At 33.4% G+C, this 72,089-nt stretch overlaps 1 protein-coding gene across 1 annotated transcript; it reads left to right on the top strand.

Annotated features, from left to right (window-relative positions):
* The first annotated feature begins 16,105 nt into the window (after positions 1 to 16,105).
* On the top strand, positions 16,106 to 52,737 carry LOC143250239 (nuclear receptor subfamily 2 group E member 1-like). The gene is made up of 7 exons (XM_076500718.1): positions 16,106 to 16,363; positions 17,061 to 17,179; positions 31,237 to 31,317; positions 37,001 to 37,162; positions 42,618 to 43,213; positions 45,364 to 45,622; positions 52,281 to 52,737. The coding sequence occupies exons 2-7, from the start codon at positions 17,170 to 17,172 to the stop codon at positions 52,529 to 52,531; spliced, it is 1,359 nt and encodes a 452-aa protein (XP_076356833.1). The 5' UTR covers positions 16,106 to 16,363; positions 17,061 to 17,169; the 3' UTR covers positions 52,532 to 52,737.
* The last annotated feature ends 19,352 nt before the right edge of the window (positions 52,738 to 72,089 follow it).

Here is a 72,089-nt window from a genome sequence, read left to right as displayed (position 1 = left end):
TTTGGTTAACACATGTGAGATACTCTTAGTACAACACAAAAATTATACACAGGTGATACTAAATGACATTATTAGATTTTACTGACGGGATCGGAGAGGCTGTTGGATGAATGACTCGGCTGGTGTGTAGATTGAGTGTGACTAATAAACGTGACGTGGATGCCTCAAGAGTCCGGAAAAACTGTGAAATCGCGAGTTGGAAACAAGAAGACCTGGAGAAGACGAAGAAATCTTAAATATTCGGTGGTACATCCTGGAAAATAACTATAAATGAGAAACAAACTACTAAAGAAGACCGAGGACCCGACGAAAACAACCAACTCTAATGCTATTCGAGACATTAATATAGTAGTACTAATCGTGAACAAAGATTTGAATTAACTTGGAATATAAAGATGAAATCATATAATTAAACAGGAGTTGGTTGATTATTACCAGATGGCTGCTGACAAATATTATCAAGCTATTGTACTTCTAACAAACTTTAAGATGTAAAAGCAACATTTAAATGATTAAATACTATCTTAATAATAACATTTGTTATTCATTAAAGGATGTTTGTTTGTTTGTTGGGTTTCGCCCAGAGCTACTCTAAGGTTATATGAGCCAGCCGTCCCTTGGTTGAAATAATAAATTAGATAGAAAGTTGACAGCCAAATTCACCCGCCACTAAATCTTGAAGTGCTTTTGAGAAACGAATAGTGAGATTGTTCGTTACATAATAACGTTTCTACTGCTGAAAGATAGTATATGTTTGATGAATGGTATGGGTCCCGTGAACTACAAATTACGAGTAAAGTGCCCTAACCACCATGTTATGTTAAAGTACAAATTAATGCTATAAAACAAAAACTAGGTTTTGATCCAATCACTGAACATCGAGAAAAGGAAGTTCAAATATTATGAATCAGATCACGTATTGAGTTCTCTTTAGTATCAGTTTAAGTTTCATAAGTATAGCTTATTCTTTGTTATTTAGCACTGGTAAATATTCCCAATATGCGTAGGTCACTTTCATTACTGGCTTGTAAAATAGTTTTTTAAAGCTGTTTGATTGGCTGATTATCACTACACTTGAAGGTACTTTTATCGATACTAGTAGGATACAGAATTTTTAACCCTCGCTATTCTTTGTATTTTTGTTGAAGCATACTCGTGATGAAACCAATACACTCAAATTTGTTTGTTTGTTTTCGAATTTCGCGTAAAGCTACACGAGGACTATCTGCGCTAACCATCTGTAATTTTGCAGTGTAAGACTAAAGAGAAGGTAGCTAGTCATCACCACCCACTATCACCTCTTGGGATGCTCTTTAACCAACAAATAGTTGGATTGACCGTTACATTATAATGCCTTCACGGCTGAAAGGGAAAACATGTTTGGTGGGAGCGAGTTTCGAGCCTGCGACCATCAGATTATGAGTCGATTGCCTTAACCACCTGGCCATGCCGGGTCGTGCTTTATTGCTCTTAAATGTTTACTGTATCATATAAAGTTCATTAGATTTTGTTTGTCTTAGAGCACATACGCACTGGGTTCTGTTGCATCAACCGCGGGGAATGTAACTCTGGTTTCAGGTTGTAAGTCCTTAAAATTTTTAAAATTACCACTGTTCCACCGGGGAAAAACTAACTGGAAAGTTCTGATCGTACTGGTAGTTCGTAATGTTATTCAAAATAAAACTAAATTGAAACATTATCAGAAATTGGGAGAATTATGAAAAATGGAAAAAATTAAATATATGAAAAGAAGGTAAAGTGAATTAAAGATTGGAAAATTAGGAAAGCATAGAGTGAATAGATCTCAAAATATATTCACATTATTTTTGAGAGAACCTTATTTTCTTCTCATGAGGAGAATCAGTTTAATTGTGCGAACATCAAGTGGACAGAGACAGAATACATTAGCAGCACCCTATCATTGCGTTATCGAAACGTACTAGACTTCTGAAAGCATGCTTATATATATATATATATATATCTAGTTGATGTAAAAAAGGAAGATACCCCAGAGTGGCCTCGATTAACAGTATTTCATACTGAGATCATCTACTTTGTATTGAAAACATCAATTATTAGAGATATGCCCTATAATTTCTTGGATATTTATTTCGTTGAATGTGCACGAGAAACATCGAGACAATTTAAATGTACGTTGCCGGAGCTACTAGATGGTACGTTCGTGCTTCGGTACGAAACGCTTCAATTTTGTCGAAGTTCCCAGCAATCCAGGAACGGGTCTTCATTATCATTTGTTTGTAACAAATAACTGCGTGATACATAAGGCTGTCTGTGGCTGGAAAATATAATGGAAAACCAGCGTGAAAAACGAACAGGGTTGAAAATAAAACATCTATATTTTATATAGGAGAGAATTTCCCCTCCAATCGTTTTAAGAATATGTTTGTTTTCTGTAAAATATCAGAAGTTAGTAAATGAATCTACATAACTTGTGTAACGGTTTTATTTCACAAATATAAATGTTATTTATAAGTTCAATTTCCATTATTTTCCAGAATATTTCTGTAAACTATGTTCAACGCATAATAACTATATATAGATAAAAGTGTTGATATCTCAAGTTTGAAAATAAATGAATATTTTTCATTAGTATGTTTTGTAAACGAACGTGTCTGCACATGTATAGGAAGAACAATAACAAGTTAGTTTAAAAACTGTGACATTTTAAGTACCTTAATGTGAGTTTCATGCTTTATACTGTGTACCAGAAGTTTCCAGTTATATACTTTGAAACTTGAAACTTATGATATACGCTAAGAAAAGACATTTTTTCAATCATTCATTGCTGGTAGAAACAACCTAGGAGTTATCTCTATTGTATGACATTGTTTTTATATCAATCCTATGATTAGTGTAATACGTACTGCATTAAGTGTTCTTCTATCTGTATATACATTATCATCAGTACGCTCTGTGGTTTTAGCCCTCGTGTAGCTTTTCGTGAAATTCAACAAACAAACAAACAAACCGTCTTTAAACTACGAATACGATGTGTATGCCATACAACATTGTTAGAACATAATAATTTTTTTAAATTACGAGCTGATAAAAATTCAAGTTTCAACAATCTCATCAACACACGGGTTAGCCAGTTGATCAATTTCATATAAGATTAAGACATATGGCACAGCAGTTTACTTTTGTTCAGAATAATACTTAATTAACTACACAACTTTACAAAAATACACACTTTCAACAAAAGACATGAACCTACTCTGGCAATTTATGTCCCACAAAATGTGATCTCTTCAAACTACAGGAACAACGAGTCATCCCTATAGAAAATATAATAACAACGCTAACACTCCTGTGCTATAGGGTGAATAAAAAGGAGTCGAATTACTGGAAAATCTTTGGAAATTAGTAAAACTCGTGAACCAATGCTCTTCGAGTTATGATGAATGTTTCTTGTTTCCGAAATACAAGACAAAACAGTTTTCACTGTGTTAAGTATTCGCAGTAAACTGTTATTGGACACATTTTACAAAAACTAGCAATAAAAGTGTATGAATTTTGTTTGAGAGACAAATCCAGACAATCTTAAAACACAAAAACGTACTCACTGAAGTCACATTTCGTGTTTCTAAAGGCAAAAATTTATCACTCTTAAGATTCACAAACGTAACTGCTTTTCGCTTTAGAATATCATTCTTCTTGGCAAGAACTAGTTTTAAAACAGGACATTTTCTCCAAAAAAAAGGAACAAAAACATGACATTCCAACTGAAACCATGAATAAAAACAACTTATATATAAATGTATGTAGCTGATATAAATAGTGTTCCGACCATTGTTGTGGTAGTTATACCGCAGGTGGCGTGAGGTGCTTTGGTTTGGTCGAGGCGCGTCGATGACTATGGATGTGGTAAGTATAGTGTGGTTGAAATACTTTATTAAACATTCTTCTAGTTATTGTAAATGCATAATGGTCAAAGTATAGAACGTCGTGTTTAAACAATATAAAAGGCCTAATACTAATGTCTCACGGCAAGTATAATTTGTTCGGACATAACTGTGTTACTTTTTAACTTTGTTTTACTATAAAACACAATAAACATAACAATATTGTGAAACTGATCCCACAGATTATGCTTCACCGTTAAACCTTTGTTATAAAAGTAATATTTTATTATTGAAATAACAGCTTCAAATTGTATAAACAGAAAGATATTTTAATAATTTTATATTGGGTACATTTTATCCAGTAAATGATATTTAATACCGTAGGTAATTCATTATTTTATATTCTATAAAAGCTTAGTAACATGTGTTTGTAGTTTTCTTGTATCAATAGAATAAAAACTTATATATTGTGAGGATCCTTAACATTTTATGTTCTTTAATTTGAAAGAAAAACACCTCGTGACAAGTAATTACTTAATCTTTCACGTTATTAATTCAAATCCATTAAGTTGTTCAACTAATCATCTATAATAAAGTTAGATCTTTGAATTTATTCTAAAATTAATCCGCAAACCATGAATCAAGAAATGTAAAAATGTCAAAGTATAATTCTAATCATAATGATACATCTTGTAATGTTTTGGTTCACGAGATGTTTATAAATTACATCGAACATAAAAAATTAAAGAGTCTATATGTTAATCAAGGAGTTACTTTTACTATTTAAACGTTTATAAAAACATATTAAGCGTTTTGAAGATAATCAGTCCCTGAATGTTAATGAACAAATAATTACTATATCAATAATGTTTTATCGTGCAACGGAGAGCCTGTGTATAGCCATAAAAGTTTTACCTATATATATGTTATTTATACATGCTTACATGCTCGGAAGTTTTGTTAACAGACTTATTTCTTAATGTGTTGAAACTCGCATTAGGTCTTTCGTGTGTTGCTGAATAATTTGTATTAATGAAAATTTGGCAGCGACTGCTACCAAGAATTAATGCACTTCACTCTAAAACCCCAATGAATAATTCTACTAACATAAGAAACTCACTCATCTGAGTTACAAATCAATGTTTTAAAGGCTTAATTAAACAATACTGTTTTTGAGTATATATAAAGAAAACTAGAACGTTGTTGGGTCAATTTCTTTGGAAGTTTCTGATTCACCATAAGATCTGTAATGAAACAAGATACGAAAAATTAAAAGATTTAATCTTCTAACACTTCTCGTTTTGTTTGTTTGGTGTTAATTACAAATCTAGAAAATAAATAAACGTTTGCTTTGCTCAACATGAGTGTCCAAAACCTATTCTTAAGGTAAAAAAGCCTGCAGACTTACCGTTGAGCCACCAGATGACGATCCTTGGTTGTTGTGAATTTCGCGCAAAGTAAATCGGGGGCTATCTGCACTAATTTTGCAGTGTAAGACTAGATGGAAGGGAGCTATTTATTACCACCCTCCGCCAACTCTTGGGATACTCATTTACCAAATAATAGTGTGATTGTCCATCACATTATAACGTCTACACGGGTGAAAGGGCGAGAATATTTGGTGCGACGGGAATTCGAACCCGCGACCTTCGGATTACGAATCGAGTGCTTTAACTATCTGGCCATGCGGGGTCTGTGGCAACATTTTTCTCTAAAATACATTTAGACATTCAACTTCTAACACGTCTCTGTCAAAAAAGCTTACCAAACTCTAAAACAAAAGTGCAAAATATAACAACAGTTCTGAATGAAGGAAGAAGTCTAGTCAGTATTTGATCCTTTCAGGTCAACGAGATCTTCCGATCCGATCTGTCGAAAAATTAAAACTTTCAACGTTCTAACACGCTGAACGCTATATGTTCTTAAAGACAACGTTTATATTCACGTTCGTCTAATTATATTATTCTCTTAAAAACTTTAATAATAGAGTTTTCCAATTTTTCGAAGAATAAATAATGAACTCTGTCAGGTCAAATAAACGTGTTTTAACAGCGTAAAACACTCTTTGTTATGATATATTTAAGTCTTAAACGTTTCGATGTTGTTCGCTCCTCTACGTAAAAATTTTTCTCAACCCAAACCAGCCGTTTTTACAAATATATTTTTCTCTACAAGTGGGTTTTCTCGACATCACTGATTAAGTCTTAAATAATAATGAACTTTAATCTGTATGGTGGATTTAGCTGAAGGAAAGTATAATAATGTGTGTTGATTAAATACCCTTTGGTAGATTTTCAAGCATGTTGGAAAACTTCGAGATTCTCCAAAGCTTTATGGTCAACGTAATTTTTTTACTTCAACTACATGACGATGTTTAAGTTAATACTACTTGTTGTTAACTATACACTACGTTTTGTCAGGGTTTGCATGGTATAAATTTATCAAGTATAGATAGGTTTCACAGTTTCTAAGAGGCACGTGGTCCGAAAACGAAACAGTAAACCATGGCAATTATTTTGATGTAAAATTACTTCGCCACAGACAAATGTGGTCAAATATAATCGGGAGTGGTCAGTAAACTGCTTTCTCTTCGTCCCACTCATGGGTTAAAGAAATATGGAAGGCTTAATTGTAGAGATAGACATGGTGAATGGTAGGAACTAATAACAATAACGATAAACAAATAATGAATATTTAATTAGCTACAAGCAAGGGCGAGAAACCGAGGACATGGTAGCGCAAAATCAACGCCCAATATGGAGCGTATGGTCCTTCAGGGTTGCGAGGGACCTTTGGATCCAATGCCTAGAGTTGAATGTGGGAGGAAACGGAAGAACTCCGAAAAACCCACTTTCGCTAGCTGGCACCCGTAATAACCAAACTGGGACCGCCAGAGTCTCTTGTTTGAATTATTTGATTACGTCACAATGTAAATTGACATTGAAAAGTAACTCAATTGCAGATAAATATTGTCACAAAGTAGGCCTACAATGAAGTATACCTGCATGAACAATATGAACTGGTAAGATTGTGATAACTTTTACTTGAATTTACGTGCGTCTTGGGACGTTTTACATCAGAAACATAAACATTTCTAACAACACTAAAAACGTTTCCGGTCGCTCGCCCTCAACTAAAGCACTGCCTTTTGGGTGTTAATTTTCTGCTGTCTAAAGGTATGTAGTCCAAGGTGTTATAGGATTCTGACGTAAGATGTAAGGAACAGAAGGAGAGGGAAATTTGTTATTGTGACTTACGAACTTGTATTTATGTTTTTCTGTAATAGTAATCATTGTTAAAAGTAAACATAACACAGGTAACCAGTGTTAATAGTAAACATTATAGCGGAAACCAGGTTCTGCTTCTTTCTATGTGCACTACTTATCATATCCATTATTGTACCACAGTCGTCTTTAATCAAGTACACCTCTGAGACTTCTTCAGTTCGTGTGAAAGATTTTAAAGTCGATGTTAGATAATGCATATTTGTTTATAAAAATATGTAAATTACGAACTAATTAATCTTAATGAGTTTAGTTTATATGTCCAATTATTGCAGTGGTCTGAATTCTTTAAGTTTATATTTTCCCTATATCTCTCTATTCTGAATCATTTTTTGCTATATTTTTATTTATCGCGCTAGTCTCAATGAGTGAAATTTATATTATCCATCTATACCAAGAGTCTGAATCAATTGATTTTATATCATTCATGTAGCACACTAATTTAGAACAGCTTAGTTTATATTTGATATCTGTCACACTAGGGAAAAAAATCACCATCTTTGCTTCAGTTTGGTTTCAACTGAAAAGGCGTTCAATCTACTGATTGGTAACAAGTCTCTTGAAACTGTGCAACATTAGCAGGATCGAGGTGACATCATTACTATGACTGTCAACTTTTTTAGCTAACATTAGCTGAGAAGTTATAGGACTCCTGGCATCTGCCTGACGTATAAATTTTAAAAGGAAGGAAGGAGTGGCAACACATATTTTAAAAAGATTTTTACTGAGAGACTGAATTCGTTCTTTAAAATCGTAAGACATTTCAGCAATTACAAGTTCAGCAGTTTTTTAGTCGGGCTCCAAAATGGAATGTGATCAAGGATAAGATTGTTGTTGTTGTTTTTGTAATTTCGCACAAAGCTACTCGAGGGCTATCTGTGCTAGCCGTCCCTAATTTAGCAGTGTAAGACTAGAGGGAAGGCAGCTAGTCATCACCACCCACCGCCAACTTTTGGGCTACTCTTTTACCAACGAATAGTGCGATTGACCGTCACATTATAACGCCCCCACGGCTGGGAGGTCGAGCATGTTTAGCGCGACGCGGGCGCGAACCCGCAACCCTCGGATTACGAGTCGCACGCCTTACGCGCTCGGCCATGAAGGATAAGAAGCATGCACTGTATACATTGTGTTTGTCTAATTAAACAAAGATATTTGGATTGCAGATTGAAGTTCGTTTAGATTTCGTATCGTATCGTTAAAATGAACCATTAGACTCTGCCCACCTTTCCGGAAATGACATTTCCAAAATTCATGTAACCACAGTGATGACAGTTCATAACTAATTCTACTTTATTGTTGTCAGTTACTGTGTTTCGTGTTAAGTTACAACCTGGACCCAGTCATAACATGGGTAAGACCTGAAAGTAGAAAATCTGGTGCTTTACGTGACCAGGAACTACATATTATATTCTCCAGCAATTCTGTAGTTAAACTCATAAGCATGAGTTTTATAACAAGGGCCGCGCAACATGATATATTGTAAGACAGAAATCAATACAATGTCTTGTTCACATAACTACATTAGGATTCACTGTACGTATTACTGAGACAACATCTAATGGAAAACGTGCAAATTGCTACGGGACTTGTCTTCCAAAGATTTAAATCACATTTGTGTTTGCAACACTTTTCTAAACGTACGTCTCCATCATCTTGTTGAGTTACAGACTTAATGGCTTGTTTATGTAGTTATGGAATTAATCAGATTCAACCTATAAAACTGCAAAATATATTTACCAATACCAGTGATAATATTTTCCATTCGTGCAATTCTGTGGTATTAAAGCATGGTGAATAATCCTCGAATGTTTCAAAAATGTTTCCTCAGAAAAAAAAGTATAGGAATTGATAGTTGGTGTTGATGACAAGAGAGTGGAAACGTTTTGTTTTATTGGGCAATTTCCACCATAATTAGATGAGACAGAATCGACTTATAAGAAAATTCCTGGTGATAACTAATTAGTGTTTTTCGTTTTTAATTACCACTGTTGACTTCCATATTGCTGTTTCTAATCTTGGAGATAAACATCAGTTTGTTTTTCTCTGGTTTTATTTCGCATTTCTGTAAGTGATTGAAATTATTTAGGTGTACCTACTATCAGATCGATGTTATCTTTCAATCATCCACCATCCAATTGGTATAATTCTGTATGGCGTCTGACATGAGTAGTAAGCCCTGCATTTCATCGCCCAAAGGATGCCGTCTCATGCTGATTGGATGTTCCTAGGGGGGGGGGTAGAGGGGGCGATATAATTATAGATGACGTACTACTTATTTATATATTTTCCGTTAAAAGCTTACAAAACATCGAAACTAACTCATAAATGTGACATCGACCTGTGTCCAAAGATGATCAGGTGTTCACACTTTTACACTATGTTAGGAATGGAAAATAGTGACTTCATTGTCGTAATATGTCATCAGTAGTTAGAAAGAAGAAGCTTGAATTGGTTTGTTTGCAATTAAGCTCAAAGCTACACAATGGAATATATCTGTGCACTTTCCACCACGGGTGTCGAAACCTGGTTTCTAGCAATGTGAAACCGCAGACATACCGCTGTGCCACTAAGGGCAAAGAAGAGGCTGTCACTATGTTAGGGGGATTTTCACATATTATTCTGTGGCTAATAAGTTTACTAATATAGAAAATACTTAAAACAGCAAAACTTGCCAATTTCTATATGTTATTTACTTTTATTATACCACACAAATTAAACTAACTTTATAGTCGTATTTCTATGCCACTACAATCAATAGTAAATTAGAATTAAATTCAAAAGTTTTCTTTAATCAAATTTTGACAGTAATGCGTAACAGTTTAAAGTAAGAATATTTGTAAAAGAACTTTTAGCTGCAAATTAGTTGATTATTATTTGTGTACTTTACATATTCAACAAGCATACTGAAACATTTGTGAACAAAACTTAGATCTACCAATATGTTAGTTATGATAACTTCTAAGTTTATAAATACTATCATATACCTCAGTGCACTAATATCTGCTATATATACATCTTCAAGCAGATTACCATAAATCAAACAAAGGGATAAATAATGAAAGCTTTTAATTTCGCAGAAATCTACACGAAGATTATTTGCAACAGCTGTTCCTAATTGTGCAGCGTAAGACAAGATAGATAGCAGTTTGTGATCACCACTCACCGCCAACTCTTTTACCAACGAATATTTAGATTGACTATCACATAGTAAAGCCTTTTTGCTTGAAAGGGTGATTATGTTTGGGACGGCGAAGATTCGAACCTGCGATTCTGAGATTATAAGTCAAATGCCTTAACCACCTGACCATGCCGTGCTGTTATTTTGGAAGCTATAGAAAATAAAACGTACGGTAAATACATAATTGCTTTGTACGTTACTGGATTTTGTAGAAAATTTAAGAAATAAAAAAACTATAAATTAATTAAACAGCATTACGAAATTCCTAAAGGAGTTAAATTTAAATTAGTTATCGACATTATCTGATTTCAACTACTGACTCAGAAACTTCATAAAGCCATGCTCTAAGATAGGATCAATTACAACTATATATAATTGAAAATATATTGATTAACTACAATAATTTATACCAAAAGGTAGATAATACAAAATACAACGTATACGCTATCAAGATACGTTCAGCTGCCAAACTTTATTTCAATGCAAGTGCTAAAGAAGTTGCATAACTAAACTGAAACTAAGTCATTGTTTTAACGTTGTAGAAACTTCGAGGGTAAACGATCATTAGGAAAATATAAAGAAACTGTATTAAGTAAGAAATTAAATTAAGGCCTAACACATAAAAAATACCCACATTATTTTTAGCTAAAAACTCAGAAGAAATAACTTACTTTCACTACAAAAAGGAAAAGAAGTAAGAATAAAAATAACTTCAAGAGTCCGATAAACCGTTCAATGAAATAAACATATAAATAACTGTTCCAGAAAACTTAAAATACAACACTATAACAACAAGTAGCAGATTAAGATAATGTGATGGACAAAGAAGGATAATCCATCAAACTACAAACTATAGTTGAAAATGACCACTACTTGAAGACCAAGTCGAATTAAACGTCTACTACAGAGAAGATAATTATCTGGCTCTTCAAGAGATATCAGAAAGTAGTGGGATCAAAAACAGTTAAACAACTATCACTATCCAATAGTTCCATCCCTACACCAATGGTTTGCCTAAAATTCACAAACAGGGATTCTTCTTTCTGGCTTATGGTTAACTATGAAGGTTCACCTTTCGACCTCTTAGCTATAAATGTATGGTACTTATAATGTTACTATTAACATGTAGAACATCCTTACATATTAAAAACTCAACGCATTTTGCAGAAACTATAAAGAGCATTTACGATGACATCAGAAGACATGATGATCAGGTTTGACGTATCTAATATATTTACTAAAGTACCAATCCACCGTACACTAAAAATACTCCGCCAACAGCTTAAAATGGTAGAACTGTTAAATAATGTATCCAACTGACAGTCTACACAGTAATAGGAGTCATAACCTTTCTGTATCAAAACAACCCACTTAAAACATCAATATAAATACTAATACAAGGCCTAGATGTGGGCTCATCAATATAAATACTATCAACTGCAACAAGGCCAAGGTTCATAATTATAATTCATTCATTCAACTGGTTCATAAATATAAATACCATCAACCACAAGAAGGCCAAGGTACAGGTTCATTAATATAAATACTACCAACTACAAGAAGACCAAGGTATTGCCTCATCAATACAAATACTACTAACTACAAGAAGTCCAAGGTACTGGCTCATCAGTATAAATACTACCAAATACAAGAAGGTCGAGGCACTGATTCATCAATACAAATAGTACCAACTAGAAGAGAGCCAAGGTACTGGCTCATCAATATAAATACTACCAAATACAAGAAGACCAAGGTATGGCTCATCAATACAAATACTACCAACTAAAAGAAAGCCTATGTACGGGCCATCAGATAATCAAAACTCAGTATATTTCAGTATTAATATTCTTAAGAAACTGCTTAATACTTCAAGATTTAGATAAAATATGTTGACGATACATTCATAATGAGGCCAAACACTAAAGGTAACATTGAAGAATTCATAAACAAGTTGAAATTACGGCATCCAATGATACAATTACAAGATAACAAACACCAATTTTCTGTCGTTATGGTTACCAAAACACATAATTTATACTCCTCAGGGGTTTACAGGAAATAATTTATCAGGTAAACATCTCGACTGTATTCCAAATCATCTGAACAGTGTAAATATAGGCGCCGTGGACTGCTTAGTTTAAAAAAATGGTCTTGATTTGTAAGATCACTTAAGGTTTGAAAAGTATGATAAAATAAAATATTCTATTAGTTATACAGTTTGATAAAGAAACAACCAAAATGAAGCAGAAATAGAGTTATTACAGTAACTAAAACAACACACCTTTTAATTAGGAACCAAAAGGTGCTGGACCAACATTTTAGGCCACAAAACTGATATAATTGCATTATTCTTAACATTTGGATAACCTTTTTTGAACGGAAAATGAAGAGTTGTTAATATTTAGATATCAAGGATAGGGCTGTTAGGAATAACAACTGGAATTTGAGTTGTCTTTTTTCTAAATCAAATATCCTCAGGGTGAAATGGTATCACAATCTGTTTTGTTTTTGTTTTAAGTAGCAGATGGTACTGGAGTGGGTGGGTCTGATAACTCAACTTACTGATCATAAAGGTAAGTTAGGTAAAAGTGAAACAATGGAAGATTTTATTTGTTTTTCATAACCATATTAGATGTTTATCGAGAGTTGTTCTGGTGTAAGTTTGTTTGAATTTCGCGCAAAACTACACGAGCGCTATCTGCGATAATCGTTCTTAATTTAGCAGTGTACGACTAGAGGGAAGGCAGCTAGTCATCACCATGATTTTTTGGGGCATATGTTCCAAGAGACGAATGCTTCTCTTTCACAAACTCACCATTCGTATACGTTAAATCTAACTGTATCGTTTCCAATCTTGTAGGCCCCGCATGGCCAAGCGCGTTAAGGCGTGCGACTCGTAATCCGAGGGTCGCGGGTTCGCATCTCCGTCGCGCCAAACATTCTCGCCTTTTCAGCCGTGGGGGCGTTATATTGTGACGGTCAATCCCACTATTCGTTGATAAAAGAGTAGCCCAAGAGTTGGCGGTGGGTGGTGATGACTAGCTGCTTTCCCTCTAGTTTTACACTGCTAAATTAGGGACGGCTAGCACAGATAGCCCTCGAGTAGCTTTGTGCGAAATTTAAAAAACAAACAAACAAACAAACATCCAATCTTGCAAAAATGAGATAAAAGTTGCTTAGAGTATTATCATTTCACTCTATTTAAGAAGGCGGTTATTGTAACCGCTATAAGTGGTTTGTAAAGCATTACAATAGATTATAAATTAGTTAATATTTGCTTACATATATTTCTCCGTTGAAAAATTTGTCTTTTGGTGAGTTTTAACTCCCTTCAATTTCATTTGAGGAGATCAGTTCGTCTCTTCAGGGAGCTTTATCTCACCAGAAGATTCATGTTTTCTGTCTTTTTAACGTATTAGTGAGTGATTTACTTCAAGCTATAGACCTATAGTTGCATTTAATTCGAACAAAATCTAGCTTTCAGTTTTCTGTGATACTTTGTTCAAATTTAACAAGAACAACCAATGTCACTCCAGACAGCTGGAACTTACAAATCTACTCACGCAAGGAATTTTACTACATGTTGGTGCTGTTCAGATGTTCTTCAGTTATAAAGTTTATTTTTTAATGATATGTTATTAGTGTTGAATCAGAACGCCAATAATGTGAATTTGGTCTGAACATGCAAAATCATTATATTTTTTATTACTTCATAAGTAATTAAATCACGTATAAGAGACTAGACATGCATTATCTATGTGGAGCTATCGTTTTTCACGACTCACGCTATGAAGACTCGTGCATATTTCTAAGATGAAATATTAAGTTGTTTTATAATTGCTATAGAAACTCCTAAAGTGGTAAATTAGATTAGACTATCTTAAATTGGTTAGATTAGTTATTAAATAGATGCATTAAGTCACGCAACAATAAACATCGCGATCTCCACAGATACGTAAATATTTTAGTTTTTGTAAATAAAGTATTAAATATATATATACCAGAAAGGGCAAGGCACTTTTATTCCCTCACACACAAAGGTTGTTCAATGGTAGTGTTGACAGCTTGTAAGGAATAGAGTAAATTGATCTAACTCCTCAAATTCTGTAAATAAAACATTTTTATTGATGTAAACACCATGGCAGAAAATACATTTCCTCTTCGCTTATTGTAACAAAGAGGTGAAATAAAAGTTATTCAGGAATTGAGTCAAAATTCAAGTCTATTGTCCGAAAAACAAAAATTAAGGATGAAACCCTGTTTATTAGGAGTAGGTATTATTTGTGTTGATTAGGAGTAGATATTGTTTGTGTTTATTAGGAGAGTAGGTATTATTTGCGTTTATTAGAAGTAGGTATTATTTGTGCTTATCGAAGTAGATATTATTTGTGTTTATTAGGAGTATATATTATTTGTGTTTATTAGGAGTAGGTATTATTTGTGTTTATTAGGAGTAGGTATTATTTGTGTTTATTGAAGTAGGTATTATTTGTGTTTATTAGGAGTAGGTATTATTTGTGTTCATTAGGAGTAGGTATTATTTGTGCTTATTAGGATTAAGTATTATTTGTGTTTATTAGGAGTAAGTATTGTTTGTGCTTATCGAAGTAGGTATTATTTGTGCTTATCAAACTGAAAGATGTTCTTTTATTTTCTTAAGAGAAGTAGATTAATCGGCTAACACTTAATTGCCATTAAAAATAGGTACAATAGTAATATCCTTTATTTCACAGGTTATTTCTATTTGTGATGTAAAACAAGTGTCCAGGTAATACAAAAGGAAACTTTGCCTTCAAGGTAGGTAAGTTAAATATCTTTGTAACTTTATTATACAACCATATGAAGAGTGGTGCAGCTGAACATAGCCTTACTAGTACAATACAAACTAAAGACTAAACATGTATATGAATTGAGTTACGGAACATGGCAGATAATCTGTTAGTATATGATGTAATGTTACACAGGCGCATTTATTTTGTTTAAAAACACAACAAACAAACAAATGATATAACGAAAAAACTTAAATTTCATTAATGATTTATACTGAGATGTTTAGGATCAGCTTTACTAATTATTTATAATTGAACTTATTATGGGTTGCTGCTAAAACTCGTAATTTTTTTGCATGCCATACGTTTAACTCCTGTAAGACAAACTAAAGTTTGGGTTTGATTCATTATAATCTAGAAGAATCAATTTTGACAAATCTTCAAACCGAGGCTCTGTTATAACATAACTTAATAATTATGACATATATAATAATCTCGTCTTAAATTGATCTATATCACTGGAAGAGAACACCTATAATAACCTCGTTTTACATTAATCTATATCACTGGAAGAGAACACCTATACGAACCTCGTTTTACATTGATCTATATCACTGGAAGAGAATACCTACACGAACCTCGTTTTACATTGATCTATATCACTGGAAGAGAACACCTATAATAACCTCGTTTTACATTAATCTGTATCTCTACCCACGAGCCCATTTCTCGCAAAATGGTCATTTAAGCTTCTTAAACCTCCTGTTCTTGTTACTTTATAAATAATACATTGTACATAAGTAACTTGCAAACATGAGCGTGGAGTGTCTATTATGCTAATCTGTTTCTCTCTCGTTTGCTGTGAGTTCCACGCACGGGTCGCTCTTACTGGCTCATTCTCTCGTGTCAACCGCTTAGCTTCCGCACGAGTAGAAAAATTGAGCGACTGATCTTTGAGTTGTGCTGCGCATCCCCAAAGCAACACCTGGAAACTTTCTCAACGTGTTTTGTTCAAACGATGACACACTGGCGTACATGAAAGCAGACACTGGTTAGCCATCACTTCCTTTTGTACAAATTTAATTTTTCAGTCAGATCTAAAACCACTCGGTTTGTGTTCTTTCTTACCTCTTTATAAAGTTTCATTTCTTTCTGCGAACGTTTCGCACGAGCTGTTTTTTCATTCTACACCAAAGATGTAATCATTTTTATCTAAGCTACTAAAAGCTGTATTCTTTAAAGCATTTCGCTTCATCTTTACAATGGGTAAGTTTCTCGTTATGACTTCCATAGCTAAGATTCTAAAGACATTAAAGTATCTCTAATAATATTTATCTTAACTACTGAAAACCGTATTCTTTACAAGCGTTTAACTTCCTCTTTACAGTGGGTAGGTTTATCATTATGATTTATCTGGCTAAAATTCCAGAGACATTAAAATTAAAGTGTCTTTAGTCATTTAGAAAGCTGTGTTTGCAGTTTGTTCACCTTGTTCACTACAAAGCACTAATACTTTGAACGCGTCCATAACTATTTATCTTTGCGTATTACAATTTGTTTTTAGGATTTATTTTACCCGTAAGTCAACAATTAAAAAACAATAACTTTTATTTCAATTATTTATAATAATAATGCCCCCAAAATAAAAGCTTTATTTCATTTTGTTTGCATATCAGAACTAAGAATGGAAAACATACTATATCACAGAGCGGTTACAACAAAATATTAAACATATCATTATGTGTATAGTAATAATAGTCAATTTGTGTATAGATTTTACTGATTCGAACATACACATTCATCCTGTTTACAAGACCCTGAGAAAGAGATAAAGAATTATTTTAAAAACTTAAACTTTGATGATCGAAGAGAACTTTAATCCCATAGTAAGAAATAACTTAACACTTATGAGCTGTTATGTGTCTGTCCACTTTCAGTATATATTTCTTACATCGTTTTACAGCACCAGTCAAAATGAGATTTACGATGCAAAGCTGTGTATCTACTAAACTAGAGTCCGTCAGAAACGATTCATCTGTTTTCTAAATTAAGTCAGAGTTAACCACGACAGTATGGAGAAACGTAAGTTTATTTATGTGTACTTGCAAAACAAAGGCACATAAAACGAAAGCTTATTTATATATCTTTATAATACAAATACGAGGATAAACATAAATTTATTTTTTTGTATTCAAGGTATAAAAAAGGTGAATAAACATACATTTACTTTTCATGTGTTTAAAATACAAAGACGGTGATAAACATAAGTTATGTAAATTTGAAATAATAAAACTTAAAAAAGTAAATTTGTTTGCGTTCATTTACGATATAAGAACATCGAAAAACAAAAGTTTATTTATGTGTATTTATGGATTAAAATAAATGATTAATTACTTAAGAATGAGCACAACATCTATTAAGTAGTCAAAGTACTAACAGTTGTAATAGGAACATTGTATTATTTTTTAGCACTTAAAAACCTCAAAAACATGCACTGTGTTGATTACTTGCTATTAATCTTATGACCAACTAGTTTATGGTCGAAGAGATTTCCTTTAATAAACCTGGAATCATTTCCTTTTAAACGTATTTGATATATTTTTGAATTGTTTTTGCATGTTTTATAAACATGACTTGCTTTTACTCGTAAAAATATTACTTGAGGTGTTTGTAGTGTTCTAAACACCTCACATCAATGACACAATATTACCATGTATGTATTAAACTTATTATCCAATGAAACGTTTCTGTATGAGGTTAAAACATTTAGCTATCTTCCACTTTTTTACAGAACAATTTAGATAATTAGATCTCTACTATTCTCCTGTATGAAATTTCAACACTTAATCTTTTATAATCTATTTATAGAACAATTTCAACGTTTTATCTCCAACTATCTCTCTATGGAACAGTTTAAGTATTTAGTCTTTTTACCTTAATATGAAAAAACAACAAAACATTTAGACTTCTATTATCTTACTATAGAGCAGTTTAAACATTTAGCACTTTATTACCATAGTGTAGAACAATTTAAACATTTAGCAGTCCATTATCTTACTATAGAACAATTTAAACATTTAGCAGTCTATTATCTTACTATAGAACAATTGAAACATTTAGCAGTCTATTATCTTACTATAGAACAATTGAAACATTTAGCAGTCTATTATCTTACTAGAGAACAATTTAAACATTTAGCTGTCTATTATCTTACTATAGAACAGTTGAAACATTTAGCAGTCTATTATCTTACTAGAGAACAATTTAAACATTTAGCAGTCTATTATCTTACTATAGAACAATTTAAACATTTAGCAGTCTATTATTTTACTATAGAACAATTGAAACATTTAGCAGTCTATTATCTTATTAGAGAACAATTGAAACATTTAGCAGTCTATTATCTTACTATAGAACAATTGAAACATTTAGCAGTCTATTATCTTACTAGAGAACAATTTAAACATTTAGCTGTCTATTATCTTACTAAAAAACATTTTAAACATTTAGCAATCTATCATCTTCCTGTACAAGCTTGAAACATCCAATCTTCAGGCTCGTCATGGTCAGGTAGTTAGGATGCTAGACTCGTAATCTGAAGCTCAGGGGCTCAAATCACCGTCATACCAAATATGCGCTATCTTTCAGGTATTGAGGCGTTATAATGTGACGGTCAATCCCACTATTCCTTTGTAAAAGAGTAGCCCAAGAGTTGGCGGTGGGTGATGATGATTAGTTGCCTTCCCTATTATACTATACTATAGTATAATAGTCTTATACTATTAAGTTAGAGATAGCTAGCGCAGGTAGTCCTCGTGTACTTTTTCGCGAAATTCAAAACAAACAAACACACACATATATATTTATATCTGTGTGTGTATGTTTGTGTATAATACATGATAGCAGAATATAGACTTTCAAGTGTGTTGAGAAAATTTTAGACTACTCCAAAGATGTCTAATTACTGTGTCTTGGCCATTCACTACATAACAGGGTTAACATTAACTAAAAACGTATTTATTTATGTTAATCGATTGTTTAGTACGTGATCTTAAAAACTGATTTAAGCTTTTGTAAATTTTAGCACTAGATCTAGCTGTTAATCATCTGCTGTCTACGGGTGTGTAGTCAAAAGATGTTTCATATTGAAGAATTCTAACTCAGTTGCTAAATACCAAGAACTAAATGGATTCAGCCATCGCCCCTAAATAAAGAGACTCTAATGTTGTATTTAGGTTTTCCAATAGGTTCTTCTAGGTGCAACTCTGTTTGCTGGAAGACGTTTCTTAGAAGGCGTTTTTAAGTATAATTTTTTTTCCTTTTCAAATGTTTTAACTTATTCTTCTGTTGTCCTACATCTGAGTTTGGTTATTTACTTCTCTAAATTGTGATGCGACTGCTGAATTGCTGAAGTTATATTCTAAATAAATAACTGACCAGCAAATTCATTACAGAAAATGTTAACCAACATGCATAGAATTTTTATACGTTTCATTGTGAAAAGGAATTAAAAGTCCGGTCAACTTTTTAACTAAAGTGCTCGTATTTTTCCGTTATCAAACTAGACACAAAATATTTACCAAAACTGGTAGATGGCCGTCAGCTTAAAACTCTAATGCTTTAGTGTGTTGGTATAATTTGTTACATTTTATTATCTTACGAAAAATATTTTTCCTGTGATACTGATGTTTTTCTCACATTGTTTACCATACTGAATGATAATAATATACACTACCATATCATATGTATTACTGATACAGTAATGTATAGTGTGTAAGTGAATGGGAATGTTTGTAATAGTGTGCATCTTATGATCATGCTCATTAACTAACACTACAATTCCACGAACATTCTTCCATCACACGTCCTGTTCTGTCGCGTTATGCTACGGTATCCGTACACATACCATATATTGTATATTCCGATTTATCAATATCCCACTGCATCGTGTATATACATTACTATATCCATACACAAAAATATGTCACACACTACCTTATCCATACACTATTGTATCATATGTACTAAAGCAGTAAATAAACATATGGTTTATATACATTACTGTATTACGAATCCCACTGTAATATGAAAGTTATATTTATTGTTAAATCTATATTTTATCTTATATGTTTTTCTTGAATACATAAGTGGAAGCTTAAATACAATAATATGTATAAAAATAGCGTTTAATTAATGAGATACATATTATTTATGGCATATTCCCGCCTTTCGTATGACAGCCTTATTTTTGTGTAAGATTATGTAATGCTTTAGTAGGAGAACAATAATCAATGAACTTGAACATAAAACTGTGTAGATCCACCCTGTTTTCTTTGGTCATGCATTCATTCCACCAAGTCAACCTATTGTCACCCTCACTAATTAATGCCTTCGTCTTTAACCCTAGGCCAGAAGACTTTCACCCAAGGGCTTTCCAGCTTGCTAACTTAAAAAAGATAACGCAATTAAGTGAACTGAAGCTAAACAGTTTTTCGAATGCAACTGTTACGCAGACAATCCATATTTACATATTTCAGTTTTAAGCAAACAAAACAGCAGAACAGTTTACATATCTAGTTATCACTATTGTTTACTGAAAGTTAAACATTAAAGACATGGTTTAAACTGCCTTACAGGTAGCCATTGTAATGTTATAATACTACTGAGTATTATAAAATATTTCAGTGAGTAACTATTGGTCTGTTATAATCACTAGATTTGTTTTTAAATAGCCATAGTTCTGTTATTATTGAGATTATACAATATTTTATTGAGTAATTATTGCTTTGTTACAAACATTATTGTTTCACACATACCTTAAAATTCCATATGCAATACTGTATTATATAAGTAACCATATTACATATTCAACGATATTATCACATTACCAATGAGATTCGGCTTAACGAATGTAACTATGAATGCGACACCTTCAGGACAACACAATGCAAGACCATTAAAAATAACAAGATTAGTTACCTTAGCCTGAGTTGGACGCAAGGACTGGAAACACTTCAACAGCTGAATGTTTAAAGTAGCTGTATTAACAATATGGAAACAAATCAGAAAAATATTTGTTTAACTCAGCTTTTACTCTAAAGAGTCCATTAAGGCTGTTTGATGGAAACTAGATGAACACATACATTTAAACCGTATTAGAATTCAAACATATACTGCACTCGGAAACTAATAGAAAGCTTAAAATAAACGTTAGAATTATCTGAGAAACGATGGTAAATTTAATTGTTTGGAGCTAAGAGCCAAGATGAGAAAGTAGTAAAAATGTTGCAAAAGTGAAGAAACCCAAAAACAGGTGGGACTGTAGTGGAAAACACTACCAAAAACAATAAATTATCGTGTCTTCGAGATGAAACATAATTTAAGGGAAAATATATTACAGAATATTATTTATGAAACTGCTTTCTAAACTTAAGTTTTGTGTACAGTTGGGAAATACCAACAACAAAATGGTCAATTTGGTTAATCATTTGTCGTTTACTGTGTACAGTGTGTGATCTTTATGCTCTACAGAACTCTACAAAACAATACACTGGAATAATTATATTGCGAAAATGGAAGTTGGTTGAAGGCTAAGTAAAATTATTGATATATTTACATTTTAGCGATTATTCACATGTTTTAGAAATACATATAACTGTGTTTTACTTATAGCTGCCCTTTAATTACAGTTACTGATAATGAGTAACTTTTTCCTAAATCCAAGAAAAATTCAGTTACAAACCCAAAACTAAAAAGACTCTCCTATTTCACCAAAACTGTAAATTTTACAAAAAAACAAATGAAGTTATTTCCTTCACAATTTTTGAAAATTCTGTAATCTAACTAAGTAAGCTAAGATTAGAGATATATTATCTAACTCACTGAGTCACGGCCTGGTATGGCCAGGTGGTTAAGGCACTTGATTTGTAATCTCAGAGTTCGAATCCCCGTCGCACCAAACATACCCGATCTTTCAGTCATGGGGGCGTTATAATGTGACGGTCAATCCCACAATTTGTTTGTAAAAGAGTAGTCCAAGAGTTGGCAGTAGGATGTGATGACTAGATGCCTTCCCTTTAGTCTTGCACTGCTAAATTAGGGACGGCTAATGCTGATAGCCCTCATGTAGCTTTGCGTGATATTCAAAACAGACCAAATCACTAAGCCACGTTTCTCCCAGGCCCTGCAGGACCAGGTGGTTAAGGCGCTCGAAATTCAAAAACAAACAAAGAAACGTTTCTTCCAAATCAAATATAAAAAGGCCACAAAAGGAATGATGAATGGGGGATGATGGTCGACTTAAGCAATACGCTGAGAGCATATCCAAATCTAATGTCATCTGTAAAAAGTGACTTTTGACGAAGTTGCACTAAGCCTTATCTAATTTCGAGTTTACCAATCGCCAGTCATTAGTCTTAGTCGAAAATAATGAGACAAAGAATACATATTAAAATAGATTATGACAAATGAGCTGTAAGTGGTCTCATTCAAATTTACCATTAGGGAACCTATCTCATGCTTTAGGACTGTTAAAAAATAATGTGACACCTTCTCTCATTCTAAATAATATGTGTCCCTGTTCTCTCGATAGTTTATAGTAGGCTACCTAAAATCTTTACCAGAAGCGGGCATAACTATTGTATAAAGTGATGTCGAGAAACCTACTTGTTGAGAAATATAATCAAATGATGACTGAACCTGACTAGCACATGTTCGCTCTTCTATGTAAAATATTTTCTCAACCCAAACGAGCCGTTTTTGCATATAAAAGTCCATTGTATAGTTTTGTGCTTAATTTGTGTAAGCAGCAACTTTTGTTCCTTCAACTCTTTGTATTTCGTTTGTACAACATTATGATTTGATATTTATTGCATAAAATGTTTATAAATAACTTACAAGCAGTTATAATCAAAATCCAGATAAAGGTTTGTTTGTTTTTGAATTTCGCACAAAGCTACTCGAGGGCTATCTGTGCCAGCCGTCCCTAATTTAGTAATGTAATGTAAGACTAGAGGAAAGGCAGCTAGTCATCACCACCCACCGCCAACTCTTGGGCTACTCTTTTACCAACGAATAGTGAAATTGACCGTCACTTTATAACACCCCCACGGCTGAAAGGGCGAGCATGTTTGGCACGATGGGGATGCGAACCCGCGACCCTCAGAGCACGAGTCGCACGCCTTAACATGCTTGGCCATGCCGGGCCCCAGATAAAGGAAAATAATAAAAACTGACTATATCAAAATTTGTTTGTTTATTTGTTTTTAAACAGTTTCGTTTTTAAGTTTTTAAATTACGGCTGGTTGAGGTAACTTAGGTCATACACACTTCTTGCTTGCTAAAAACCCGCACGAACCAATTAATAAGTTTTATTAATACACTGAATGAATCAATGGTTTGTTGTTCAAAATTACTGTTATAGTTTTTACAATGTTTCAATTATTCATAAATAAGTATCAATATTAGATTTATTTACCCATGTTAATTGAAGCGTATATTATATGTAGAAACAAATGAAATACAAACTTGGTTTTATAAACCGTTAAAGTTACTTCATATTTGAACTTTTCAAGTGATAGTGATTCTGTTTGCTGTTTTCTTTATGAGAAGCAACGCAAACCGTTTAATTCCAGTTGTTTTAGCTCCATTAAACCTTCCATCAGAATTAATAAAATTTACGTTATGGTTATATATATTTAAAAAACTACTAATACATAAATTTAATTAACACATCAGAAGATTTTGGATTTTTTTTTCTCTTTTTTCTTTTCTTATATATTTCTCAGATTCTAATTTTAGTATATACAACTTTCCATTTCAACGGGAGACTTTGGAATTTCAATCTGGTTAAATAAGGCATGCAATACAACACTTAGTGATAAAAAAAAGTTAATGGTGATCACATTTTCATAAACCAACATCAAAAAGTAGTGCGCAAAGGAAAAAAAAACAAGGATATTGGATTTATAAAGTGATATGTTTTAGAAACCTTTGCGGATTGCAATGTATATATACATATATATACTCCAGATATTTGAATATGTTTCGTAGAAAACATAATTTAAACATTGGATTTATATATTTTAAACAAATTTGATTGCAAGCCTCTAATATAAAATGTCAGTTATCTTATGTCGAAACAAGTTGAAGATAGTATGGTTGCGAATTGAATAATAAAAGTGCTGATTAGGTTTTCAACTTGATGAATCTTTATGTGCTTTTCGGTGGGAAACTTCATTATGTGTGGTGTAATTAATATCTTCGTATTTCCTAAAATACGCAAATAAGAAAGGGAAGTAAGTCGTGATTGTCAACTACAAAAGTTGACAGCCTTAAACATACTATCAAATTGAAACAACACAAAAGTCCGTGTACAGATGTCATAGTTGTTTTTAAAATCTGGATGTGTGTTTTAAAATTATTCACTTTGCTTTCGTGATTAAATAAATTATAATAATTATTTGTATTTCTATAGATCTTACATTTATATTTTCATTAAACTGGAATATACAGCCTGATAAAAATTTCACTTGTGCAGATCAAAATGAATAACAGAAAGTAGTTACTAGATCCTTCAGAAGTACTTTTTTAATTATATGATACAGATTTCGGAACTACACATATACTGTTTACCAATATGTAGTGATCATTCAAAGTAACGGATACGACTCCCAAGTTATTCCCCGTTGGAATGAAATTCACTTCTTATGTTACAGAATATGTAGCAAGAATAAAACAAAGCCATATACATGGAAATATATCTTAAATAGTTTAAATTTACTTTCTGTGGCATATTCAAAATACCATATAGTTTTGTTCTGTTGTGATCTTAACATTTCAACCTGTCTTGAGCTTGTATTGTTTAGATATTTTTCACATGTTATGAAGTGCTCTATGAAGATATCTTAATATTTCAACCTGTCTTCAGCTTGTGTTGTTTAGATATTTTTCACATGTTATGAAGTGCTCTATGAAGGTATCTTAATATTTCAACCTGTCTTCAGCTTGTGTTGTTTAGATATGTTTCACATGTTATGAAGTGCTCTATGAAGCTTGTATTGTTTAGATAGTGTGAAGATTCATTTCAACCTGTCTTCAGCTTGTGTTGTTTAGATAAGCGATGTATGAGGATCAACCTGTCTTCAGCTTGTTTGTTTAGATATTTCTCACAAACTGATTGTCTTCAGCTTGTGTTGTTTAGATATGTTTCACATGTTATGAAGTGCTCTATGAAGGTATCTTAATATTTCAACCTGTCTTCAGCTTGTATTGTTTAGATATGTTTCACATCTCATGAAGCGATGTATGAGGATCTTTTCCCTCTCACAAACTGATTGTTTTTTCGTGTGTAGTTTTGAGTGTGAAACTGCTTAATGAAATATCTATTTTGTGGTTACCATTTATATCGAACACCATTTATAAGAATTACGAAATAATTCGAACACATAAAATCCCTCAGACTTTATTTTCAGCAGTACATTAGTTTACGTTTTTTTTTGTTCAGAAATAATACTCTGAAAAGTAAAAAATTCACATAGAGTCGCAGCCTACATGAAAGTATTTTATAGTAAGAGATGTGAGACACGATAAAATGAAAGTTTGGAGACGGGCTGATTGGAAAATAAAAAAACCTTATTGTAAATTTTTCGACAAGACTATGCCATCTACAGCTACTTTTCATCACTTTTATAGCCTAAACGTATTCTGAACAAATTTTAAACGTTGGCCATTATGTGTTTTTTTTCGGTTCCATCGAAAATTGAAATTATTTCAAAAACCAAACAAAATTAACTCACATATTGACTTTTGGCCACTGAGCTTTCAAGTGTTTTTTCAATCACATGTATGTCATTAAACAATTACAAGAGCGTGTTACACACATACAGTAGAATAATTAGTATGACGTGTCTAATTGTGGACTGTGTCACTTTCAGCTACGGTCGCATCGTGAAAGCGGTAGTAACTTTCGTTAATTAAAAAAAGTACACTTCATTTAATAAAACCTAATAAACTTATGGGTCGGTTTTCTTAAACCTGGTTTATGTTTTTTAGTCGTTGAAGTCGTTTTGCTATAAATATGGGTGTGGGCCGCCCCTTTCTAATATCTTTGAGCCGTAGCGCACGAACCATTTGTTCAAAGCAAAGTTACGTGAGCTACGCACGGTATTAAAAGTCAATTTCATTTGGTGTCGGCTTCATATATTTACTACCGACCTCATTGATGAGTTCAGTCTCATTGCCATTATTATTACGGAAGAATTGAAATAGCTGCCAAACCATAGCTATATCCAAAATATTCTCTAGGTTGTCAAAGAAGTGCTCGGTTCCAGCTTGCAGGCGGCTAAAAAAAAGTTTCACAGGAAAAGTTTGAACGTTTAGTTGAAAACATGTCGCTGCGCCAAGTAATTATAGCCAACAAAGACGATTGTACGCTGTGACTCCATGAACATATAAATAAATATTTTTACTTTTTTAAACAATTATTGTTTTTGATTATTTAAACACTTGTAAAATAAATATCTACAAGACAGAATTTAATGTTACTAGGTAAAACAAAACTAAAACTGAATTTATCATAAGAACTGTGTGAGTGTTTTCTTATAATAAAGCCACACTAGGCTATCTGCTGAGTGTACCGAGGGAAATCGAACCCCTGATTTTAAATGTTGTAAATCCGCAGACTTACCGTTGTACAAGTGTGAAACTACAAGAACTGAAAGTGAACAAAGAGAGAGTTATCTCCGTATTATAACTACTAGTAAAGACTGAAAATGAATTTTGACAACGTGATAACTAAACCAAAATCATGAATTATCTGTGGATAGCTGAAAACTGAGTTTACAAAAGAACAGGCGTTGCTCTAGTTTTTTTTCAATTGCATGAAATATTATGGAATTACATTTTTTATTTCCATTGACAAAGTCAAGATAACAATTAAAAGCGTTAACCTCCACAACGGTATTGTCAAACAATACCACGTGAATTCATAGGTAGTCTAAAACAAAAGGGATATTGGAAGCATATCGTTGTATGCAGTTTGCATTAAAGTGATCATAATTGAACTGTTAGTTAAAGATAGTAAAGGCTAAAAGTATTATATAAGGAAATGTTTGGTAGTTAAGGCTACCATAGATTCCCATCAGTGAGAAACGACTTCTTTACTGTGGACCATCGAACATGTAACTCGTGCGAACACTAAACTAGTTAATTTGCAAGTCTGAATAATTACGAAAGTCCTAGATGACGGATTTAAAGACAAGTGTGCAGTTTATTTTGACAAACTTTTTTAAAATTTCTATGTTCCGAGTAACGATTTTTTTTTTGGCTGACTCAACTTTCCATTTTTATATTTTCAGTGGTTCTCAACCTTTAATACATTATTAGCAACTCCTTACAAGTAGTTTAAATCAATACTTCAATGTTAAATGAAATCCAGTGTCACCAGTGTTTGGCTGATTATATGGCCGGTAGCTCCTGAGGCAAAGTTAACCAATTTTCTTCTGTGCTTTTATGACATAAATGGCAATTATGACCAAGGTACAACCTTAATGGAATGAAACAGTATTACACATAAATTATATTATGTTGTGTTAGTAATTCTTAGTTAAAATATTTGATTTTAAATGACGTAAATAAAACTAATAATAATTACAATTCAACAGCATAATCTGATTCAAATACATTAGTTATTCATGAAAACTGATGATATATGTATGTGAACCTCCCAGATCAATACTGTGTCTGTCATATCCCAGTCAATCTGATGAACCTTGGGTGAAAGACCTTTGGGCGCTGGATGTGACAGATATAAGTAGTAGGCATATTTTAATGTTTTCTCCTTTGCTATCATTCACAGGTTCTTAGAGTTATAATTCGACTTACAGAAGTATGACATGTCCAACTATGGAAAGGCCTAAAAAGCTCTCATATCGTGTAAATGGTAGAATATATTTTACATTTCTTACTCAAAACGTCGATGAACAAACTGAAGCTGTTATTCATTCATATAAAACGTGTTTTTCTGATCTTCTTTCAACCATTTTTTACTTTCCGTACAGATGTTACACAGTATTTCTTGTATAGCATCTAAGTCTATAAGAATTTTGTATATCTTGAAATATCAAGTGCAATGATGACAGAATCACAGAATTAATGTTCATGGGTTGATTGCTATGAACTTCCAAGCAGTTTTAAAGCAGATTACTTGAAAACTGAAACTAACTGTCCTTCTAACATACGTGGCCCAGCATGGCCAGGTGGTTAAGGCACTCGACTTGAAGTCTCAGGGTCGTTCATGTTTGGATCCCCGTCAAACCAAACATGCTCGCTTTTTCAGCAGTGGGGGCATTATAATGTGTTGTTCAGTCCCACTGTTCGTTGGTAAAAGAGTATCCCAAGAGTCGGCGGCGGGTGGTGATGACTAACTGCCTTCTCTTTAGTCTTACACTGCTAAATTGGGGATGGCTACAGCAGATAGCTCTCGGGAAGCTTTGCGCGAACTTCAAAACGAATCAAACCACACTAACTTATGTTCCTTCTCATCAGAAAATCGGCAACTGTTCTATGCAGTTAATAAAACTATCGAAGTATATTAACTAGGGCAGTTGAATAAAACTGTATAAATATTAACATAAAAAGTATGAAGTGATATCAGGAGTATTATTTTTTAATGAATTATTTGTCTATATGTTATCAATTAAACAAAACAACTTTATATCCAAACACATTACGTAACCTTAAGCCAACTGGTATTGGGAATGTTAACAAGGTCTTGAATTGTTAAATATTATATGTAAATAAAGCATACAGAGGTAAACAGAGGGCTCGTGCATTAAACTGTTCTTTGTTTCTTTTCGATGTTATAACACAAATGTGTGAATCCTTCCAATATGCATTACAAATTGTGAAAGACCTATTTGATAAGGCACCGTTCGTTTCCATTGTTAAACTATTGTTCTAAACAAAGTAAAACTCGTTATTACTGACACACAAGAACTAGTCTTAAATGTTTGTTTTTGAGTTTCGCGTAAAGCTACACGAGGGCTATCTGCGCTGTTCGTCCCTAATTTAGTAATGTAAGACTAGAAGGAAGGCAGCTACTCATCACCATCCATCTTGGGCTACTCTTTTACCAAGGAATAGTGGGATTAACCATACACGTTGTAATGCCCACACGGTTGAAAGGGCGAGTATGATTGGTGTGACGGGGGATTCGAACCCGCGACCCTCAGATTACGAGTCGAGTGCGTTAACCACTTGGCCATGACGGGCACTAGTCTTAATATTAATGGAACATATTTCCAATAATACGTTTAAATGTGCTGAAATGTGGGACAGACGAGCTAAGTCATAGAACAATGACGTAGGTCCTCCTGAATTAAGTCTCTGTTTATTGGTTCTTCAGCATGTAAGAAAAATCCCTAAAACTCTAACAATGGTCGGATCGAGAATAAAAGCTTTGATTAGTTTTACGTCTTAAATAATAGAAAAATAAAACATCTTAAAATTTGGCTACTTCATTTGTACCTTATCTCTCTGATTTACAACATGGGCTATAATTTCACTTGAACAAGCTATGCCAACTTTTAACGAATGTGAAATCTCACTTTTACACTGAGAACTTTTTCTTTGTTTGGTTTTAGCTAATATCTTAAAATAGTATGAATGTAAAACAATGTTATGTCCAATTGGCTTATTCGATGTTCTCAAACTTGTATGTTTTTAGTCGTGACATAGAGACTAATACTACGGTACTGAGATTTTTCCAAGTATCAACTTTTAGCTCCTATCTCTTCTCTAAATGGACTTGAGATCTAATAACAACAGTGGCTACTGAGGATTTCCTCTTGTTATCATGTTGGTCTGCAACCATCTCTCAGTGGATATAATATAAACAAAGGTCTTCTTTCCGTGTTACAGTTGTCATAACTTTGGTTGATTAAATTATTAATTTTTTGAACTTCAAGTCCCCAGTAGCATAGCGGTATGTGTGCAGACTTAAACTGTTAGAAATCGGGTTTCGATAGCCGTGGTAGGTAGAAAAAAAAGATGGCCGTTTATGTAACTTTGTGCATAATAACAAACAACAATAAATTAACTTGAAAACAAACGTATTTAATTTATGTTATTGACATAGGTGAAAACAGAAATTATACCTCGTAAAAATATCCCCCCTCTGGTGGTTCGGTGGGAACACTGAAAGTTTATAAAGTTACAGATCGCGTGGGCAGAACACAGATAGCCCATTGTTCAACAAATAATCTTAGAAATACAGATTATCATATTTGATCTTAACTGTGTACCTTCTTTTTAGCTTCTTTATTTGGTCTTCACATCTACTTTGTTAACTGCCTATTGGTGGCTTGACTGTAGCCTAGAGGGTTTATAATGGTAAAATTTGTGCTTCGATCTCTACTCTAGATACAGAACAAATAGTCCGTTGTGCAGCTTTGTGCTAAACTTACTGACATTTTATTGACTTGAAATTACTTAAAAAATATGTTTTTGTATTTGTATTTCTATTCTATTTTCCCTTGGTTTTCGTTTGATTTTCTTACCTATTTTGTATATATTTAGCACTCATTTTTGCTCCTTGTCAAGTTCTCTGTTATTTGAATGTTTACTATTGTATTTTTCTAGTGAAACATTATCTTATTTCTAGTTCTTGAAATGTTTTAGTAGATTATGTACATTTTGAATGCAATATTCAAATCTAAACACAAGACAACTTACTAATATCATTTATAAAAAATAGTTTTTCAATATTTACGTTTTTTAACAATAGTTTTTTTAAATGCGATAATCAGTTGTTAATATTATCGCATTTGAAATAATTAGGAGACAAAATATTCATATTTAATATAACAAATTATTTTGTTGTTGTTGTTTTGAGTATTAAGTTTCTAAAATATAAGTCTTGAGAATTTTTATTAGGAATTTTAAACTTAACACTTTGGAAACTTACGTTTATTATTCAAAATAACTTAAGTTTTCCTTAAACATTTATATCTGTTCCAACAATAAAGTAAATCTTTCCAAAAATTCACGCAAAGAGAAAACAGAGCCTTCTTTTTATATATTTCTCGAATGTTTTCTGTGATTGGATGCTATTCATATTTCACTACCCAATAACATTTCAGGAGACCGCCTTCTGGACATCCCCTGCCTTGTCTGCGGGGACTGCAGCTCGGGAAAACACTATGGAATCTACAGTTGTGACGGTGAGAAAAAATTTGTACGTTAGAAAGATTGATAAATAGTTGGTTAGACTCTAAACCCAAATTATGTAGTGTGTGTAAAAGTTGGTATGTAACATTTTGTTTTGATTATATTTTACCAGATCCAACAAGAAACTAAAATAAACAATACTACCTCTATCTCTTTGAAAATAACCTATTATTATACTTTTTATTACACAATAATATAATACAATATTCAATTAGGCAATTATCAATACAAGCTCCGGTTTTTTTTTATTGATTCTCTATAAACTGAAAATATTAGTAAATATTAATAAAGCATTTATTTCTTGTCTTTTCAAAACATAACGTCACCATAAGAAAGACATTTTATAAATAACAATATCAATTATAAATTTCTATTGTATATCTTAATAATGATTCTGGTAACCCAATCGCTTCGCAAGTAAACCTCCCTACTTCAGAGCTATCTGGAAATGAATTGGAAGAGTGTTACCAATAGCATTTGTAAAACTTATTTTTTCGATACTTATGTTTTTTAACAATAGTTTTTTATATGCGATAATCAGTTGTTAATATTATTGTAATTGAAATAATTAGGAAACAAAATATTCATGTTTAATATAACAAATTATTTTGTTGTTGTGCTTTTCTTGCTTTCTTCAAATCCACCGAAAGCTTATTTAATCTCCCAAAAAAAAAACATAACTAAGTGCCGTTTACTGCATTATAGATTATTCTTGTATTGTTAATAGTAGATGTTAGAACATATGTTAACGCACCAGATGTAGATCTGAGGGTTCTTGGTTCGTGTCCTGTTGCTCAAAAAGAGAGCTCCGTTCTTTGGAACCTCGAGGGCGTTATAAGCATAACGGTCCACTCCTAATATTCGATTACAGTTGTCCTAAGAGTTGATGAAAGGTGCTGTTGACTAGCTGTCTAGTTTGTCTCTAGTCTATCATGTAAAAATTAGGAACAGCTAGTATAGACAGTTAAACCTTATGTAGTTTTGTGGGAAAATACGAAAATAATTAAATTAATCAGTGACCTCGTGTGTTTGGATTAAATTTGAAGGAAAATAACACATTGTAACAACGAATTTTGATGTTCGTGTATTTTCAATATTATGATATCAAATTGCAAGAAATCTTATTATTAGGAATAGATTTATCGGTTGAATATACTTTACGTATTGAATAAGCTATTGATTTTTGCAACATCTCTCCAAATTTACGAATTAGAAAGAGCTGTAGCGCTTTGGTGGTTTAGATTAAGCTATTAGTTTGAGCGCGCAAGCAGTGTGTGAAAAAACCACACCTGTCTTTATCCTTATCTTTCATTCGACAGATAAGATTCGTGATGAAATGAAAACGTGTGATTTCTAGCATTTAACGTTTTATATCGGAAGATAAAAAATGTTTGGTTCACCTTCTCTATTTGTTTTTAACATTGTCTTTGTACTATCAAGAAAGTGAGGTAAAGACAAAATAGTAAAACAAGTTTCCTTATTTATTTTGTTCAAAAAATTGGAAATCTCACCATTTCTGAACTGGTCTAATTCTGCTTTTTAAAATACACCGAAAGTCTATTAAAACCTCAGAAAAAATTAGTAAATATCGTTTACTGCATTATAAATTATTCATCCATTCTTAATAAACATAAATATTTTTCCTTGTTTATCGTTTCCTTTTAAATTTGTCCTTTCTGAAATAATTAATAACTATCTCTTGTAAAATAATTTATTTAAGAAGACAATACATGCGCAACAAAATACTACCTGTATCAGTTTGAATTGTTTAACCGTATGACTATTTCTATTTGTGTTGTACCCTTTTGAGTTACTTTATTGAATCTCCAAGACTTAGACCATTCCTGTGTTAGTTATGCCCCTCCAAACTATCTTACTGTATGTCTATCCATTGGTTTAAAATTACACCATTCCTGTGTTAGTTATGCCCCTCCAAACTACCTTACTGTACGTCTATCCATTGGTTTAAAGTTAAACCATTCCTGTGTTAGTTATGCCCCTTCAAACTACCTTACTGTATGTCTATCCATTGGTTTAAAATTACACCATTTCTGTGTTAGTTATGCCCCTCCAAACTACCTTACTGTATGTCTATCCATTGGTTTAAAGTTAACCCATCCCTGTATTAGTTATGCCCCTCCAAACTACATGCCCTCCAGTGGCTCAGCGGTATGTCTGCGGACTTACAACGCTAAAATCCGGGTTTCGATACCCGTGGTGGGCAGAGCACGAATAGCTCATTGTGTAGCTTTGTGCTTAACTCAAAAAACAACAACCAAACTGCATTACTGTATGTTTATCCATTGGTGTAATATTAAACCACCTTACTGTATTTCTATCCATTCGTTTAAAATTACACCATTCCTGTGTTACAATGCTGAGCTTTCTTTCAGTGGTTAAGAATTAGGCTCTTCCCATGTCAAATTACTTCACCAACAAAATTTAACATTGAGTTTATATCCTATATTTATGGACTAGCTCAAAGATCAAAATTTACTTGTAAGGTTGTACCTATGTTTGTGCAAAATATTTCGTTAGTTTGCCGATAGCGTTGCCATTTGCATAATTGATTAATCGAATCTATTAATGAAAACGTCAGTACGAAGATAGTAGCCAATGTAAGCTACCTTAGATTAAATAGTATGTGAAACTGGTTAAACTGAATACGTTAAATACAATTTTTCATCAGAGAGTAGTGTACCTATGTAACATAGTGGATAATATAAGATTATTCAAAATGCTGCTTTTTATTGGTTGTATACACAGTGACGTCGTATATGGCTTATTATTGAACAGTTATTTAAATCTGGTTTGGTTTGAATTTCGCACAAAGCTATATGAGGGTTATCTGCGCTAGTCGTCACTAATTTAGCAGTGTTAGAGTAGAGGGAGGGCAGCTAGTCATCACCACCCACCGCCAACTTTTGGGCTACTCTTTTACCAACGAATAGTTGTATTGACCATCACATTATAACGCCCCCAGCGTGTTTGGCGTGAAAGGGCCGAATACCAGAATAATTTATTTAATATATTATATTTCACAATAGAGACTTTTCTATTTAATTAAAGATAAAGATAAAGACGGGTTAACCAATTTCAATAAATATTAGTTTCTTACTTTATCCTTGTCTGAAAGTCTTCATGATTTAAATTGTTTAATCAAAACACTTTGAGGTGCTTTTGATTGTATATCATGTCTTTTTGTCAACACATAATAACAAACCACAACAAGTAAGGAAGTGACACTCGATTGTAGCTCACATTAGTTTCAGAACCATATTATTCGGAACAGAGATAATATTTACAAAACCAACCAGATTCTTTAAAATATGTGGTGGTAGATTTGCGCACAGTGTCTTTAATTTCCCTTATACTAATGTTATGGAAATTAGATTAACAGTTTCTTGTTATCACATTATGCATTCGGTACAGCCGTATCAAGCAACATTATTAACATTAATTACTTATGTCAATATCGCACGACGCTAAGTGCTCTTTAATTAGGAGAATTTCTCTTAAAAAATTAGCAAATTGATGGGTATAAGCTGGGAATGAATAATAAGCATCCATCCATGTGATTATTTTGATAACTTGAGTCAGAAACTGCTAATCTGGTTTGCGCACGTGGTTTCACACTATAGTTTTGCTGTTCTAAATCAGCCAGTTTTTATCCGAATGACAAAAAAATGTAAACACATACAACTTTTAGTCTTAGGGAAAGCTGCAGTAAAAACGTTAGATCGAGTGCACACGCGACCTTTTTGCGTATGCGTATGCAGTAAAAATTTAGTTGTTTTTGTTGAGTAACTTTTGCGCACGTGACTTGTACTCAGCCCAAACTTGACACCTAATTGTAGGCTGTAAAGATCTATCATTGTAGCAAAATTTATAAAAAATCCATGGAAATTAAATATGTTTTAGTATCAAATAAATTTTCCGTGCTTTGGATCATAATAAAAAAGCAAAATAGGAAGAAATTAAACAGAAATAGGAGGTTATAAACCTTGTGTACTTCCCAATAGATTGTCTTGAAAGATGGTATGTGAATCTTTGTATTAAATAGAAAGTAGCTAAAAAATGCTCATATGAAATTGTTTATGAAACTGTGAATAAAACTCTTTTAAAACTACTTTTCGTTACTGGGTATTTCTTTACGACGTTTCTCTGTTTATGAGCTTCATATTTTTCATGTCAGATGTTTCTAACAAACAAACTACATTGAGCAATGTACTTATGCACCTACTTATATACCTATTTACTTTTTGTTTCTCTGCGATCTAATAGGCCTCTTGAATTATATTTATAAAGTGTTGGTTCTGCTAGCCTTTTCATCTGACACTCTGTGTTTTGCTTATATATTTATCTGCCGGTTCTCTCTTTGTACTCAGTAGGATATATTATTTTCAACTGTAGGTTTGAATGGTGAGATACAACTAGTAAGTACTGCAGTCATTAGCTGACAGTTTAGTGTTGTTTCCTCTGATAATGTCCGGGTACTTAAGTTCGATGAAATTGTTGAAAGTGTCAGCCATAATTTTATAAACGTCACTGTCGATAAACATAAGGTTATTATAAAACAAAACTTATACTTAAAATGATTGCATCTTAAAACCCATTTGCACATTGAAATCAATCAGGGTTATTACATGCCAACTCACCTCGGCTTCTGAGTTCATGTCATAGATTTCCTTGAATAAAATTCAGCAAAAACGTTATTATGATGTATTCAGCCATGTAGTACAGATTTAGGAATTTGCATCGTTAAATAAATCAAAATGAAGTTTTTTCCTGATTTTTTCAAGAAAATATATGACATGAACTGAGAAAAGTTCTTTTTTCTGGGTGGGTTGGCATGGAATCAACCCATTAGTTCAATCCAGGATTGTCTGAACAAAGTAAAACGTGTTATACTTCTTGTTTAAATCTTTCTTTCGAAAATTAGCACAGATTTCTATTTCCTCTTCGTTTTCTTATTTTATCAACACGAGTTAAAGTAGCTTAATTAAATACATGCCAGTATGTAGGGTATTGTCACAATCAATAAATACTGTATAGAACGGATTATACAAGGATAAGTTCCATTTAGGGCTAGATTTGATATTCTTTCTGTGAATGACAGAAAACAGTTATGATTCTGCACGTTTTGGATCACTCTGTATCTTGTTCAAACTTTTACTGAATACTACTTACGGTTTTCAACTTGGGTCTTTGCAAATTGTTACCCCTAGTGACAGGGAAGTATTCAGTTATATTACGGGATGTTTTATTTTTTAAAACCGAATTAGTTCGTAATCCAACGGAGTATACCAATTGGTCAGCAGTAGTATAGTAGGTTTTGATATATGGTCACTTTAAATTATGTTTTCTGTAATTATTCTATTGTTAATAGAGTCAAAATATAAAACTGCCTTGACCGAGACATAAAATGTATTGTAAGAAGACTATAACTCCAGGAACGAAATATATAAAGAGTTTTATATATTTGTTTTATATATATATAAGAGTTTTATATTCCTATCAAAATATTAATTAAGAAATTAGAATAATATTCATATAAGTTTACATCACAAACAGTGCAAAAATGAACCAACATAATGATGTGTTTCATAAGAACACCCAGAGTTCTTAAAATATCGAGGTGTGATTAATCTCAATGTTTATTACGTTCGATTTTAGGCTGTTCAGGATTCTTCAAGCGGAGCATCCATCGTAACCGAGTCTACACATGTAAAGCTCAAGGACTGTTGAAAGGAAAATGTCCCATCGACAAGACCCACAGGAACCAGTGCCGAGCTTGTAGGCTTAAGAAATGTTTCGAGGCCAGTATGAACAAAGACGGTTAGTTTTCCAAGTTGTGTGGTTCACTCCCCATTTCATCAGGCAGGCGGCAGCACTGCCTATGTAGAGATGGCTCGAATTGTTCATCGAAATGGTACTTTAAATATCTCCTCGATAGGTCATCAGAACTTTACAATTCCGAAACAGTTTCTTTTTATAGAATTATCTATATAATGAATGAGCTACAAGTTATGGAAATCTCTGTAAATATCATAGCAAAAAGATATAATTCCTTTTTTGTTACACGATAACTTAAGAACCATAAGAATGATGTCAACCAAATTCACTGATGTGACAGTTTCAAACAAAGTATTTACTTTTATAAGTATGATTAACTAGTAATAGCTAAATCAAAATCATAATTTTAGTGTAAACAATGTTATCATTTCCCTTTTAAGTGAGTTTCTTACAGAAATTTGGTACTTTTTTTGAAAGGCTTAAGAACAGGTTGAAGCAGAAATTACTAGCCAATAATAGATAAAAAGTGAATATTACAGTTAGAAAGTCATTGTATTTAGAATTAGATTATAAGTACAAACTTTCTATATCTATTGAAACGGTGCATTAGAAACAAGTAAAGGGAGAACTTTACAGAAAAGGAAGTAAATGTAAAGATGAATCGAATGTCATTCTACTATCTTGTGGAATCATAGGTGTCGTTTAGACACGCATAAGATTTACAAATGACAAACGGAACGCATAAGTTGAAGATGTCCCATTAATATATATATATATATATAAACACACATACCCACCAAACACATGTGATCTACTTCTCGTCTTCTGTATTTTAATAGGTTTTTTTCGTTATCATTTCTTTTGTTTTAATATAAATACAAAAATAATAGAAACACAAAGAATGAAAATTAAACAGGAGCTTAAATCAAACGAATAATTCTCAAGTACGAATCATATGAGTTATTTTGCTCAGTACTGAGCAAATGAAAAACATATAATAACTTGAAACGAACGAGTAATAATTTTAAGAGATTATTTTTTTGCGTTGCGTGTAAATGAAATCAGTCACGGGCAAATTGAAGTTCGATTTTCACTGCTAATCAACCAATCTTCATCCTACATCCAGTTCCCAATACGTTTGTGTGGTTTGTTTGGAGCTAGATTTCGCTTGGTCATGTGCCATCATCTTTGGCATTACTTGACAAATTAAGAAGTTTTAAAAGATCCGTTGCGGTACACGTAAGATTATTTAAGATAAACGTGGTTATTGCAGCAAGTACAACAACGAATTATATTGCAAACACACTGCAGGTTACATATATGAACTTTCATTAATTATTTTTTTTGTAAACTGTAGTCCGTAAAAATATTCAGTCCTCAATTTCTAATCCTTTTGTGCGCGTACATACATGATGAACCCCTTATTTGAAGCCCTGTGCATAAGGTTTAGCTTTTATAACAGTAAACGTGTATTCCTAAAAATAACAACAATTACTAACTTATTAAAAGAAAAATGGAAAGGAAGACGTTGACATTACAGCAATTGTTAATTAACTACCAAGGTTATGAAATGTGGCACTTGTATTGTTCTTGTGGATTATAACGAACTCTGTGGAGTCGATCCTCTATTTAAACAAACAAAAATAATACAGGCAGACGTAGAATGAAATTTCTACCTTACATAAAAAGAAACGAAAGTCTACGTTCCACGAAAATAAAAATTCAACGAGATAAACTGAAATACTTGAAAAAGCGAACTTCTGTTCCATAGAACAGCACCAAAAAGAGCCACCCAGAATTTATCTCAATTCTGCACGAGGACTATTTGCACCAACCATCCCTAATTTGGAACCGATTGATTAAGGAAAGGTAGCTAGTCAACAACCTCTACCGGCAAACGTTTTTGCTAGTACTGTCCGATCGAATAGTGGAATTTGTCTGCGACTTTTATGACCACAAAGCTTGTTATCATTTTTGCTACAATGGGTCATGAAACAAGACTATTTGGATTTACAGTCCTGGAACGCTAACCTATGCGCAAGCGGTGTCCAATTAACAGGAACAGATAGGATTGTTGAGGTGTTATAATACAAAATAAGATTAAAAAATTCTTACTGAGCCAGTTAAGAAAGATGTTTTACTTGCAGTACATTTCAATTTTTTTTAAAATTCCTAAAGTGAGCTTCTTTAGCTAAGCACGCTAACAAAACCAAAACCAGAAAGACAGTCCAAAAAGTATACCCTGAAATTTATAATAAAAATCACAATTAATAAGTTGCAGGGTCATTCAGTAGACCAAGATGGAATATATCTTTGAGAATTGTAATATTTTCAGAAAGAGACCCAACACTCGAGCACTTTCGAATAGATGACTATTCTTCTTCAGGAGAATAAAAGGTTATGTTTAATGAGTGGTGAAATAAATGGACCCGGATGTCGATGTCACGCAAACCGGATATTCAGTATGAGTTGGTCTTGAAAACTAGTCAATCACAATCTAGAGTTGTTATTCTTTGAGAATCGGATTTTTTTGCATCTTTCAATATTTAAGATTTGGTTTGTTTTGAATTTCGCGCAAAGCTACACGACGGTTATCTGCGCTATCCGTCCCTAATTTAGTAGTGTAAGACTAGAGGGAAGGCAGTTAGTCATCACCACCCGCCTCCAACTCTTGGGCTACTCTTTTATCAACGAATAGTGGGATTGACTGTCACATTATAACGACCCCACGGCTGAAAGGGGCGAGCATGTTTGGTGCGACGGGGATTCGAAAATGCGGCTCTCAGATTACGAGTCGAGCACCTTAACCACCTAGCCATGCTGGGCCAATATATAAGGATTAATCAAAAACATTTGATTATAACAATATACAGGACCTTAAATAGTAACCAAAGTTTGGTTACATTGTAAGGCTATTTATTTAGTAGCCAACCACGTGTTCTTCCTCTCGTTAACCAGATTTTAAGGGTAAGCAACAGCAATTGTTACATAATCAGCAAACATTTTCTATGGTCCTTCGAAGAACTTCTTACACGTAGGAACTTTCAGGAGTAAACGCAAAGATTTCTAATAACTCTCTCATCCTTCCGTCTGCTGTCACCAATTTAAGTAGCACTTATGTTGTGTGTTTGTTTAAGTAAAAGCCTGCTCAGCCTGATTGTGCCTTCGCTAATCTTTCAGATTTATTATCAGCCATGACATCCTACAAACTGACGTTAGCAGGTAATCCTCTCTTTTCCATTATTGACCACGCCAGCATCCCTGGTGCATCGCTTGGTGTCACGTCTCGGTTGTCTTGTGTTCGAGGTGCATATCTTCACACGAAGCTCGACTTTCCTATATACCACATCATGCAGCTGTGGCTCTGTTATCTACCATGGCTCCACGTCATCATGTTAGCAACAAAAAATTACAACACTCTAGCTGTCTGTAATATGGTATACTGTACTGAAACGGATTTCAAATCATATATCCTTAAGTATATGTACAACATTTTGTAACAAGCTAAACCTTTTCCTGCAGCATTTACAGCAAGTCGAATAAACTATGAAAATAAAGCTTGTTACGCGAGAATAACGACATTTAGGGATTTATCACACATTATAAAAATAGGTGATATTCATCGACTGTATACGTTATTTAGATTTATTATTTGTCATAAAACATACTTGATTATGTCTGTTTGTTTGTTTTTGAATTTCGCGCAAAGCTACTCTAGGGCTATCTGCGCTAGTCGTCCGTAATTTAGCAGTGTAAGACCAGAGGGAAGGCAGCTAGTCATCACCACCCACCGTCAACTCTTGGGCTACTGTTTTACCAAAGAATAGTGGGATTGACTGTCACTTTATAACGCTCCCACGGCTGAAAGGGCGAGCATGTTTGGTGCGACCGGGATTCGAACCCGCGACCTTCATATTACGAGTCGATCGCCTTAACCCAGCTGGCCTTGTCGGGCCAACTTGATTATGTACTATACTTGTTAGACAAATGTATTACACATTGTTAATCATATTTAACGGTTATGAATTATATGTTACACATATTCTAACACATTACAGAAGAAACTTGATAGCTATGGACTTAAAAATAGTTATTATTTGAATAATAAGTTATCCTTGGTTTTACCTGAAAGTTAACATAATCGAAAAGTAAACTGATAGTTTCAGGTGTATAATTGGCTTTATTTTATTATTACTAAACTATGTGTTTGTCATTTACAAAATAGCAATTAATAAGAAACGAAACACATAAGTCTTTGATTCATAGAAAGAAACATACACAGAAAACGTAACATTATCTTTGAACTAATTGTCACTGCAAATTTACGTGTTTCTTTATTATATTTCGATTTATAATTTTTTTTTTCAAATTACCTTATAAACCATACGCGTAATCGCACTGACAAAAGTTGTGTAAATTCCCTTAAAATTTTTAAGCCTAATACTTTATGTTAGGTGGCTTTTATTAATTGGTTTTACACATATTGACTCATTTAGTAGCATTTCCAAGCACTATTTTCGTTTTATAACAGCTCTTATTGGGTTTTTGAGAATATGTTTTTCTGGGGCCCATTCTTGTGGTATGTTACTGTGTTGACCCTTCTAGTATCACGCTTCTTTTCATCTTCTACAGAATATGTTTTTATGTTGGTTATGTTGACTCCTACAAATAGACCCCTAGCGGCACGCGATATGTTTGTGGACTTACAACCTTCGGAATTGGGTTTCGATACCCGTGGTAGGCAGAGCACAGATAACCCATTGTGTACCTTTGCTCTTAACTACAAACAAACTCTACTTATAAGAATTATTCATGATGACCTTAAAAGTAGAGTTACCAATAATGACCTTGTTAATAGTTACTCTTTAACTGACTCGATATTAATTATATACTTTACGTTTATTTCTTCTAATGTTTCTTAAATTCGGATAATTATGTTAATAAACATTAGACCCTATAAAAATAAGATTAATAAATGAGACTGGCCCCAGTTAGAGTAGCTCACACTGATTTTAATTATAAAGTTTGTTTTGTTTTTTTTGGAATTTCGCACAAAGCTACTCGAGGGCTATCTGTGCTAGCCGTCCCTAATTTAGCAGTGTAAGATTAGAGGGAAGGCAGCCAGTCATCACAACCCACCGCCAACTCTTGGACTACTCTTTTACCAACGAATAGTGGGATTGATCGTCACTTTATAACGCCCCACGGCTGAAAGAGCAAGCATGTTTGGCGCGACGGGGATTCAAACCCGCGACCCTCAGATTATGAGTTGCTAATGATATAACTCACGAGATAACTAAATGATGTCTGAATTTTTTTTTTATATTTTATGAAATTCAGATTAAGGAAAAATAAATTGAATTTGGACAAAGTTAAATCAATCAAACCTTAGTTTAAGAAAAGGTAAACATCAAGAATCAGAAACAAATAGTGGATACAAATTTAAGTGTTTCGAGAGAACCATTTTGGAGTAATGTGTAATGTTCTTTTTTCTTAGCTGTCCAACATGAGCGAGGTCCAAGAAAGTCTCGCTTCGAAGACAGCTCTGTACCTGCCGAAGGAAGGATCAAAACTGGAAGTACAAACTGCGGATCCAAATTAAAGCATCCTTTTGATATTAGCACACTTTCCACTTCCCTGGTTGAGTCAGTAGGAGTTTCCAGTTCTCAATCCTCCATGATGTTCAGAACGAGAGAGGACATCTCAGCGACTCCATCTTCTGCGTTTATCGGAGTTGCATCATCGGGCTTGTTACAGATGTTGCTAAATGCAGAGAAGTCTCAGGAAAGCATGTGGGGCACAGCCCAGTTGAACTCCACACTTACATGTGTGAACCCGAATTTCAGCATGGGCACCATACTAGCCACGACGCAAACGGACAACCTCTCTTCTCTAACAGTGCAGCCCCATTTCTTCTATCACCCCTCCTGTTCTGTCTCCTGCACTAGCCAGCCTGGAGTGCCCCCGGTATTTTTACCAGGCACCACCAGACCAGGAGAGTCTTTACAGGAGATGACAGCTCGATTACTGTTCATGGTCATCCGTTGGGTCAAGTGTCTCCCCACTTTTCAAACATTGAGCAAACCTGATCAGGTAAACTACTGATTATATAGTTTCAAAATAGTGTTCTTTAACTATATAAAAGTGTCAGTAAAATACTAGATACACTTTAATAGTCCTTTATCAGCCAAGACTCCAGACAGGCTGTATAAAATATTCGGAAAGGCCAAACGTAATAATAATTACAAGCCATCTAGCATTCTTTGTTTCCCATATTCCATGCCGCCTGTCTTCGTCTGATATTCGTACGGATATAAGCTATAAAAGATAAGTATCATAATTAAACACTGACTTGGAAACTTCTTGATTATAAATAGTTGTAATTGGTTTGGTTTGTTTTTAATTTCGCGCAAAGCTGCTCGAAGGCTGTCTGCGCTAGCCGTCCTAAATTTAGCAGTGAAAGACTAGAGGGAAGGCAACTAACGATCATCATCCACCGCCAACTCTTGCACTACTCTTTTACTAACGAATAGTAAGATTGATAGTCACAATTCAAAAACAAACAACATTAGATTTTCAACGCGAGTTTGATTGGAAATATTATATCATCTTAAAGTTATTTAGTTTTCATTTTATCTGTTGCTTGAATATCAAAGAAAAATGTGCAAAGGAATTACTTGACGTCTACTACATTAAATAATGAAATTCTGTTTCATAGCTTACGTCAAACTGGCCAGCAGTGAAGTTACAAAAGGTTAGAGGCATAAACTAATTACTTCGTAGCTGCTTTCACCAACGTAGTCATTCACATTTAGGTCTCACGGGTAAAATCCTAACAAATTGTATAAAATAATCTTAATAACATAAATATCCACTACATTTTCCTTTAATGTTTCAACCTAAACTTCTCAATTAGTCAATTCGGTTAAAAACAACAACATTATTTGAAAATTAGAATAAACTGCTTGTAAGCTTATAAGATAATCAACAACCAGCAACTAAAAATATTGTGACCATTAAGACATCGACCAGTGAATTGCTTTCTTTTTAACTGGCAACGTGATTATGGCGCTTGACTAGCAATTTGAGGGTCGCGGACTCGAATTGTTATCTCATCAAACATGTTCGCCGTTTCAGCCATGGGAGTGTTATAATGTGAGAGTCAATCTCACTATTTGTTGGTAAAAAAGTAACCCAAAAGTTGGCGGTGTGTGGTGATGACTAGCTGGCTTCCCTCTAGTCTTACACTGCTAAATTATCGATGACTATAGCAGATAGCCCTCACGCAGCTGTGCACGAAGTACAAAACAAACCTTCCTCACTTTCTCTGTCTTAATCAAAGTGTATTATTGTATCTCAGAACTTAAAATGGCTGGTATAAGTATTAACACCTTTGGCTCAGCATGGCCAGATGGTTAAGACGCTCGACTCTTAATTAGGGTCGCGGTTCGAACCCACTTCATACCAAACACGCTCGCCCTTTTAGCCGTGGTGGCGTTATAATATGACGGTGTCTCACTATTTTTTGGCAAAAGAATAGCCCAAGAGTTGGCGGTGGGTGGTGATGACTAGCTGCCTTCCCTCTAGTCTTACACTTCTAAATTAGGGACGGCCAACGCAGATAGCTCCCGTGTAGTTTTGCGCGAAATTCAAAACAAACAAGCAAATATATTAGTGAAATTAAATCATTACATCCAAATGAAGCCAAACAGATAAACAAAATCATGAGGATGGTACGTGTTAAAAACAACAAATTCCAACCTCTCCTTATTTTTTATTTTATTTTTTATTTCATTTATTTTTCATCTTTTTATGTTTATCTTTTTCTTATTCTTATTTTAACTTTGGAGAATAGTCACCTTCCCACAACTATTTGCAGGCAGTGAAGGGTGATACACTGCTAAATTAGGGACGGCTAGCGCAGATATCCTTCGTGTAGCTTTGCGCGAAATTCAAAAACAAAACTAACAAATTAACCTTTTTATCTATAAGCAAAGAACAACGTTCAGATAAAGTAGGAAGGTCGAAACATTGTTCTCTAGTCATCAATAAAAAAAATGTTATTACCTGTACGAGCCGTTCTCAGATATATTCTTATTTCTAGTGGGTTTATCGTTATCAAGGAAGTGTATTATTGTATTAGAGAATAAAAGCAACAAGGAACCGGCTTAAGACGTTCTATAATATTTAGATAATCTTATTGGTACAATAATCAGACTATTAAAAGGTTTCATTATATTTAGGTCACCTTACTTGAAGAATCATGGAAGGATTTATTTTTACTGAACATGGCACAGTGTTCAGTCACGACTGACATTCTATCCAGCTTATCCACTCCGAAACTAGGCAAGCTCCAAACAGACTCTGTTCCTAAGACCAGCGAGCTCCAGTTCCAGATTTCTGACGTCCATTTCATACATGATGTCATGAGACGATATCGTCAGCTGTCTCCAGATTTCACTGAATGTACTTGTCTTAAAGCAATTGTGCTGTTTAAACCAGGTACAAAACTGTCAGTTCAAGTGTATTTCAGTGGTACTGAACCAGATATTAAGTTGATGTTAATCCTTCTGTAGTTCAACTATGTTGCTATAACAATGTGCTAAGTTGTTGATATTAATCCTTCTGTAGTTCAACTATGTTGCTATAACAATGTGCTAAGTTGTTGATATTAATCCTTTCGTAGTTCAACTGTGTTGTTAAAATAATGTTCTAAGTTATTGATGTTAATACTTCTTTAGTTCGGTTGTGTTGCTAAAACAATGTGCTGAGTTATTGATGTTAATCCTTCTGTAGTTCAACTGTGTTGCTAAAACAATGTGCTAAGTTGTTGATGTTAATCCTTCTGTAGTTCAACTGTGTTGCTAAAACATTGTGCTAAGTTGTTGATGTTAATCTCACTGTAGTTCGGTTATGTTATTTTTAAATCAAGTTGCTGATGTTTAACTCCACCTTATTTTCCGTTGTATTGTTAAAATCAGATAAATACGTTGATGTTTTAACCTTACTTTAACTTTTATCATTATTATTACTGTCGTGCCGGTAATGTTAAGCCTATAGTACTTCTATTGTATTATTCAATTATAGTTCCAAGTCTTTGACATTTAGAGATAACGTAGTTTTTACTACTTTGTTTGAAACTATTAAAAGGATAATATAAGGATGGACATTATACTAAACATGATCTGGATCCTCACCACGTCACAGTCCATGTTGCCACTAGCCATGCTCTATCTGACAACTGTGCGTTTTTGGCAATGGTCCTGCATCATAGATTCCTTTGTAAAGGTCTCTATCATAACACTGGCACACCTAAAACACACCTGGCTCCTTCGTGGATGTTTGGCATAGCCATCTAGCGTAAAGGACTACAGTTTGCCAGAACCCGTTTCAACAGTCAGATCACATAGAAGTTCCTAGGCATTGCATCCAGCAATCTTAGTGTTATGTCTTTATAAGAAATAGCATGGACAATCATTTTATTTTTCAACTTCTTGAATTTGTGCAACTGTTTAAAGAATATGTCGTGAAATCATCTCATGCACACTTGAGTGGTATCGTTTTTCAGACCGACGTTTTTAACTGACAATTATTATTTTATCAGTAATAGTGTTTAAAATGGAGAAGAATATGATTAAAACAGGTAGGACGTTTTGAGTATTGGTGGAATCACTTTCAACTACATAAGTGTAAGCCTTGTTGCAAATCTTATTATGAAGGGTCCTGGTTTATCAAATCAATCCATATTCCTTTGTTTTCCAATGATGTCATTGAACGCAAGTGACATAATTACCTTGGAAATTGTAAATCTTTAGTTTGAACACATCGTTATAACATGTGTGCATGAAAATCTTGTATTGGAAAGAGAGGTGACATACCATTTAAGTTTAGGTATTATCATACGACCTGCGAAAAACGAAGGAACATCAAAATGCATTTTATATAAATGGTGGTTGTTACTTGAAGACCTAATTTGCATATTCAACGGTCGTCTCAATTAAAAACCCTCAGAACCTCAAAGGTTTGCAAGAGTAACACTTGTTTATACTGCTACAAAATCATCATTTTACACATAAAAGAATTTCACGCCATCTGCTGACAACATTTCCATCAGGTAAATATTTTAAATTTACTTTTTATACTTAATTATTTCAATAAGTTCACGTATATTCATACTAATAACATTTTCAGGTTGTGCTAAAATAACGTTTGTTTTATTTCACTGAATTATGTGTTTCGTTTCATTAATATGTTTTGTTAAGTATGAAACAGTAATATTATTTTTTAACATTTCTCTTTAGGTCCTGCATGGCCAGGTGGTTAACGCGCTCGACTAGTAATCCGCGGGTTCGAATCCCCGTCACACTAAACATGCTCGCTCTTTCAGCCGGTGTTATAACGTTTGGTCAATCTCACTATTTGTTGGTAAAATAACAGCCAAAAGTTGGCAATAGGTGGTGATGACTAGCTGCCTTCATCTAGTCTTGACCCAGCATGGACAGGTGGTTAAGGCACTCGAGTCGCAACCTGAGGGTCGCGGATTCGAATCCCCATCAAACCAAACATGTTCGCCCTTTCAGTCGTATGGGCGTTATAATGTGACGGTCACTCCCACTATTCGTTGATAAAATAGTAGCCTAAGAGTTGGGGGTGAATAGCGATGACTTGCTGCTTTCCCTCTAGTCTTACACTGCAAAACTAGGGACGGCTAGCGCAGATAGCCCTCGAGTAGCTTTGCATGAAATTCAAATCAAACATTTCTTTTGTGTTCATTCGTTCTGAATGTTAAAGTTCTTCTTGTTTGTCCTATATAAAAAAATCTCACATTCACGTGATATTTTAACCTACACCAAAGTCTTCCATTAAATCAGTTTTATTTTTAGTTATATTAAAAATCTGGATAACTTTGTTTATCGGTTTTTTATATTAGAAAAATATTTATTTGTTTTCTAAGCTATTTCATCATATCACAGGATAAACCAAGAATAAATGACATTATCAAACGTTTTTATTACTTTTTCATTAAGTAGGCTTAACTTAATATTTTTATCCCCGTATTTTAGTTTCTGACAGTTTCTATCAACAATATCAAAATCAAAACCTCTTTCTATTGCAACGTACGTATTAACAATAAGTTGTTATTAATGTCATCATAAGATGTTAAAGTTATACAGTTCTTAATTGTTTCTTTGATAATTGCATAAAGTTTATTCATAGGGCTTTTTTTCTCTCATCCGGACCTTCATTCGTCATTTCTTCAGGTTTAATATTGTATTCTTTTTATTAATAATTACAGTTTCTTCCCCTTTATCAGCCTTGCATATAACAAAACCTTAATCAGTGATGTCGAGAAAACCCACTTGTAGAGAAATATATATGTAAAAATTTGTTAGTGTCTGAAACCAACCAACAGAAGGAAGACAACTTAGACAATTTTATTGACATCCAACAGCCAAACTTCCCAGGTAAAATTAAAAATTTATATTTCCCAGAAACACCAAAAAACAACATCTTAAACGATTTTTTCAAAGAATTTTCTCACAAAACCATCAACATAATTTCACAAAACAGAAAGTTAAAAAATAATCTTACAAAAAGAGACATTAATTCCATTAAAAACCTAAAACAAGACAAAAACATTAAAATTCTAAAAGCAGATAAAGGAAACGCTATAGTCATAATGAATACATCCAAAAAAATGAAGAACATCCTATCAGACACTAACAAATTTAAACAAATGCACACAATTCGAACAATGACACACGAAACGCAACTAAACAAAATACTACTAAAAATGAAAAAAACCAACACAATTTCACAAACACTTTATTCCTACCTACGTAAAACCGAAACACGCACACCACAAATATACGGCATCCCCAAACCTCATAAACCAGATTATCCATTACGACCAATAATGTACATATATGAATCGTTTAATTACAATCTTGGTAAATACATAGCATGGGCATTCTCTAAATATGTAACATCAGCCAGCTCATTCATCAAAGACTCTTTTAATTTCAAGTGTAATCTAAATCTGTTTTGTCTGTTTTTCTTATAGCAAAGTCACATCGGGCTATCTGCTCAGCCCACCGAGGGAAATCGAACCCCTGATTTTAGCATTGTAAATCCGGAGACATACCGCTGTACTAGCGGGGGGCTAATCTTAATCAACTTAATCATAAAGCCTTAAAGGCCAGTTTCGATGTTATATCCCTCTTTACAGAAGTTCCAACCGCTGAAGCCTGCAAGATAGCCTTAGAACTTATATCCGAGACCCTAACCCATCTATAGACATTCCCAGCAACCAATTAGCAACCATCATAGAATTCACCACGATAAAGACAAACTTCATGTTCAACAACCACAACTATATACAAACAAATGGCCTAAGCATGGGCAACCCAGTATCACCAGTTCTAGCCAATATTTTTATGATATAAGTTGAAACACAAGCAACTAACACAGTATTGCATCCACCACTATACTGGTACAGATATGTAGATGACACGGTTGCGGGATTCACATCTATAGAACACACACTTAATTTTTTCAATCACATTAACGCTATACATCCCAACATTAACTTCACATGTGAACAGGAAGAAAGCAATCAAATATCATTTCTTAACCTCAAAATTACAAAAACCGAGACACAATTTAAAACAGAAATCCACCGAAAAATCACCCATACTGGACTATACATTCCTTGGGACTCAGCACATGAAACAAAACAAAAACTCAACATACTAAGAAACCAAATAAACACAGCCATAAAACTATGCTCACCAAATAAAATTAACGATGAATTAGACAAAGCAAAACAATACTTCATCAACATCAATAAGTTTTCTCCACAAACCGTAGAAAACATTATATGCACACACCTAGACATAAAGCAAAATCAACCAACAAAAGTAAATTTATCTCACAAATCAAAAAATCACGAAATCATATACTGCTGCATACCATATATTCCTGACATCAGCAGAAACATAACCAACATTTGGCAAAAACTAGTAGCAAAATATGACATTCCAGTTACTACAAAATTTATTCAAAAACCAGGCACAAAACTGAGGTCTATACTATGTAAAAACTACACTGACAAACACCACACCAACATTATTTATAAAATACAATGTGATAACTGCCACGACTTCTATATTGGAGAAACAAGTAGAAAAATGGAACCAGATTTAAAGAAAATAAAAAGTCACCTTCACACGTTTTCGAACACTGCAAATGAACACACCATAACCATAGAAAACACTCAAATACTAAATAAAGAAACAAACATAAACAAACGCAAAATTAAAGAAGTCTCACTTATACAACAACTTAAGCCCAAAATAAACCAATACAAAGAAACACCTTTATATATATATTAAAATATAATAAAATAAATAATAATAATAACAAAATAAAGTAAAAAATAAATAAATAATATAAAATTGTATATTCAAACATCTAAGCCCGCCCTCTACATTCCGACACTCATTACACAACCCCTTTTAAACATGTGGTCAGCTTCCGGTCAGTTACCTCTTTCTTTGTGAACCTGACGATGACCGAAGAAGGTCGAAACGTTGTTCACTCCTCTACGTAAAAAAGTTTCTCAACCCAAACGAGCCGTTTTTACATATATACTTTTCAAAAAAAAGAAACGCAAAAGGCAAAATTTGAGACATATCTTTAAGAAGTTTATTCCGGGTAGTTCTGTATGACATGTGTGAAACTTTGCACATTCACTGCTGAACATCCAAAGTCTGCAAAGGCGAAGTCCATGCTCACTAGTTCAAGTTTGACGTCACTCAACGTCAATAACGAGTATGTCCCCCGTGAGCATCAATAACTGCTTGGCATCTCCTGCCCATGGAAGCGATGAGATGACAAATCACATCCTGTGGAATGGCTGTCCTCTCAGCCTGCAAAGCTGATGCAAGCTGAGGTAGAGTATGCGGTTGAGGTTGTCGCACACGTCGGTCCAACTCGTCCCAAAGATGTTCGATGGGGTTTAAATCTGGTGATCTGGAGGGCCAGGGAAGAACGTTGATGTTGTGGTGTCTCAAGAAGACAGTGGTAAGTCAGGCTGTGTGAGGACGGGCGTTATCACGTTGAAAAACGTCGTTGACGTTCACCATGATGGGTTGCAATTGGGGCCTAAGAATCTCGTCGACAGTTGCGTACGGTTTGATCGGAAATCCTACGCAGCCCTGGTATGGTTGAGACAGTAGACGTCGCAGTGGTGGTCCTATCCCGAAGGTGACGTAACCAGATGTAGCGATCTTGTGCGCGCGTGGTCACACGAGGTCTGCCAGATCGTGGAAGGTCACGAGTTGATCCATGTTGTTGGTGACGATTCCATAGCCTTGTGATGGTGCTTGGGTGGACATTCACAGCTTTGGCAACATCTGATCGAGATTCGTCTGCTTCCAAGCGACCAATGGCGTTGTGCTTCAGTCAGTCTTGGCGTAACTGTATTGCGTGTCGGTGGCTTAACACTGAGCTATGGAAACCGAGAACCCGTCACTTTTATAGGGATTTTGCACATGTTGCACTTGCATAACATGCAGATCTCTCAAACAAATTTATTGGACACGTATGCGTTTTGGCGAAAAATCCGATGTTTTCCTACGTTTTCAAAGTGCACAACTTTTATTGTCATTTTGGTCTGACAATCAGTGCCTTAACACGTGTAACATCACATACTTTGAGCTTGTAACATTATTACATATATTTCTCTTTAAAATAAAAAAATATCCCTTTTGCGTTTCTTTTCTTGAAGAGTATATATAACAAAACCTTGTTCCTTTAAACTTTTCAAAATTTCAGAATCCTTTTTTGTAGTATTTACGGATTTAAAATTATTTAATAAAGTACAATACTCACTTGTAATAATATATGCTCTTCCAACTTAATTTTTTAAGTTAGTTTCAATTTCAATGATGATGTCTTTTTATAACCTTTAACCTTTGTGGGTTAACGACAAAGAAAAAATTGTATATTTTTCAGATGAATAAAGTTACATTTAGATCGCACTAAACCAAACCTTATTTGCGTTTTATAATGATTGTGCATTAACGTGTTTAATTTTCAATTTTCCATAATCTGCTGACAATTTATTCGTTTATTTGATTTTTTTTTTTATTTGTAGAAACGGTAGGCTTAGGTGAGATATATCCTGTTGAGATGTTACAAGATCAAGCACAGTGCATTCTGGGAGATTACGTCAGACGCAAATATCCTCGACAGCAAACTAGGTTTGGACGTCTTCTTCTTTTATTACCTTGTCTTAGAGCCGTTAAGGAAGGGATAGTGGAAAGGCTATTTTTCAGAGACACTGTTGGAGACACTCCCATTGAAAGACTTTTGGAAGACATCTATCATATGGAAAAGACAGAGTAACCTGAGTACCCCTGTTTTAGAGCTTTTAATTATATTCTTATTCAATTACTTTAGGATTAAATTATCAAAAGGATATCGAAAAGTAGCTTTCAAACTAAAATGGAATGAAAGAACTGTTAGTCAGTGATATGAGGTAAACATTTTCTTACAAAGACCTAAATAATTAATTTCTTTTTTTTAAGAGTCTTAACTTCATGTAAATTGAACTACCTACTAGCGTTTCAAATGTATTCTGTTTGTCGGACATAAAATAGTAAAAAAAAAAAATGAATAAATCGAGGAATTTGTTGTTTTCATTCTAAACATCCTAAAAATATTAAAAATTCTTCATAAATGAGAGAACACTCATTCAACTGGAAAGATAATCATTGTGTTTGTTCAATAAATAACATGCATGGTTCGCCAGAAATTAATTTACAAAGGTTTATTAGTATACAATATTTTTGTCTTATTCAAGAAACAAGACCTATTTGTTTATCTGAAAACATTGTCTTTGTTTTCATCAAAGATTAATGTGTGTAGGTTCATAATTATACAACGTCTCTGTGTCTTCTGACTTTTGTTTATTTTTTCCTCATAAAACAATATTTATAAGCTAATCAGGACACAGTGTCTGTATTGTTCCATGAAACAATGTCTGTTTATTCATTTGCAAATAAGATTTATTTATTTACTAGTGAAGAAGTTTGTTTAGTCAGCAGAAGACACATTCTGGTTTCATATTAAACAGAAAACAACGTTCATAAGTTTACATCAGGAAGTAAGGTTTATGCCCTCATGGGAATCTGCTTAAATATCCTCATCAACAATCATTGATTATATCTTTATTAGGTATATTTCTTCTTTTCATCAATTTCCATCAATGCTTCGACAAATGGAGAGGCTGTTTTCAACAGTCAGGCAGTTCCATAAGAAACTTAAAGAAATACAATGAAGTGTGTTTTAAGTGCTAAACGTGGGCGTTGTAATAACTCTTGTTAGGTTATGGGCGTAGTAGCCCTGGAATTAGCAACCATAAGGTTTTATAATAAAGTAACGTAGATTGATTTATCATTTTCTCATAATCTGTTCGCAATACTTGGTTAAAGATTGACGTAAGTAAACTGCAGTGAAAGGTATTTTCTTTAACCCGAATAGGGCTTGATCTAATGGTTATGATGTGGAAAAAAAATTGACGGGTTAAAGATTTAATTCGCGATGTTTCTAAAGTTTTAATTGTGACCTTGCTAGAAAAGTGGTTGTTAATTCAGGTTAACTGGTATTTTAAGAAACATATAAAAGCCTTTGGAGCAGCTGGTGTTGTTGACTGGTTCCAAACTCAGTGATTAACCATTCAAAATTAGGGAAGAGCATACTTAAAAGTGTCGTTAAAGTTGAAAATACTAATTCCAATGATTTTATTCTTCCTATTTGAACACAATTATATTTTGTGTAATATTTTGGTTTTGATAGTTTTTTTTTTTGCCTTTAGCGCAAAGCTACAAACTGGGCTATTTGTGTTATAGCCACGGATTTCAGCGTTGTAATTCCATAAACTTATCGCTAATTTATTTGGAGAAACTTGCGTAAACGAATATGCGTCTGTGTATACTAGAGAATTTACGTAACATAAACTAATTTTTCTCTATACCTATGTAGTTCCTGTTCTGTAGTACATATATGTGGTATATAGCACCCCAAGTAACCAAAATATAGCAACTCGAATCCCAAATATTATATATACCGTATTAATTTCTACATTTTGTTCTATATTATACTTAAGTTGAAGACAAAATGATCATAAGTTTGATTATTTTAGTACAGACTTCTAGATATTGTGAAGTAGGAACACTTTTTATCCAGAAATGAATAACAAGTTATCATATATCTACAGTCACCTGTGAAAACACTTTCCTTAAAAATATTTACAGTATCGCATATAAGAAAAATTATTTCTTAAGCTGAGTACGTTATGTTAAAACAATTTTAGAGATTTACGACATCGTTACATTCCGTGTCGCCACATCTGGTCATACTCTAAATTACAATCGCACATCTACAAAATAGTTCTGTAACATAATTTCTGTTTCAAAAGACCCTGTAGTAAGGATGTCATATCTAAATCAAACTCTTCGTTCCTACATGCTCTTCATAAGTCATCTCGTTGGATGACGAATTCTCAATATCTGTTTCAATAGTCTGATCACACATAAATTGAAAGGTGTTACATTCAGCGACTTTACCGAAACGTTGTCTTATTGTATAGCATAAGTACCTTTTTCATTAGCTAGCTACTTAAGATATGCGATGGTTAAACAAATAAATATATGAAGATACGTTTGTTGCCTTTCTAGTTCGAAATACTTCTTGATTATGTACTTACCTGGATTACGTAACAATTTGCTTGCCACAGCTAAAATACGAATTATTACAGGTCTTTTATTTGATGGTCCTGGTGCTACAAACTGATTCTTATTCTTTTGTTTTACAGCGTAATTAAGTACAGCGATATTTCTTCTTGGAACTCTTAAGTCGTCTATCTGAACACATATTTCTAATCTGAGTGAGTGTTTCACGTCGGATGTAACATTCACTTTATCATTTTACCATGCGATAGTATCTATAAACCTTCAAAGACTCCTCTTTTCTACTAGAGTTTCTAAAGGAAGGTGTGAAAGCAATATGAAATATTTAACGCAGATACCTGTATTAGCTTAGTTTGTTGATATAATTGTTTGAAAATGTACGAAAGTTAAAAAATCTGGAATTTCAGAGCTCATGTTTTAAGAATTACAGAGTCGAAGTAAACAAACTTAAGCAAATACTACATCCGTGAATCTACATAAATAAAAACAATAAATTGTTATTGCGCATTTAAAAGCCATGATTTTAGATGGAGATTCTGAAACTAATTATATTGAACTAGTGGCATTCTCGATTCATCTATAATTTAAAGAATTTATGAGCATTGACCTAGAATATAAATGTAAAATAAAATATATGAAAATACGACAAAATATCCAGCATAATACTTCAGGAAGTATCCAGTTAGATTACAGGATGTTTCTTTTTTTTTCTAAACGGAATTAGTCTGTAATTCAACAGAGGATCCCAATTAGTCAGCAGTTAGGTTACAGATTTACAACGTTAAAATACGGAGTTCGATTCCTCGTGGTGGAAAGAGTGCAGGCAGCCTCTTGTGTAACTTTACCATCAAATAACAATTTAATAGAATACTTCCTGCAACATGCTGCCAGAATGTTTTCCGCATTTTAATGGACTTTATTATTTTGACTAATACTGAAAGTTGACTTAGCGTAACTAAAAGAACAGCCTTCCTTTTTCACATAATATTTCTTCATTCCAACTTAGGCCTGTTATTACGTTTTAGTCGAACATTGGGTGTAAATGCGATAAAAACGAGAAGTAAAACGTAGGTTATATTTCAAATAGTGCAACTGAATATTTTTTAATAAATATTTTCAGGTTATTTATGAAGAAGAGTATTCATGCAGTAACGATTTCCTGTTCGTATTTGAATAATTGTCACCGCTGTGAATTAGGTAGTGTGTAAGTTCAATGATAAAACACTTGGAAACACCTACCAAAGCACATTTTAAGCTAATGCCTGAAGTGAAGTCTAAAATACATGATCGAATATGTGAAATTTCACTATAAATAAAGTTCAAAATATAAGGTACAAACTCAAAGAAAGAAGCAACACCAGGAATAAAAGAAGCGTAAAGTTCAATCACCCAAAAATTATAATCATTCAAATTATATGAAATTAAAAATAAATTCAATATAATAACATTTCAGTCTTTTGAATAAGTACGAAAACAGTTATATAATTATAACTGTGTATCTTCAATGGGTTCTTTCAAAATATAACCTAAAAATTGCAGAAAAGTAAAAACAGTTCTAAAATACACGTGTAAAGTTTATAAACTCAGTTCTATGTAGGAAGTCCATTCATATTTAGTGATCAAATCAGTCAGTGCTGGAATATGTTTTTATTTATTCCTGCTTTACTCTTCCTTTGGATTTCACTCGACTCGTAATCTGAGGGTCGCGGGTTCGAATTCTAGTCACACCAAACATGTTCGGCTTTTCAGCCGTGGGAGCGTTATAATGTAACGGTCAATCTCACTATTCGTTTGCAAAAGAGTAGCCCAAGATTTGGCGGTGGGTGGTGATGACTAGCTGCCTTCCCTCTAGTCCTACGACGATTAGGGACGACTAGCGCGAATAGCCCTCGTGTAGCTTTGCGCGAAATTCAAACCAAACCAATCCTTTGGACCTATATTAAAAGGGTACACGAAAATTAAAAATAAACTTGCATTTTTTTATATAAAACCTTGATCATAGTAAACAAATACGCAGGTGGGATCCACAACACTGACCAATGAAGTAACAAAATATGAGATATTATAGTGACAAAATAAACACTAAAAAAACTGTAGCTTTAGTATGAAAAGCTAGGAATGGGTTAATTAAAACTCCTTTACACATGAATAACATTATTTCAGGATTTCTGCCCAGCATAGGAAAATTTGCTTTTCAACAAAATCAATCGTCACAACTGCCATTAAGTGATGTAAATATCATAGTTTGTACATCCGGTAGGTCATTTACGTCACTGGAAAGTAATAGGTGATCACCTAAAGCTGGCGTATTTGAGAACAGTATACTGAACCTCCGAAGAAAATGAGAAGCAGCCATATGTAGGTAAGTTTCACGTATGCGTGTAAAAAAAAAAGTGCCTGCATACTATACATTCATGATAAATAACGCCAGCGAATACATCCATGTGAACAATTATAAAAATATGATAATAGCAGTAATTAACAGAATACAAATAAATCGTTGACTAAAATATCACTTTTACCGTTAACAACAATATACTATGTAGGTGGCTCTAATAGTTAGTTATTTCAGAAGTAGATATTGCTTCCTGTACAAAAAACTAGAGTTAAAATAACCACAATGCAGTGTGTAAATAGATATAGGTAAAAACGTTAAAACAAGCAACAGCTTCTGTGCACCGATAGGTCAGCGGTAAATGTAAGGTTTTTTTGTTTGTTTTTTGAAATTCGCACAAAGCTACTCGAGGGCTATCTGTGCTAGCCGTCCCTAATTTAGCAGTGTAAGACTAGAGGGAAGGCAGCTAGTCATCACCACCCACCACCAACTCTTGGGCTACTCTTTTGTCAACGAATAGGGATTGACCGTCACATTATAACGCCCCCACGGCTGAAAGGGCGAGCATGTTTGGTGCGAGGGGGATGCGAACCCGCGACCCTCGAGATTACGAGTCACACGCCTTAACACGCTTGGCCATGCCGGGCCCGCAAATGTAAGGACTTACAACACTAAATTCTCTTATGTAGCTTTACGCTAAAATAAGCTAAATTTTTCATATAATACCAACGTTGCATAACTGTCTCCAAGAGTATTACTGTCACGACACTTTCAGCTTTAAAAAGCCTGTTTGACCAGATTAATAAATTGGATATTACATGTACTACATACATTTCTATACTATTTAATCAGTGTCATAGGAACCTTTATATTTCTTTTTCTGGTGGCTTATTTTTCAAGGATTTTCAGTCCATTCAAAATGTTTTTGGTTCTTCTTAGATTTCATCTGAAAACAAAAAAATATTTTTTACACCTTTTCTATTTTTTAAAAATTCTAATGAAAAATGTACAAGTAATGTTAAGATGGATACTTTTCTCTTCAGGAAAAGGCCATGATTCTACTATTTCTTCTGTAGTATTATTATTATTATTCATTCATTTCCTTTGTTTCGAAAATCATATTTTTATGAGTTTGCCGATTTTTTCCTCATCTTCAAATTGATTTTAAAATTCAAGAACCAGAATATGTTACTTGTTTATTTGTGTTTTTATGGTTCTTCGTTTGATAATAGAAGTGCTCAACGTACACAGCCATAGCTATAAATATTTGTTTTCTTTACCAATAGCATTGAATCACTTGTAACAATACCACATCTAAGTTTTTTTTAATAGTTTTCAATATTTTCTCTCCTTGCTTCCAGCTGCATCATCAGACATTTCAATGTCATTTGAAAGGATATAATCACCAATTTTGCTGGCAAAGGCCTAAAAATATCTACTTATAATCTTCTCAATAGTTCCATGGAGTTTTTATCTCCCTCTAAACACAAAGAGAAGCGTAAATTAACGTTTATTTAACTACTTTTCTTAAACCGGGTGATTAAGACGTTAGCATTTTCACACGAATTAATAAAGCATATTTGGAACAGTTTCAAAGGTACTCTATAGTTATGACTTCAATCTCTCCTCGACGTAGATGTAGTAGAACTACAAGATGCTCTTTATTTTATCTTTTGGAAAAGTTCAGCACTTGTAATTTCCACTGAATTTCTTGATCACATTTTCTGAGTCTTTTTCATTACCAGTAGGTTTTAAAATTTCTATTTTAAAGATGTGTACATAATATATTAATATAATATTTAAAACATATATACTGTACTAGATATGCATTTACTAATCTATAATTAAGACCGTAAATTAAGTTTGAATTACACATTGTTAGGGATTTTAAATGTATATGTGTGGACTGAGAATTCTTCTGCAGTAGGTGTCTTGTGACATGTTGGTGATGAATTCGAATAAGAAACTGACAGCACACAATCCACATGTTTTAAAATAATATATTCAAAACAAATTAAACGTATGTTAAAACTTCTTTACGCTATATAACATCACAGTTGTATCTAAAACTCTAAATAATTCTATTTTCTTTTCTAAAGTCCACACAGGTTGATTAAATTACTTTAAAATTCAACTGACACGATTAATTGTTTTTCTCTACTTTGTTGTTTACTGTACAATCTGCGATAGATTCACTTATGTTATTCAGCGGGCTACTCCCGTTGTATCTCTAACTTTAAATAATTGTCTTCTTTCGTCAAAGTCCACACGGACGAATTCAATTACTTTTGAACAACCTTTTACAAGACAAGGTGCTTTTCTTATCTCTATTAAACTGTGAATTCACTTTACAATATCACCCATTACGGCTAATCACTCACACACCGGCTAACTTCACGTTCTCTAACTTTTTCCTGGCAGAACTTTACTTTTACTTGATTTCACTTGCTTGGATATCCATATTTATCACCCGTTCACTGAGATCTCGAATTTTCTATAAAATAGTCGAGCGGTGCTGTAACCGACAATACTCACTTAAAGTAATGAGAAAAATACCGAAGGTTTGAGTAACTTGGCATCAAGAAGTCTACAATAATTGAGTTACACACACAACGTGAGACTCTTACCGAGTTACGTAACCAAACTTGGCATAGCTATCGCTTTTAAAATGATATACTTTTGTTTGTTTTTTGAATTTCGCGCAAAGCTACACGAGTGCTATCTGCGCAATTTATTTTTAACACTCTTGTTGTGAAGACTAAATAGTCATTAAATATTAACTCATAAAATAAGCCAAACAACATCTACACTAAACATTCTTATGTATATCCAACATGCGTGTTATGATTTATTTATTGACAACTTTACATTAGAAAGCCTCTAATGACACAACAGCATGTCTTAGAACGCTGAAAACTGGGTTTCGATAATTGTGGTGAACGGAACACAGATATTCCATCGTGTAGTTTTGTGCTTAATTACAAACAATAATCTATTAAGACATGAAAGTATTAGTCCTAACTTTTTTTGTTTTTAATTAATTAAAGTTTTATGAAATATCTCTGCTTCGTGCAGATACTTTTCGATCACAAATATACTACTTTTAAAACAGTTTTGCATAAAACTAATCTTATAAATTACTGACTTTTCTAAAACCAAATATTTGCACTTGTATTTATCCTGACGTTTCTCAAAGATATAATTTTCGTAGCTTTTACAAATTGTCTAGAGAAGACTTTTGGTTGAACAAAATTAGCTCTGTTTCACTCTCCACACTATTTTGAATTAGGCTATTAGCCATTCTTTCCAGTTTTACTGGTATAGTAAAAGGAAGTATTTACCTAATCACGTCGTTACTGGAATAGCTGAGAATGTAAAGAATTTAAGGTCCTAGTAGACGTAATTGACTAGTTCACATGGTCCTAGTAGACGTAATTGACTAGTTCACATGGTCCTAGTAGACGTAATTGACTAGTTCATATGGTCCTAGTAGACGTAATTGATTAGTTCACATTCAGACTTTGAATTTTTTAGACTCGTTACATGTTTTCTTATCTAAAATAGAAAGCTTCAGAACAATTGTGGTACTTTCATTAATAACATATTCAGCTAATGGATAATAACCTACTTAAAACGCTCTTAATAAATATTTGGATCCAACTATTTCAGAAATTAAAGACGACGAATTTCACTGAATAATTTGGATGAGGATTCTTTAACAAAAACACAACAAAACGATAATTTCTTGAGATCAAACACACTGAAATTTGTTCAAATTTGCTCACATTTATTCACTATAAATCGTGTTTATACATTTACAAATACAGATTAAAATTCATTCATATTTAACTCAGAACTCGTGGATGTTTCATGGCTAAAGTCTTACTTATAGTAAGAAAATTACGAGCAGTAAAAGGAAAAAAATGAATGTTTGCTTTCAATTCTCACTATCCCTAATGCTATTGACACGTTGGCTCCGATACGACACATCGATGGGTCGCGATAGTCTTTCAGTAAGACCCATATGCTCCACTGGAGAGTCGTCGTGCTCCATTTTCTTTTTGAAGGGCCACTTATTGGCTGGGACATAACGGCTACATATACACTTTTTCCAAAACGTAATTGTAAAATGATTTGTGGGATCCTGGAAAGTGTTGAAAAAATAGGCTTGGGAGCCAACGTGTTAAAGGTTCCGATTCAAAAATTATTTCCGAGTAGTGACTTAAGAAGTGACACTTTGTTCGTAGAGCATATTCTAGTAAGTTTCTAAGCAGTATCAAATACTCTTGAATAAAAGTTAGCCTAATGGCCAGGTTAAATCACGCGCTAAGCGAACGATGTTGCGAAGCTTCTAGTACAATTACTAAATGGCCCGGCATGGCCCTGTGGTTAAGGCACTCGACTCGTAATCCGAAGGTCGCGGGTTCGAATCCACGTCAAACTAAACATGCTCTCCCTTTCAGTCCCACTATTCAGTGATAAAAGAGTAGCCTCAGAATTGGCTGTGGGTGGCAATAACCAACTGTCTTCCCTCTAGTCTAACACCGCTAAATTAGGGACGGCTAGCGCAGATAGCTCTTGTGTAGCTTTGCGCGAAATTCAGAAGAAACCAAACCAAACAACTATTAAACCATATTGTCACACAACGTTACTTCAATAACTACTACACGTAGAAGTTTTAAGAAAAATTCACCTTTAATGATCAAAAGTAGAACTACGAACATCTGACACACGTGTGTGCAGTAAGAAACGTTTGATTCTTGAACGTTTCAGAATATACGTACAAATACTCATAACCTTGAATAATAGCCCAGCTTCACTACAGTTAAGTCTGTTCTGAGTACCTGTATAGTATTGTTACAATTGATACATTAAGCTATTTTTTGTTTGTCTTTTAATTTTCTTTATCCTTTTATTATGAATTTTAATAATTCTTTATCAATTGTTTGAGCTTTGTAAATTTTTGCACCTAATATTTTATCCTATTTATTATAACTCACTGAAGATGGAATATATATATTCTGAAACATTTAAGGATTAAACTTTTGTTGATGTAAACATACGTGTTATATATTCGTTTGCTACTGTAGTTCTACTGTTCATCATTAAATTTTGATTCCAGTCGAATGAACTCAACTTCGTATAGCAGCACCAGTTATATTATATATCTGTCTGCAAGCACCTTGGGTGCTTAACTAATTTTAAGACTCTGTTACGAAAAACCGACCCGTCTAGACATTTTGAAATGTTATGTCTCAGAAGGTGCTGATTGGTTAAAAAATAAACTACTTGACTCCACTATTCAATTTGTTATTTAAATTTGAAATCGATGAAGTATGAAGAAAGATACAACTGTATATAGTAATAATATCTTCAGAGGCTTCAGTGTTTCCATCATTTCCAGAACCAATATAATATATTTTGCTTTCTTCTAATCTAATTCGATTTTGACTTTTCAGGACATTTGTTAATCTTCTTTCTTTACTTTCATGTTAATTATTTACTTTCAGTTGATATGATTTGCTTTATTTGAACATGAATCCAAATGTAAGCTGCATTTACAAATACTACAAACTAAACATTCTCCTTTCTCTCTGTGTTAATGTTCCTGGCAAGACATATTACAGATTTTACTTATGAGTGTATTTTTTCGATCAGAGGAAGAAGCCTTCTTAGATTGTATTATTGGATTATGGTTATGTAGTCTGGTGCGTCCAATCCGTTTTGGTATTTTTTTTCCTGCTGAAATAGAACATCAATTACAATTTCTTCTTATAGATCATGGACTAGGCTTAGTTGCTGAACGGTAAATCAAACCTTATTCCTTGAAAAAAAATAACATCATTGTTAAACATGGCTATAGTAGCTTTGTAATTTATAGAGACGCTAATTCTTTCCTTTCAGAGAAACAAATCATATTGTTCCTTGACACAATGCATTATTTTTACACATGCATTCGTGCACTGGAGTTTCCGACAAAAGCCCCATGCATGTTACTATCCAAATCATCGTTGAGAATACAGAAAAAAAATAACCTTTAATACTATCACGAGATTCCAAAATACAAACAACTTCAATACTATCACCAGGTTCAAAAACATGTCCATCTTACGAATCTTTCATATCACTTTTTCAGAGGATACATAGCAGTATCCTACACAAAATTGGCAGGTGACTGGGGCGCGGGTTCGAATCCCTGTTCCATCAAAACACGTGCGGTTGGGGCGCCCCCAAGTGGCACAGCTGTATGTGTGCAGATTTACAACGCTATAAACCGGGTTTCGATACCCATGTTGAGCAGAGTACAGATAGTCCTTTGTGTAGCTTTATGCTCAATTCAAAACAACAACAACCGTAGAGGCGTTACGTTGTCACGTTCAGTCTCACTATTTGTGAACAAAGAGTAGCCCAAGAGTGGGTGTGGGTAATGATAACCAGCTGCCTTCTCTATAGAGTTCCACTACTACATTAAGAACGGCTAGCGCAGATAGCTCTCGTATGGCTTTCCAAACAAACGAACTAAACCTAGACCAAACAATTCATGCCAGGACGATTAAACCAGTATTTATTAGGTAACAATTGAACTTTAAACATTTTACACTCCATAAAAAGACATGTTTAAATTTAGACATGTGTATGTTTACTTAAATTACTACTGTCGAAGTAACTTTACAGAATTGTGTATAATTCTGTTAACTTTAATTGCGCTTGAAATCAGCGACGAGCTATATATCTATTTATATATATAATTAATAACCAAACAATGGTTAATCGTAGTTAATATGTATTTTAGAATTATTCTTTTCTTCTTACAAGAAAATTATACATGTACGAGATTATTGCACTATTGTGAATAAATTGATTTCAATTGAGTTGAGTGTATTTCCCCTATGACACTTCTTATAGAAATGACAATTGTGAAACACTTTCACTTCTTTAGCTCTCTTCCCTGATGAGCCTTTGCCAGTAAGCTGTGATTGTTGCGTTACGAAAATTAACCATTCAACTCTTCTAATGATGTCGTATCTGGCCTACAGAACCCATCTCGTTAACAACTGTCACGAAAATGTTTTCATAAATACATGGAAATTTGCGTTGGAAAACACGAACATTTTTAACATTGCATACAACTGCATAACACTGTATAATTTTTCAGACGCATGATCTATGAAATTAGCACATAAGAAGTGCATATTCTCACAGACCCTATTATTGAGTTACATGTGCCAAAGAAGCTATTGAAACATGTTATACACTGTGACATGAAAGTAACTGGAGTGCTATGTTAAAATTATTTTTTATAGGATATGTAAGTCCCACCAGTCCTGCACATACATTCGTGGGGACATATATATCCCAACAGTATTAAAATGTTAAATCTATCGCAGCTTCTCATAAAAGAACTAAAACATATCATATAAAGTATTAAATTATAAAACAATGACAAAAAATCTAACATCACATCAAACATTATTAAATCTGTAAACACTACTGTTTCTTTCCAGGCATCAGTGAATATCAATCGATAACTGTGAATAAATTAAAAACACAAAACATCTTATAATTTCACTCGTTAAGAAAATTTTGGTGGAAAGTATGGAACAGGATAAAGAGACGAATGACAACATATTACTTTTTGTTAACATAAACAATAATTTAAACCTTTATCTCTCACACAAACACGCGGTAACTACAAATGTCAGCTGTTACACAAGCTTCGCTTCGTCAATTTCCAGGCAATCTGATTAACTCGGGTTCGAACTTCATGAATATTTCTTATTTTAGGCAGAGAATATAGTTAACAGCGAAGGTGCTCAATTAACAATTGCTTTTGTTTTTTTTTAATTTCTCGCAAAGCTACATGAAAGCTACTTGTGCTAAACGTCCTCAATTTAGCAGTATAAGTCTAGCGGGAAGACAGCTAGTCTTCACCACCTATTACCAACTCTTGGGCTACTATTTTACCAACGAATAGTGGGATTGACCGTCACATTATAGCATCCCTACGCCTGAAAGGGCGAATATCTTTGTTGTGACGGGAATCCATCTAATTAATCAGTGTATTCTGATATTTCTATTTCAAGTGATAGCGTTTTAAAAGTGATAAAAATAGAAACTTTTTTAGTTTTAAAAACGATTTAGTAGAAATAAGACACTCTTCTCAAATAACATTAGTAACGTTTGATATTTACCCTTTTGTTTCTTAACCAAATGTTACTGAATTTTGGTTAAAGAAAATACGTCTTAAGACTTTTTAAATGCTCTAATATATATGTAATGAGATAAGTAGCTTCAATACTATTAATTACATTAATTGTTAATAAGGAATTAAAATCACTATTATAAAACAATAATAATGAACTTAATTAAGCACATAATATTTTGATAGAGATTCCGTTGTTAGTTGCTGTTTCCACCGCTATTTGATTTAATACTTAAAATAAATAAATAAATCCTGATCCTAGTGATAAAAGATGAAAATGTTAAAATATTTTGTAATGAGAAAAACATAGGTTCATCAGAATGAAGTTACAAATCGGCAGAAAGATACATTATTATGTATATTATTATTACATTATGTTACTGTGTTATCCATAACTTTAGATGTTTGTTCATTTCGTTGAAATAATTGCTTTACAAATACACAGAAACAAAATAAAATTAGGAACACAATTACACAAATATCGAAAGATGTTTTTAAGTTGGTAAAAAATGCAACGGACACTCTAATATATTTCTTTGTATCAATACACACATTTTAGCTTTGTTTCGTATTGACTAAGTAATTTGTAATCGAACTTTTAGTTGTTTGCCCACTCGTGAAAAATAAAATAAATAAATACGTGTAAGCTGATTCATAAATGAATGTATAATCTTATAGATTTAATAACGTAAAGATTTACTTCAATTTAAAACACGCGTAGAACCCTGCTTTAAACCTGTACATGACAACGCTTAGTCCCCTGCTGGTACAGCGGTAAGTTTATAGATTTACAATGCTAAAATCATGGGTTCGATTCCTCTCGGTGGACTCAGGAGATAGCCCGATGTGGCTTTGTTATAAGAAGTCAACGCATAATTACTTTAACTAGGCTTAATGACCAATATTACTGGTGATTAACATTAAACTAAAGTTTGAGCTAAAGAGCCAGTTATTAGGTAACTGGATTTTTAATTAAAGGATTGTCGTAAAAACACGTTCCGCATTTAGGGTGCGCTACGAGAGTAACAATCAAATGCTAGTACAGCATTTGGTCAAAAAAATAGTAGCTCATGATTCGACGATGGATGTTTCTGACTAGTTGTCTTTACTCTCGTCTAGCAGTTTCATACTAGGAAAGACTATTAACATATTGTTTCTATGTAGTTTGCCTGATAATTATAAATAAACAAACACAGCTGAAGATCATATTCATTTCACCAGTACAGAGTGCTCAGATACTGTCTAGGTTTGCACTCTATAGTTTTTAAATTTATTAAACTTATGAAACTAATATATTTATCATGTGATGGGCATACTTGTTCCATCAGTTTTCCTTCAATATAAAAAAACAAACAATTTTCTTATGGTGTTAGCAATGCTTCTTAAAAGGGGTAAAAAACTGATTCCATCCATTCTTATATTTAAGTATTTTTTTTTTTTTAGAAATAAAAGAGAAAAGATTGTACAGGGTGTATTTGTTGTATTCATCGCATCAGTAAAATAGCGATAATCTTGTAAAACTTTCTGGATTTTCATATTTTACTTCAATAGCACAGTAAAAGTTATTGGATTATGTCTTGCAGTTACAAGATTGTAAATATTTATTAAACAAACAGTTTCGGGTTATTTTTTATTATGTGTATTGAAAACAAAAGAACGATCTTTATATACGTACAACAAAAGAGGAAAACTGGTCTCTCCTTCCTCCAGTGACACAGCGGTATTTATGTGGCCTTATAACGCTAAAAGACTGGGTTTCGATACCCGTGGTGGACAGAGCACAGACAGTCGGTTGTGCAGTTTTGCGCTTAACTACAAGCAAACAATAATGATGTATATTTAGATTGATAAAAAAGTACTACGTTCGTTTCTATAAGTCGGAAAGACAAACCAGATTTTATATTTTCTTATCTTTCAAGCTTCCTATGATAGAAGACGAGAACAATTCATATATTTTGTTTCACATTTTATAAATCCGTACTGTTTACAATCTAAACGATACGTTCGGGTAGTGTATAATCATTGCATATACATGTTGTAACTTCTTGAAGATGTTATCATATGGGTACGTACAGAAATATCAGCATTGTCCAATTTATAATTTGGACAATTTTTATCTGCGGGACAAATTCCTCTGACAGTTTATTAACCTCTAATATTTACAAATAACACAATATGTGTGGATTACCAAGATGAACTTAGCTTTCATATAATCCTTGTTTTACTTCTGTTGTTTACAACATTTAGAAAAGTTCATGTAGTAACAGGAATAAGTCATATCTCAGTTTTATATTAAAGAATAAAAGGTAACTAGTAAAGAAAGGATACACTTTTACAATAATGTTATTTACACAGATATTTTCTGACAGTAAATTAGTGTAAGTATTGTCGTTACAGCATTATTTCTGCCGGTGGAAAGAAAATAGTTAGGGATTAGATGTTTGAGAACATCCATGAGGACTCGTACCAAATAAAAGTAGTAAACAAATGCTGAGATAATCCGAGTTTCCCTTTATGTAGATCTACAGAAACTTATATTCAATCTAAATATAAGACGTAATTAATGATGGCGAGAAACCTACATGAAGTAAAAATGCATTCTCAAGACGGTTGGTGTGGGTATTAAAACTTTTATTAAAGTAACGTTTCGACCTTCTTAGCTATTTCTATTAAACTAAAGATGACGTAAGAAGGACGAAACGTTGTTGTTATGTAATTTATTTTAATTAATGTTTTAGTACCCATATCAACCGTCTTGAGAATATATAAATATACAACACTTTCTTTGGTGACGTCCGAACATACAGCCCTCCAGTGGCTCAGCAGTATGTCTGCGGATTTACAACGCTAAAAACCGGGTTTCGATACCCGTGGTGGGCAGAGCACAGCTAGCCCATTGAGGCTTTGTGCTTAATTCATAAACAACAACCGAACATGTAAGTCTATCGTTGTTGGAGAATCTAACGTCCAGTACTCGAGTTCGTGGGCTAGCTGGAAATTTCTTACCTAAAATTAAATATATAGCTAAACGCTGTAATATTAATAACTGATATAGTTTCAACAGATACTCTGACATATTCTCGGCCGACACTACGAATAAGAGTTGTCGTGTGTTTAGATTAAATATAATAGTGTCAAAGTTTTACTGAAATGTCACTGAACAACCAAAACTTTGAATTTTATTCTTATTTAGCTGCTTTCAACAATGAAGACATAGAATTACCGCTGCAAAGTTTTTATGAATTTTACTTTTATGGTATGATTTAAACTTAAAGTGAATAATCTATAAAAAAATTGCAAGTTTGATTAAGAATTTTCAATATTAGTAACCTAATTTGTTAAAGAATAATACGTGGTGTCCTCTAATGTTTGGTATTTTGGTAATTTTTCTGTGTGATTAATAATGTAATATAATGATTTCTACAGTATCCCAAAAAGTTTCATTGATATAACCTTATAACTCTTTAATTAATTATAGATTTAACAATAAATTTATATACTCTTCTAAATGTTGATCTTACAAATTAACATGTTAAAAAAATGATGAGAGTGACTAAGATTGTTGGTTTAACACTGTTCTTTCTCCAGTTTTTGTAAAATACGGTGCAAATGTTTAATGTATATATTAGTAAGATTTGGTTTAATCTATTTGTTCAGTTACTTTTCATTACTATTTAATTTAAGTTAGTATCAAAATCAGAAATCTGTGCACATAAATTCTATCATTCTGAATTTGGTACAACAAAAATAATCTTATCAGATAATATATTGGTACCATTATAATCAAATCGGTGCTTAAACAATATAGATGGATTATTATTAACATAAGCAACAAGAATTACACAATTCCGTTCTTCAAGAAGAAAATATTGAGATTTGCTCTGTATGGTTACACTCATATTTGAGACCCACTGTATAAATTACTCCCATTTTGTTAAAGAAAAGTGATATTTTCCTTGGTTGGGTTTAGCTTTCCTCCTCCAATGTCTTTGAACTGTGAAATATGAATACTGAAATTATTCTCGTAAATTAATAGAGGGAAGTAGTTGCCGTTCCCAATACAATAGGCATGAGATGGCTCAAGTGCTTCTTCAAGTTCTATAATAGTAGAGAAACTTTACTGTTGTTTTTATTTTATACCGGTTCTTTTTCGCTATTGAATTTGATAGTTTAAACCATTTAATTATTGTCAATAGCATTTCGTTTATTTACAAGTTATAAGACGTTAAATAAAAATATATAATACTTATCATGTTATGTTAAATAACGCTTTTGCCATTTTAGCATATCAGTGAAAATATTTAAACACTTGTTTAATAAGTATAATATTGTTCTTTAAGGATATACTAATAGTAAGTAAATGTACCGCACTAGTGAATTGGTGTTAAACGTCCTTTAGGTGATGGATTAAATACAAATAATTTCATGAATTAATTATAAACGATTTCATGAATTAATGTTAAGCTTCCTTTTTTATGACACTTTAATCGTAAATGGTTTAAGTAATTAACAATTAATTATGGATATGATGACACATATATTTTATGAGACATGACTGCCTCTCATGGTAGCCTAGAAACACGTTCTCTACTTAGCGGTACTATCATGTGATCATCCATCATAGCTGTCTGTCTTGGTGGCCTAGCAACGTGTCCCTTATAACACGCCCTTTGTGGACAAATTTGGAATTATGACATTGTCATCTTTGGTAAGGGGTGTATGTAGCGTTTTCTGGTAACAGAAGTGGAAGAATGACTTTTCTGAGGCAGTCAGTCAGAACACGAGTTCAGTGAGGTGCTTACTTACTAGAGGGTATGATATCAGCAACTGTTGTTTTCCAAATAATTTAGTAGAATGAGTTTGTGGAAACTATACAACAACAAACGTTTTCTCTTATTTGTTTTAAAAAGTTTCAAAATGGAATCGAAGGATATTTTTTGTTCAAAACTTTCGAATATGATATATATATTTTACCTTCTATTAAAACAAAGATGGCTGAGTTATGTTGAGAGACATGTGTTTCTAATATTTGGAATTTTATTGAATGAAGAGTTTGTTTGTTTGTTTGTTTGTTTTGGAATTTCGCACAAAGCTACTCGAGGGCTATCTGTGCTAGCCGTCCCTAATTTAGTAGTGTAGGACTAGAGAGAAGGCAGCTAGTCATCACCACCCACCATTAACTCTTGGGCTACTCTTTTACCAACGAATAGTGGGATTAACCGTCACATTATAACGCCCCACGGCTGAAAGGGCGAGCATGTTTGGTGCGACCGGGATTCGAAATCGCGACCCTCAGATTACGAGTCGCACGCCTTAACACGCTTGGCCATGCCGGGCCATGTGAATGAAAAGAACTATACTAGAGCAAATCAATTTTCCAATTTATTTTAAGGAATTATCGATTACTTTTAATGTTGAAATTATTGCTGAGTTAAAAACATCTGGAAGTGGGACTTTATTTTTCTGTTAAAAATTATGGAAGGCGAACACATTCATGGATTTCTTCTGTTTTTATTACTATCATATGCCGAGAATCAGTTATATGCCACTTCGGCACTTTTTCTCTGTATATTTTCCTGCATATGATCATTTTTATTTAATGAAACATCAAAATTCAAAAGAAATTGAGACTTGATATCAGATGGAGAGAGCTGACACGATTAATGAAATAAAACGGGTATACTGAATTACAAAACTACGTAAAACATTATCTATGTATCTGTACTAAGAGCAAGATATGTAATGTCGCTTTTACTGGGGCTATGTTTTTAGTTATACTGTCATATACAAACAAACCATGCGTTTTCTATCTACTAGTATTAATCTAGAAATGTTGTTATTTTCGCTTTTTATCATGTAATAGTTAATAATTTCGTTAAATTCCTTTCACTTTAGATATTCATTGTACAATGTCATTCACCACATTAAGTACCAACTTTTGTTTTCTCATGGGAAAGATAATTATAAGGTCACCTGTGGTATGCAAATTTGATAATTTTTCTATTGGCTGTCAGGTAACCTTTAAAGGTAATGATCTTCCATGTATTTCATTGAGAAATGACCAGTCACGTAAGTAGCGCTAGTTGTTTGGAGCAAGCCTTGTGCTAACATACTGAGTATCTTAAATCAGAACTGTCTAGACTGAAATATGATCTCAACATATTTAATCTAGAAAGCGATCTTAGCCAAGTTGTATGGAGTAAGGTCTCAAGAGAAATATTTTGGAATATAATCTTGAGATACAACGTTTGGAACTTGAGATTATCGAATTAGTACGAACTATTTAGTTGTTCATTATAGTAATTTAAGTATATTTCCTTTAGATTAATGTTTGGAGCTTAAAATTACAGAGCTAATACTATATAGTAGAAGGTTTGTTTGTTTTTTGGAATTTCGCACAAAGCTACTCGAGGGCTATCTGTGCTAGGCGTCCCTAATTTAGCAGTGTAAGACTAGAGGGAAGGCAGCTAGTCATCACCACCCACCGCCAACTCTTGGGCTACTATTTTACTAACGAATAGTGGGATTGACCGTCACATTATAACGCCCCCACGGCTGGGAGGGCGAGCATGTTTGTCGCGACTCGGACGCGAACCCGCGACCCTCAGATTACGAAGCGCACGCCTTAACGCGCTAGGCCATGCCATATAGTAGAAGGAAAGTAGCTAGTCAAAA

This window comes from Tachypleus tridentatus, chromosome 5 (assembly GCF_004210375.1).
Source record: "Tachypleus tridentatus isolate NWPU-2018 chromosome 5, ASM421037v1, whole genome shotgun sequence".
In the NCBI taxonomy this organism is placed as follows: Eukaryota; Metazoa; Arthropoda; class Merostomata; order Xiphosura; family Limulidae; genus Tachypleus; species Tachypleus tridentatus.
This window is presented reverse-complemented; position numbering and strand designations above follow the sequence as displayed.

What these genes read in the sequence shown, in the direction of transcription:
- LOC143250239 (XM_076500718.1), top strand. An exon ending in TGGAATCTACAGTTGTGACG is followed by an intron (nt 31,318 to 37,000) that starts GTGAGAAAAAAT and finishes GTTCGATTTTAG; the next exon opens with GCTGTTCAGGATTCTTCAAG. An exon ending in GGCCAGTATGAACAAAGACG is followed by an intron (nt 37,163 to 42,617) that starts GTTAGTTTTCCA and finishes CTTTTTTCTTAG; the next exon opens with CTGTCCAACATGAGCGAGGT.